General features: G+C 45.4%; 1 protein-coding gene across 23 annotated transcripts; it reads right to left on the reverse strand.

Annotated features, from left to right (window-relative positions):
* Window positions 1-7,378: 7,378 nt before the first annotated feature.
* Window positions 7,379-33,760, reverse strand: Tpm1 (tropomyosin 1). Of its 23 annotated transcripts, none has more exons than XM_051197838.1 (10): window positions 33,508-33,736; window positions 32,308-32,433; window positions 20,988-21,121; window positions 18,944-19,061; window positions 17,956-18,026; window positions 17,629-17,704; window positions 16,612-16,674; window positions 16,256-16,325; window positions 14,769-14,847; window positions 12,865-13,055 (listed from the first exon to the last, which is right to left on the reverse strand). In XM_051197838.1, exons 1-10 carry the CDS (start codon window positions 33,619-33,621, stop codon window positions 13,052-13,054), a joined length of 855 nt encoding a protein of 284 aa, XP_051053795.1. In that variant the 5' UTR covers window positions 33,622-33,736; the 3' UTR covers window positions 12,865-13,051. The 23 variants fall into 23 exon arrangements, with proteins under 23 accessions (XP_051053798.1, XP_051053796.1, XP_051053797.1 ...); XM_051197836.1 differs by lacking the exon at window positions 17,629-17,704 and adding an exon at window positions 17,113-17,188 and having other exon boundaries at window positions 33,508-33,729; XM_051197841.1 differs by lacking the exons at window positions 12,865-13,055; window positions 14,769-14,847; window positions 32,308-32,433 and adding exons at window positions 7,379-8,217; window positions 32,633-32,758 and having other exon boundaries at window positions 33,508-33,758.
* Window positions 33,761-71,811: the final 38,051 nt, after the last annotated feature.

Raw genomic sequence — 71,811 nt, forward strand, 5'->3', positions numbered from 1 at the left:
CTCAAATCAGAGCAAAGCACACACACACACACACACACACACACACACACACACACACTCACTCACTCATACTCACACACCCCCCAAGCACGAGGAGGTAGAAATAGGATGGTGAAGAGTTCACACTCTGTGGCTACATAATCAAGTCTGAAGGTTGTCTGAGGCAAGGCAGAGGCACAGACAGACCTTCAAACCCAGCAACTTGGAGGGGGAGGCAGATAAGGCTCTGTGGTCTACATAGAGGGTTCCAGGTCAGCCAAGGCTATACAGTGAGAGGCCTCCCTCCCACACACTTTTCTTCCTATATAGATTTCTCTGTTGATTTATAATGCTTTGTAATGAAAATAAAAAGAACAAGAGAAAAAGAAAGAAAATCAGAGAACTATAATTAAACGATGGCTTTTTTTTCCTTGGGTTCATTTACCTGGCAATCCTATATCTGTGGCAAACAACTATATTTGCACTAGCATAGTGCTGCCTAAATTTACATATCTCTTTACATATGCAATGCACATCTATTGCTGTTATACAAAATTGGAATTAATTCTTCAGGTTGAGCTCTTTCCCATCCCACATCAATTATCCATGGATATCAGTAATACTTTTAACCCTTGGGTAGGAATCAAAAGTAAAAAAGCAAAGGGCAAGCTCCTGCCCCACCCCTTAGCTCACACTAACAAGGAATGAAAGGCAATTCTCTCTCGCACACTGACCTACTTCTTATCTCTCAGGGAAGGGTGGAAAATGGACTATCTGGAGACACCCAAAGCTGCTAACCTGTTAGGGAGGCTCTGAACTTGGCTGAGGAAACTCAAGGATAGCAAGTCACTGAATTCTCTGAGACTCAGCACTGGGCAGTGGTGGTGGACTACTGACAGCTTTCCCAGGACACATGAATGTTAACAGACATTCTCAACCATTCACCTTCCCAAGATTCCTTTCATAACTTCCTATGTGCCAGAAAGCTGACCTCACAGTCCCTAAGGATTCCAGGGTCTTATGTGTCCTAGGCTGGTCTTAAACTGCCTATACTGTAGATGGATTTTTCTTTGGGCCACAAATAATGACACATAGATTTAGTATTAATTATGAAAGTTTGGCCTTAGTTTAGGTTCATTCCTAACTAGTTCTATTAATTTAAATTAACCCATATTTTTAAATCTACATTCCTTAGTGTGGCTCAATACCTCTTCTCTCCATATTGCCCATCCTGCTTCCTCCATGCTGGCTAGTGATTCTGCTTTATCCTTTTCCCAGAGATCTTTCTCTCTGCCGGAAGTCCTGCCTATGCTCTTCTGCCTAACTATTGGCCATTCAGCTTTTTATCGCACCAATCACAGCAACACATCTTCAGAGTACAAATGTCCCACAACACTATACGGTTGAGGATGATCTTGAACTCAAGATTTTGTCTCTACCTTCAAGTGCTATGTTACTACCCTATCTAGTTTTTATGATGTAGCTTTGCACATGATATAGCCTCACACTTTACAGGCTGATCTACAGTCTCCCGTTTATGTAATTATTATTTATAACTTCTTATTACACTTGTTTACTTATTTGCACATATGTATGTGTATGAGTGTGGCCATGTGGATGCCATGTGTGGTGCATAGGTGGAGGTCAGAGGACAACTTTCAGGGCGTCGTGGTTCTCTTCTTCCACTACGTGGGTCCATGGATTAAATTCATGCCCTCAGGTTTGGCAGCAAGCCCCTTTACCTCCTGAGCCATCTAGATGAGCCCCAAGTTTGTTTTGTTTGTTTCTTTATTTATGCTCTACTCTTTCCTTTAAAGACTAAGAGAACTCTTAGGATAAAAGAAAGATGTGGTAAGATCAAAAGTTAGAAAAAAGTTAAATTTCACAAAGCAAGGAGTGTGAGGGAGTTGAGAGGAAACTTTTAAGCGAGTCTGGCAGGGGAACAAAAAGCCACAACAATGACCAACAACAACAAAACAGAAAACTCTTGGTGGACAGAGCAAATAGTAAAACAGCATCTTTGAGCCAGAAAAACTATTGTTTCTAAGGTTTGGGAAGCAAGGGTGAGTCCTGACTTGCCCATGGCCAGAGTACCTTTGAGTACCTTTGAGAAAATTATACAGCATGATCAAGAAAGCCCTTTTTAGTGCTTTTAGGTGGGCAAATTCTTCCTGGAAGGGGACATGCCTATCTTTGATGTATGCCTGTATCATCCACTCTCAATTGCTGTGTAATCAGATCTCTCTGTGTGTGCATTCCTGAGTGGTTTCCTCTGTATTCCTTAGGCTCCCAGAGGGAAGAAGTCTGTCTTAGACTTTTTCTGCATTGTCTGCATCATCTTTTTTTTGGGGGGTGGTGGCTTTCAAGCCATGGCTTCTCTGTGTAGCCCTGGCTGTCTTAGAACTTGCTTTGTAGATCTGGCTGGCCTCAAACTCACAGAGACCCATCCCAGTGGATCTTCCTGAGTACTGGGATTAAAGGCGCACACAACTACCGCCCAGCCTATTTCTGTGTCTTATAACTTCCAATCTAACACAATGCATCCTGTTCTTAAATGGGAACAGGAATTGATTCTTAGTTGTTTAGGCCAAATTATGCAGCTTATTTCCAATATATACTTCCTGTCCAATAGCAGACAACATTGGTGCCCTTTCTATGCCTAAGTGAGCAGAACAAGAGATTAGAGTAAGGCATGTGGGTTTGTGCATTCACACATGAGTGCTCTTCTGTATCACTGCCCATCTTTACTTTATGAGATAGGCTCTGCCATTGGACCTTGAGCTTACTGATTTAGCTAGAATGATTGGCCAGCAAGCTCCATGGATCCCCATGCATCCACCTCCCTTGTGTTGGGATTACAGGCACACACCACTACACCCTGATTTTTACCTGGGTGCTGGGAATCCAGACGCGGGGCCTCAGGCTTGTGTAGCAAACAGCTCACCCACTGGCAGTCTCCCCTGAAGCTTCTTTGCACGTATTACATTCCTGTTTCTGGTCAGCCTGACCTTTGTTCCTTTTGAATTTCTTGTGAAAGGGCTAGGCTGGTAGCAGTGAAATCTCTGGAAAGAAAGGTCTATATAGCTATCAAGAAAGGAATACAATGGCGGGGTTCACGCCCACCACACCACCATTAGTTACACTTGGCTGACTCGGGGGCCCCAGGATGCAGACCCTCTAGCTCCCAGTGACTCCAGCATGCTCCTCAGAACAAAAGTCCTGCCTCCTGAGTACCGAGTTCAGATCTATGCAGGTCACTGAATTCCCAGCAACAGTCCGAAAGGATTCTTTTAAGCCCAGTGTTGGGCTCACTTTGGGTGACGATGTCCTTAATAACTCTTTGGGGGTTGTTTTACTATAGTGAACTATAGTTCTCATAGGGGAAGTAAGCTTGGGATGAAGCTGGTTTGGATGTGGTCAGCGTATCAAAGTGAGGGTCACTGGAGGTAGAGAGGCTCTATCATTCCGTTGTAGGCACTGGCAACTTTAATACTTGATCTTAGATTCTAAACAAGAGTTCCACAGGGAAAGTAGCATTCTAAATCAACACTGAGTTGAAAATAAATTAGAAGCCATCGTCATGGGCTGCTCCTCTGCCAAAGAAAAGCTTTCATCTGGATCCAGAGTCCCACATCCATCTTGCCTTACAGCTCCCGTAGGAAAAACTGTGAACTGCTCCCTTGGATACCCACTGCCAGGCCCGCAGTGCCTGATTTGCTTTCCTGTTGCTGTGATAAACACTGACCAAAAGTGGCCTGGGTCCTCTCGGGCTTACTTCAGTTTACACTTTTAAGTTGCAATACATGACTGAGGGAAGCCAAGGCAGGACCTCAAGACTGAATCCTGTGGGTAGAACTAGTAGCTGAGACCAAGGAACTTCCTGCTCACCTTTCAGCTACTTCCATGGCCCAGACCCACCTGCAATACCCACAGCGGGCTGGACCGTCCTACGATCAAGAAAGCGCCCCCATCAGACCTGCCCACAGGCCCATCTAATGGAGGTAGTTCTTCAATCGAGAGGCTCCTGTTTTCCAACAACAAAGTTTAGCTGTCATAAGCAGTGTTAGAAGACTGAGTAGCTAGCTGGCCCACATGCAGAGACCAGAGACCCAGAACCATGTCTCCAAAGGCCAGTGCTTTGCTTAGAAGTGAAGTCTGAATGTATGTCACAGAATGAGTCACTCCCTGTGTTTTCATTCTGGGCCATTTGTCTCACCAACAAATGAATTTTTACCTTTCGTGGGGCACTATAGCCACACAAAAGGTGTTAGCCATAGTGGTAGCACTAGTGAACCTTATTTCTTGTGTGTGTATCCAGGTACGTGTGGCAAGAGCAGGTGTGTGTGTGTAGGCCAGGAATAAATCTCAGCTGTCATTCCTCAGCAATGACCCTTCTCCCCCCTCCCCCAGTGGCCTGGTTGATCGGCCAGAAATTTCCAGGGATCTACCAGTCTTTACCTCCCAGAGCTGTGATTCCAAGTGTGTACCACTGTGTCTGGGTTTTAATTTTTTTTAAATTTTATTTGTGTGTGTCATTGCAGTCCTGGAGACTAACCCGGTTTTAATTTTTTTTATATGTAGGGGTTTTGTCTGCATGTATGTTTGCACCACTTGTATGCATGGTACCCACAGAACCCAAAACACTCATGGACTTGGAGTTATAGATGGTTGTGACCTGTCATGTGGGTGCTGGGAATCAAACAGGAGCCCCCTAAAAGGATAGAAACATCTCTCCATCTACTCCCTGCCCCCTCCTTAATGTGGGTTCTGGGAATGGCCCTCAAGCATTGCACTGACTATCTCCTCAGCCAGGGACTTCTATTAGAAGAGTTGCCTTGACATTTCCATAAGGTACAGAGCTGAGGAACAGACAAGGGACCGAGTGGCATTGTACACTCATCACATCATTGTGCCCTTCGCCTTGAGGAAGTTCACAGCACATAAGGGGTGAAATCACTTCCCTAAAGGATAAAGACATGTAATGGTCACATTAACCAGGTCTCACTGTGACATGAGGAGCAGGAGCAGCCAGGTCTTCTGCTGAGTGGGAATAACTGGCCAAGTGGCCTTGAATGGGTACCAAGCCTCGGAGGAGGCAGAGCCCAGTCTCAGCATCTGTGTACAGGGGACCAGCCTTGGCAGGCTCTGATAAGGCCCTGACTCGACTCTTTGTTCTCCCAGGCTTGGCAGCAGATGGAAAGTGAACTCTCATAGGCAGCAAGAACCAGCCTTATCCTTTGGGTCAGTGCCCATCTGTCAGACACTTGACAAAGTTGTGTTCATACTAGGAAACGCTCAATACAGCCTCATTCATTGTGTGACACACAAACTTTATGCCATCTCTTGGAGGAATGTAGCTATGAAAACCCTCAATGTCAGAGCATATGTGACAGGAGGGGACACTCCTTGTGTTGCCTGGCATTCCATATTAGGTTTCCAAACCCATTCACACCTCTGGAAAGGACGGCTCCCCAAATCTACTAGTGTTTTTTGTTTTGGTTGGAGAATTTATATTTTTTCCTCTATGTACAACACATATAGTGTTGACAAGCTGAAACAACTGGTAACACACTCAAGTATTTGTTCAAGTAAAAAATTCTCTCATGGAGAAAAGCAAAAACCAGGCTCCAGCATTCACAACAGGCAGGTTTTATTTTTTTTCTAACAGTCCCCGGGAGCAGTCAGTAGAGGAACTGTTCTGTTCACTACCAGCTTTAAGTTCAGAATGGACCCACAATGTGCTGCTGCTTTCCTTCTTCCTTCCCCCTGAAGACTCTGGAGCGCTCGCGTTCAGTTTGTCTTGGAGGTGCTTAGATCGTCACCTACAGCCTTCCTCTTAGTTCACAGCTGACTCATCTACCACAGCCTTCCGCTTGCAGTCTCAGCAGTAGAATTCACAGTATGGCTCTTGAATCCTCTTTACACTTCACGTGTTCCAGCCTGGCTCTGCTATGTCAGAGTCCTAATCTCTTTACCCTGGCTTCACAGGGGGGCCTGCCCAGAGGCTATCACACTGGCTCAGACCCAAGGCATGTGCCATGGGGAGACATGCTGTTCCTTTATTTTAATCTGAAAGATGTGGAAATAATTGAGTTGGCAGGATACTTCGGAGAACTGATCTCAGACACCCAAGAGAGGTCTGATGTTAAGCCACACACCTTCACAGTTATGCCTGCTGCTAACTGGCAGGCCACACCTACATCTTCTGGGGCTCCTCTCCTATATCTATCTGTTGCTGCAACTTCTCCCAATTTTCTGTTGCTGTGACATGTTTATAACAGCATGAGAATCCAAATTGAACTTTGGTGTCCCCAGGCCAAAGTCTGAGGTCTTGGCCATCAGTTGTGCACTGTGGAGCTCTGAATACCTGACTTGCTCTTCCACTATTTGTAAGGTATACATAGACTATATTGCACATAAAACATGCTATCCAAGAACAGTAACAGTTACCCTTATCCAGGGCAAAGTGAGGGTTCTCTTAGCTTCACAAAGGTGGTCTTAAATACCCTGGTGGTGGTCTTCTTTCTGGACATGTGATAGACTGAGGACTGTGCTCACTTCATCTGTGTGTGATACCTTAGGCTGAGGCCCTTCCCACCAACTCCTGGTGGGAAGCCAGATCTGAAGGGGGAGTGCTGTGTTTAGGGACTTCCATGACCACACCAGAGCAGCAGGAGCTGGGGATGTCGGAACACCGGAAGGCTGGGATTCACAGCACTTTATTTACCTAGGGTAAGGGAACAGCGTTCTACATAGATAGGATAGCCAGGTCTCTGGGCTCGTGTTTACATTCTTGGCCATACAATCAGGACAGTTCATGCCTGTGAAACACAACATTATTTGTGCATGAAGTGAATTTTGGCTTTACAGCCCACTGTGTTTGCTTTTGGTGAGAACCACCCCCAGCCCCTTTAAACTGGCGCTAACTGTTATTGTTTCTGATCCGTTTCTGTTAGTTTAGTGTCTTCAAGAGCTAGAAAACAGCATTTTCAGTCTCTTAATCCTGAGAAAATGAAGATGTATTGAAGTGGAGAACTCATGTGAACTTGAAAACAGAAAATCACAAAGCTCCTCAAAGCAAAGCAGAGTCATAGATTTGGTACTTCACTCCACCATTGCTTGAACTGAGAAGTGAACCCATCACTGTTTAAGACTTAGCTACCATTTGAGGAGAAAACCCATAGCAGTAAGCTCATTGTAAAAGGAAAACAACTTTTGGAAAGGGATTTTCCTGACTGCTTCCACTTCAACACACTTAAATCCTTGCTGAGAGGGTAACCAGGGGATCTAGCTTGGAACATCACTGCAAGCAACCAGGCAGGTCAATCACTGCCTAAAATTCCCAAAGTTTAAAAACAACAACAACAAACAAAATGACAGGACCACCAGATTTAGAAAATGTCCTACAATGTGCATTTTATTCCATATCATTATACAATGTTTACATATAGTTATAATTCTTAAGAAAATGCCTTTACCAATTATGTATGTAGTGCCTAGATCTTTTACCCTGACATGGAGAACTGGAAAGCGGGGCAATGCACACTGAATGCTCCCCCTGATGAGCTGGAAGGGGCTGCAAGTGTGTCAGTTGGAAGGAATGGGACTCTTAAAAAGACCAGTGTGGCTTCCAGACCCTTGACTTTAAGGAACACAGGCGTAAGAAACCCATAGTCTTGTTTCAAAGCAGTAAAACTAAAAACAAAATAAATTAGTGTTGGAGAGAAATCTAATTGTATAACATCGAACAAAAGACCCCCAGGGTTCCTTTTGTTTCAAGTAGCACCAACCCGCACCTGATTGTCTCCAACATCAGTCTCCTTCTGCCTCCACCTTGGCACTCTGGCTGGAAATCTTTCTGTTTGCTTGTGAGGCTTCCTACCCTGGCTAAGCAGACTGCATGCCTAAACGCTATGAAGTGTGGCGATGTCAACCCCGGAAGTGGCACGGTTAAGTTTAAGTGCCCCAGACTGGGCTTGCCTTTCTGTGTGTCTTTCCCACCCCTGCCCTAGCTGGTTCTTTGCAGTTGTTTCGGTGACAGTGGTTAAAAGTATATAAAAATGCATCGAAGGAGTTCCCTGGGAAGCAGGTGTTTAAAAACAAAATAAAACAAGGAGAGAGAAATGAAAGAGTGTGGCCGCAGCTAAGGAGGTTTTCACATGTTGTTTAGCTCCAGCAAGGTCTGGTCCAGCATCTGGTGCATACTAAGGTTTTCTTCTTTGGCATGAGCCACTTTCTCTGTGATGGGATTAGAAAATTAAGTCATGAATAGCTGCTCCGCAGACTCAGTAGTGGTTTGTCCATTTAGTAAGCAAACATCAATCCCACACACAGAAGAGGAGTAGCACTCTACATGCGTAAGACATCACTCATTTCCAGACAAGGCCCTGGGTGCACCCCCACCATCCATCCACCCTAAAATGCAGGGAGTGTTTGGTGAAGGTGCACACACTGCGTGCTGTGGGAACAAGGGGGGGGGGGAGGTAAAAACCAAATACAGGTACAGTACTGTTACACAAACTGAAGTTAATATCAGCACAGGATTCTGAGTTATAGACAGTTAAAGATCTGGTAGCTGTGTAAGCACACAACCTCACAGAAACAAAGATGACATAAATAGGTTTCTGACCGCTTTTTAAATGGCTTATTTCTACTGCTCACAAACGGTTATCAACACATCTCATGCACACTTCATTAGGACATTCTCTTAGTGTTTTTATAGTATCCTACTTATTAGCATGACACTCATCAGATTCCAACACCGTTAAACCGAACAAAGCATACCTTTCAACCAGGGACTTCTGATGAGCTCCTGTTTTCAAAAGCTATTTGCCCAAGCATAGGTACATTGAATCACATTTCAAACACTATACATGTTATGGAGATGTTAGGAATACAAATTTGTAATAGATATTTAAAGCAGGACTCACAGCTGTTTAAGGAAATAGAAAAAAGATTTCTTTTTTTTTTTTTTGCGGGGGGTGGGGGGGGGAGGAGGGATCCTCATTATCAGCCAGTTCAAAGAGGACCTGTTGATGCAGGAAGGGCTGAATTGACTGGTATAAATATTTTCACATATACATAATATACCGTAAAAACTTTTGGGGCTAATGAGGATTTCACTGAGATGCATAGAGGAAAACAAGGGAAAGCCAGCCTTCCAACCAATGCCTTTCCTTCCCATTTCTGCAGAAAGTGATTGTTTTCAACCCCATGAATCACAGATTTCCTGTACATGGGTTCCATTCCTAGAACTCGGCCCAAGTTTGTACACACAAGTTTTTAATCCTCATTCAGGGCCAGCTTTAGTTCGTTAGTTAGGCGGCGGTTTTGCTCGAGTTGATGGTAGAGTTGATCTGGACAGGTCAGCAAGGGTTAGCAGAAAAGAGGAGACAGAAGGAAGAGGTTAGCTCTAGTCAGTGAGAGGCAGTTAACAGACTAGAAAACACGGATACACAGGGCAGCAATGGCGTTCCCTGACCCTGAGCCCTGCGAGGGTGCATGGCAAGTCCTGGCAGAATGAAGGGCTGGGTGTTGACACGGATTTAGAAAAGACATAAAGAGGTCCAGGGTGAGGGAAGGGACCCATGTTCCTTTTGTACCTCATTAAAACCACCCTGTGGCTTGGTGGTGATGGCACACACCTTTAGTCCCAAAACTTGGGAGGCGGAGACAGGCAGATCACTGTGAGTTCGAGGCCAGCCTGGTCTATAAAGTGAGTTCCAGGCCAGGCTCCAAAGCTACAGAAAAACCCTGTCTCAAAAAACAGATTTGGGAACTAAGGACAGACTGGAGGTCAGCCCCTGCCACTCATGCCTTGCTAGAGCTCAACAGAGATTCTAGGTGAGCCCCTGACTGCCCACTGCTGTCCACTCTTCCTGAACCCCATCTTCTCTGCTCAGGGTACAGGGTGGTGCTGAGCCCCGTGAACATGTTTTGAAAAAACTCCCCATTCTCCCCCTAGACACCAGGGGGACATACAAAGTCTGAACTCTCCTCCAACTTCCATACTGTGTGTTACCCTACAGCAAACAAGTATTTATCTCTACTCCACACTGATTCAGAACTTATCTGAGTGCTTCCAGAGGATGACATTCATGCTGTGTGCTGACAGCATGCACAAAATAAATAAAACTGGGCCAGGAGGATGACTCAGCAGGAAAAGGTTCTTGTCAAAGAACCTGACCACAGAGTTTGATCCCCAGGTTCTATACAGTGGAAAGAGAACAACCGACGAGGCGTCCTGACTTCCCTATGTACACTGTGGTATGCGAACCCCTCCCCCAATAAGACCCCCAACCATCCTCACTTGCTCAGTGTGACACAGGTTTATTTACTACTATGTAATCCATTCAGGTGGCAAAGCAGTCCACCATAGGACTCAGCCTGGGGACAGGTGTGACAAAGAAACCAGCACACACTAGGAAAAGTGGGGTGTGTGTGACTGACTGCTTGGAATGATGGGGGACTCTGTGGATCTGGGCATCCTATCTGATGATCTTGGAAAGCTAACAATCCTACTGCCCTAGTGATCAGCCTCAGCACTGACTGCTGGGAAATGGTAGGAGGTGGGGGAGTTGCTATGCTCCGTGTTTGTTGTGTACTATGAAGAACTATGTTTAACCCAGGCCTTTTCTTCTTATCTACATTTTCTGAATACTCAAAACTTCACAGGGCTGTCACCTCCTCCAGGCAGCGCCCAGGAGACTTTCCGGTCTCTGTTGGCTTCAAACACACAATGTTTACCAGCGTAGACTCACCCCATTCCTCTCTTCCCACACCACCAGCTTAGAAGAACACACCCAGATCAGTCCTTTTTCTACCCTGCTACCCTTCCAATGTCTCCCATAGACTTAGAAGTTGCAAAATGGAAACCCCATTACTACATCATCATGGGAAATTGCCACCATGAGCAGTAGGTAGGATTGTCCCATTTGCTGAGCCCAAATGCTTGGCCATCTAGAACAGAACACTGGAGAAACCCTAGAGAATCCAGAGGCCAACTGGGGTGTAAATGGCAGTGTGCCCCAACCCAACCTCCTTTGGGCCTTGTTCATTCTAGCTGCAAGGGAGCTGATGGGCTGATGACCTGAGAGCAGGGGTCAGATACATTTGTAAGTGCTCTCCCTCCTGCTCAGCATAGACCCCAGTTGCCTGGAGGCTTCTGGTCTCCGAGCTGGCAATGCTGTCAGTATGGTTCAACTGAGGCTCTTGAAAGAGTTGCTTATACAGGCTGGCCCTTGCTGAACAGAGTCTCCATCAACTCAACTTGCTGTCTGTGCTCCTGATGTACACACCCTAAGCTACTATGGATCTGCCTTCATAGTTCATTTGTTACTATTTCCCTCACAGTGAACACTCATAGGTTTGAGAAATTTCTGTGAAGAGTCAAGAAATTTGTATCCTAAGATACATTAACGTCCACTTGGAGAAACTCCAAGAGTCTTATTTTCTCTGTGGCAGAAGGCTCAGGAAAAGGGCACTGCTGTTACTCTGAACTTTAAAAAGAACAAGGTTCAAAATCACTGAGAATTGGGCCCAAGGAACCTCGGGAAAAAAACCAAAACAAAACAAAAGCAAGCAAACAAACAAAAACCCACAAAACAATAACAACAAAACCCAAACAAACTCCAAAACCCAGAAAACTGCAGAAGCTTTTGCATCCTTCAGTGGAGAGACACTGCCTGAATCATAAAATTAGAGTCTACCATGTCATTAACTAAAATATTTTCACTCAGACCCTTTGTTTAAAAAAAGAAAATGCTCTCTACTTCAGAGTAAATGATTATCTTCAGAGCTTGCCCAAAATTACTTGAGGAGAGTAGTATGCCAGCCCTATTAGGCTAATAGGTACCACACATAGGACAGAGGAGGGCTACCATGCTTAAAATACAGGGATGGAGCCAGACTCATGTTAAGAGCTAAGAAGCTAGAGGTCACATTGTTTTTGTTTTGTTTTGAGACAGGGTTTCTCTGTGTAGCTTTGGAGACTGTCCTGGAATTCGCTCTGTAGACCAGGCTGGCCTTGAACTCACAGAGATCTGCCTGCTTCTGTCTCCCCAGGGCTGGGACTAAAGGTGTGTACCACCACTATCCCACCTAGAGATCACATTGTTTTAAAGTCCTAATTCTATTTAAATAAAAGTTATGAAACTGCTGTTTGTGACTGAAATAAAACATTGTTTCTTGGGGTGGGTGGGCCGTAAATCAACTGCAATGGCTCATAAACGAGGGGGAACCTCATCTTATGTAAACATACCTTCTGCAGACTATATGTGCTTCGGAACACAAAAGTAAACCATGACTCAAATACAGTTAATATTTAGAAACTCTATAATGAGATTTGTGTCCAGAATGAAATATCTGTGTAATAAATATATTTAAAGAAAAAAGCTTCAACTCACTCTGTGCTATAAAAAGCCAATACATAACCATGACTTACAATCCTAGTTTTTCATTCTATGCAAACTCCCTAGCTACAGAGTACAGGATGGCCTCACAGACTCCCATTACTTAGCCAGGCAGAGCTATCTCCGCATCAGCACAGAAAGAGTGCCACACCCCAAACTAAACTTTTGGCAGAAGAAAACATCGCTCAAGCCAGAATTGGATTCCCTCTATCTACTGTGTGAAAGCTCTGAACCCAAACTGTCATACCATCACAATTCCTAAAACCATAGGTACCTGGGCCTCACTCCAGTACCTAACATCCAGGTAATATTTTTAAAAGTTACACAAGGAACTACTACTTTAAAAAGTCCTGATGTCAGCATATATGCAGGGGAAAAAATGTGCCCTTTGATGAATGAAGCAGAACTATAGTTTTATTCAGCGTTGACACAAAAACATCAATAAATAAGGAGTAAAAGAATAGCAAAGAGGAACAGCTTACAGTGTTTATTTTACACTGGGTGAATAGCTCCTGTACAATAGAAAGCACAGTATGTGCCTGGCCCTAAGGTGGGCGTTAAAAGGAAACCTGGGGCAGCTGGAGAACAGACAGATGCAGAGCTCAGAGAGGTGGGACATCCAGCTTGATGAAGGAGTCTTGGGAGGAGTGAAGCAAAGAAACTTATCTGTGTGAAACAAAAGGTAAGAGAAAGAAAAAGTGGTGCAACGGAAAAGGAAAAAGAAAAAAAGAAAACCACACGGATAATAGCAGTATGTGAAATGCAAGCAAGTGTGTTAAGGCATGTAAAAACCCAAAGCAAGTGTTAAGGTATGTAAAACACACTGCCAGCTGCACCTAGGGGAGGCCATCCCTGGCATCTACTACCTGGATCCACGGCTGTCATGTGCCAGCCTTGAGGGATATCTTAAAATCTTTAAACTGGGCGATGTTGGTGCATGCCTTTAATCCCAGCACTTGGGAGGCAGAGACAGGCGGATCTCTGTGAATTCGAGGTCAGCCTGGTCTACGGAGCAAGTTCCAGGACAACTAGGGCTATTACACAGAGAAACCCTGTCTGGAAAAACAAAACAAAACAAAACAAAAAAAAACAACACAAAACAAAACTAGGGGAAAAAAAAAAAAAAAAAAAAAAACACCACTTAAACTAAAGCCTCCTTTTGGGACATTTCATCACACTCAAGAGTTTTCCCCATGGAACATCACATTTTAGCACGGGGGAGAATGGTGGCCACAGGTGGCTACAGATGGCTTGGTTCCACTCTTCATTTACTAATGGCGGAGAAGAGGCATGCCCTTGTTTCTATGGCAATAGCCAGGTTTCTAAAGGATATTCTGGAACCTCCAAGGTGGCAGGCACATGTCATGCTCCTGAAGCTACTATATTTCTGAACAGTTAAAGAAATACCATTCCCAGCTTTGATGGAACCCAGCAATATTAGAATGAAAAGCCCTCTGTGAAACATTCCAGGGGTTAGAATCACAAGTGGCACAGGTGTTAGGAATATGCAAATTAGTCATGTATGTCTACATGTAGGCCAACATGAGCAAAATATGGACCATTAACTTCCAAATTCATATTGTATAAATGCTTTTATTTTTTCTCTGATGTTGATTATAGCAAGTATTTACTATGGGGTATTTTAATTTAATAATAAACACAGCAAATAAGACTTGGTTCCTCAGGAGACCATTCATTTTTACTCTGGAATTATTTTTTAAAAATTTGTTTTAAAGACAGGTCCACTATATAGTCCTGGCTGGTCTGGAACTTGCTATAGATTAGGCTGGCCTCAAACTCAAGAGATATATCTGCTTCTTCCATGTACTGGGATAAAAGCCATGTACCCGCACTCCTGGCCATGCTCTGAATTCACTATAGGGAGGGAGAGCTGTGTACTGTGCCATGCTCATTTTCTTTTCCTCAGATTTTCAATAATCTGATTCTTTAAACTTAACAGTGTTAAGTGAAAATGACCACATTGTACTTCCCAGAATCCCAGGGAACAAGTTGGTATTTCTTCCTAACTTTCTGAACCACTGCATCATGGCCTTCTAGTTTTTTTTTTTTTATCTGAGTCTGGTTTAATGTTTTAAAGCGATAGTTCTCAGGGCCATTAGAGTCCAGTTCATCTCTTAGCAGAAAGAAGTCAGATCTGAATTTATGGAATAAAAGGAATCTGAACTGGTTTGCAAGGACTGAATCCACTTGGCCTTTGTTAGTACAATGTTAAAAAGACCATGGCTACCCTAGGCTATGCGAGAGAGCCAACGAAAGGTGCAAAAACTGGAAACCACAGACTGAGAAGGGAGCTGTGGTAAGTTCATCACACAAGCATGAGGGTAAGGGTGCGAGCAGGCAGGGTGCATGAGCATTTACATGGAAGTCATATCGTTGAGAGCGTGGTCCAGCTCCTCGCTGATGGCTTTGTACTTCAGTTTCTGAGCATACAGCTCGTCTATGAGCAGGAAGTGGAAGGCAGAGATGCAAGGACATGGGGAATGGTCAAGAGATGGAGGGTGAGCAAGGGCGGCGCGGATGCCATCCCGACACGTCAGCAAGGAAAGGGCAATGCATGAAGGGGTTGGTGCCGCAGCAGATGGCCAATGCAGGAGGCGTGCGATTTGTTTTTAAAGAAATCGAAACAAAAACAAAGAGAACAAAAACCCATTAGAAAATAAAACAAGAAAGACCCAATATGAAAAACACAACACGAGCAGTAGGTAATACCAATGACGGGTCCCCTGGTAAGTAATGGAACATCTTTCTTTTCACAAAGCTCTCTATTTACACTGGAGTAGTCAGCCACCTGCAGCTGTAAGCTCTGGGGGTGGGGGTGGGGGGAGGTTATCCAAAGGCAACAAGTTCAATTTCCAATGACAGTCTTCAAACCACTCGCTTCTTGCCCAAGCCAGACAATGGGATATTGACTTTTTGATGGCACTTAATTTTTTTTCATGGTTCTCTCTCTCAAGCTGCCTGTTGCTGGTACCAGAAGTTTGAAAAGCAAAGGCAGTCACAGTTTGGGGCTTGCTTACAGTTGAGTTTTTGTAATGGTGGTGGGTTTGTTTGTGCCTTGCCATACATTGGCAGGCTTGCACCCACACTCCAGTCTCGTTTTGTTGTTATTTGTCTTTGCTGTTTCTTTTTCAGACATAGTCTTGCTAGCTGGCTTGGGGTTTGCTATATAACCCAGAGTGGCCTCAAATCCACAGAGCACCACCTGCCTTTTCCTTCTGAGTGTTGGGATCAAAGGTGAGTGCTCCCATGCCTGGCTGCTATCTTGGTAATTAACTGCACCACCCTTCAGTCCCTCCTTCAACCCCTTCTGCCCATGATGTATGGTGTTCTTTTGTTTCTTTTTGTTGCAGTTTTGTTTTGAAAAATGCTAAAGTGTGATCCTGAGACTCAGTGCCCTATTGATTCCTACCCTCTGTCCTTTCATGACTCAGAATATTTTGCTAATAAATGGCTTAAAAAAAAAAAAGCCCTTCTGGGCACGCACTTGGAAGATGGTGTGTCTAAAACAAATCCACATTGTTCTGACAACTAGGAAATATCACCAGAGACACAAAATATACCAGAGTCACATTCATCTGGAATTACTTCACTCAGTAAAAAACAGACCAGACCCCCTTCTGAAGTCCAAGACATTAGACATAAGTGGTCTGGTGGCTAACTAGTCACCCCAAGAGCTGAAGACTTGGGTCTGAGAGTTCCAGTATCAGAGATGAGAACCCCGGAGGAGAGCCAGACAGGAAGTGTGAGAACAAAAAGGAACATCAGAGAGGAAGCCTTCAGATCGGATGACTGCTTTATCAACGGTTATTCATCAAGGACTGAATTTAAAATGTTAAAGACCTTACCTTCTAAGTCATCGATGCTTTTCTCCAACTTAGTTACTGATCTCTCTGCAAACTCAGCCCGAGTCTCAGCCTGTAATGATTTAATTCATTTGAGTCAAGGTCAGGGAGATTCCATCCAGTAGCTGCAGATTCGAGGAAAACCAGAGGGCAGACCTCAAGTGTATGTCACCCAGGAAATGTCAGGTTCAGCCCCTACTGTGAGCGACAGCAGCTAGCTAACCCGGTATATGAACTACAAGAAAACCTCTGAACATGTCTGCCTTGGACCATTCGACTCCAAAGGACAGTGCCTTGACCCACTTCACAGAACCTTAATCACAATCCAGTCAGTTTCCTCCAGGCTCTCATAACATTACCTCTTTCAGCTTGTCAGAAAGAACCTTGATCTCCTCCTCATATTTGTCTTCCTTCTGTGAGTACTGTAATTAGAAAGAGTGTTCCAGATGTCAGGCTGCGGCTCTCACACTCGCACCTTCTCACACAAGGAACGTGCCAGCCCAACCAACAGATGTTGGGGATCTCCTAGCAGGTAACAGAACCTCAGGTATCACATGGCACACTACAATACATTCTCTGCTTTCTTGCCTATTGCTTTACATGGGATAAGAGGGAGATAACTTATCCACTTGGCACTTTGTTTAAATTAAACTGATGGTTTATCCAACATAAGATACATTTTCTGCTGATCTTTTTTAAAAACAACAACAAAAATGTCCTACTATCCAATAACCATTAGGAAATCATCTCAAAGTGATGCCACTTGCTAAAATGCCTCCTGTGCCTTTATTTTCACCAGCAGGGCCTCTTTTGAGCAGCACTTAAGAAGGTGTCTTCCCCATTCCCTGCTCCTGGCCTACCTTCTCAGCCTGAGCCTCCAGTGACTTCAAGTTGTTCGTCACCGTTTTCAATTCTTCTTCAAGCTCGGCACATTTGCTAATGTTTTCGATCAGAAGCAGAAAGGGTGGGAGACAAGCCCAAGGAGCGAGGAGAGAAAAAAGGAGAGGGATGGGAAAAAATGAAAACTGAGTCCTAGAGATGGGGGGCTGCCTTAAGTAGCCAAATCACGAGGCACGAAGCTCGGTGTTGCCATGGGCTCTGCCTTCCATTGCAGCAGTGGGTGGAAGGGCAGAGGGACAAAATCCAGCAACTCCAAGGTGTGATAATTTGGCTTCTTATTGGCAACCCCTCAGAGTATTTATGAAGGGAAAAACAAAGAGCATAAAGGACCAAGAGAAAGCACTTGAAGCAAGATATAAATAGCAGAGGGCGTAGTGAAGGTACAGTCATTACACCAAACCAACCAGTAGGCATTGGAAGCTCAAAGCTGTCTGGGATGCAGTTAAACCTAAAAACCACACGTGAGCCATCAGTACCTTATCCTCTGCAGCCATTAATGCTTTCAAGGTCTGATCCATTATTCTTAATTGTTCTTCCAGCTGTCGGACTTGGCTGTTAGTGGACACAGGAAATGCACAAGGCCATTCACAAAATCAGTGCAGGTAAGGCATGCAGTGCCACACGCATTCACAGACACCCCACATGGTTCCTCCGTGTTCCACGCTCATGGCTCATCCACATCACATTGAGCACACAAGGAGCCTGGAGCCCAGGTGGGTAAATGTGCAGCTGCCAGAAGGTCATGCTGTTTTTAGTCATTGCGCTGCAGCATCCCCACAGGTGGTGGCAATGGGCCCGCTTACCCTTCCGAGAGCTCAGCCCGCTCCTCTGCACGTTCCAGGTCACTTTCAATGATGACCAGCTTACGGGCCACCTGCAGCAGGGCAAACACAGCAGATACACTGTGGTCTTGCGTACTTTGTGTAGGGGGTGGTTATAGGGTAGAAATTACAACCATTGGCCCTAAGGACTCTTGTCTACAAATGGAATGCTCCTCCTTCTGCAGACTAGAGACAGGCCAACTCTCCCTCTGCAGAGACCAGAGCCCCTGCTCAGAGACGGGAATGGTTAGCTCTTCCCAGGTGGAGTCTAGATAATTACACAGCACCCAGAGCAATTCTCGGAATGAGAGAAATATGAAAATCTGCAACCTTAAAAATAGCAGGATGATGAGACATGAAGAGACATTTTAGGCTGAAAAGGAAGGGGCTGCCGAGAACACCAAAAATAAACCCAAGGACTATAGCACACAGAGATCTGTGCAGAAGACAAGAGCAAGCGAGGTGACTGCAAGGTCACCCTTGATGACTGAAATACAGAAAGAAAACTGGCTGTCATCATCACTTGTCATTGCATAGGGACAATCACCAGGATCTACTTTACCGACGACAGAGCCTGTGCTAACAAAGGATTTCTACCACTCTGAAGAATCCTCTAGGAATCTCCCAAGGAGCTCTGCAGTCCATGTTCTCTACAATGTCTGAACTGAAACATCTGTACCAGGACAACAGGCCAGCTTCCTTTCTAAGGGCACAGCTCTCCCTCTTCCTGGCTAAAGATGTTTTTGTCCGAGCCTTGGGGTATGAGGAAGTATTCATCTCTCTTCCCAGGGCACATGACTGGCTGGCTTTATCACAGTAAGAACCAGTTTCTGCAGGTAAAGGAACCCTGTTTCTCAGAACCACCCTCTTCTATCAGGGGAGCTAAATGTTAGACCCAGGGACCCAGACAGCATCCTACTCCCGAGGTCATGGCTGTGAGTCGATAAGACTCTGGGACCCAGAAACTGACCTCTTCATATTTGCGGTCAGCATCTTCAGCAATGTGCTTGGCCTCTTTCAGCTGGATCTCCTGAATTTCCATCTTTTCTTCATCCTTTTGGGCTCGGCTTTCAATGACTTTCATGCCCCTGGAAAGACAGACAAGCAGGAAGACCTGAGATGGAGAGATGGCCACTGCTACTGTGGGATACAAGATTCCATGCACACAGCTGACCAAAATCAAACAGAGAGCCATTTATTTTCCAAAGCACGGAGCAAAACTTTCCAGAAAAGACAGCTATTTCTCTCTGCTCACTGAAATGAGATCTCTGGGTGCACTCTGGGTACTGGCGAAACTTTCAAGTCACCTATTCTTAAGTGGAAGGTGCTGTCAGGATCCTATTTGAACCTGGGGAGCATGAAAACAAGGGAAGCTACTAGGCTTTATTTGTTAAAATGTAGAGATTCTCCCCCTTCTACTTTTTCTTGAGGGAAACACTTGGGTTGAAAATGGATAAATCTAGGTGTGGTGGTGCACACCTTAAATTCCTGCACTTAGGAGGCAGAGGCAGGTGGATCTCTGAGTTAGAGGCCACCCTTGCCTAGAGAGTTCTAGGACAGCCGTGAATACACAGAGAAACCCTGTCTAGCATGAGAAAGGAAAAAGAGAAAGGGAGGGAGGAAAAAAGAATATGTTGGCAAAGAAGGAAAGTCAAGTTCAGTAGGAGGAAGAAGTTATGCACAAGACCACTTTTGGCTAGTAAAGGAAAACTAAGCGCTAGTGAATAACAAGCTTCCTTATCCCTAAAGTCTGCAGCGACTCTAGATACCTAGTGCCAGAGGGCAGAGGTTCACTTCAAAGTAGTGGTGGAGAAATGGACCTTCACCTGCCCGGTTCCCAGCAGGGTAAGGCATACCTGCACTGTTCTAGCCTCACACTGCTATGCCACCCCTCAACCGCTCTAGTCTTATGCAGCAGCATCCCCCCCCCCACACACACACTTCGTGGCCTGTGTGGCAGAGTACGATTAAAACAGCCTTTCAGAATGCACGAGGTTAGTGTGTGATGTGACGGTTAAAACGGATTGTTGACGGGTTCTGGGATCACCTAGTAAGCAAGCCTCTGGGCACACCTGCCAGGGAGTTTCTAGATGGGGCTAGTGGGGGGGGGCATGCTAACTATGAGCAGCACCATCCCACAGGCAAGAGTCCCTGACTAAATAGAAAGGAGGAAGTTAGTAACTAGCATCCATTTCTGTCTGCTTCCAGACCTGCTGCCTCATGTTCCTGTCACCACAACTTGCCCACCAGGATGGGCTGTGTCCCTTTGAACCACGAGCCAAAATAAACCCTTCCTTTTATAAGCTGCTTCTTGTCAGGTGTTTCATGACACCAACAATAAAGAAATGAATAAAGCTGGCCAGTGTGAACTGTGGTCTTTATGTACAGGTCAGGTTACAGCAGGAGTCGGTGCAAAACATAGGAGCACCTGACTGTCTGTGTGTGTACGTGTATTAAATCCAAACAGAGCATTTCACCTACGCAGAGCCTATAGACCATGTCTGTTTTATCTATGCTTTCTCTTCTACCTGTTTGGCTGCCATGGGGCCTTTCCCTAGATCTGAGACATATATAATATTTACAAATTATTTTATGTATTTGGGTGTTTTGCTTCCAGGTATGTCAGTGCATCACATGCATGCCTGGGGTTAGCAGAGGCCAGAAGAGCCTTAAGGCTAGAGCTACAGACAATTGTGATTTGCCATATAGGTGCTGGACTCAGACCAGGGTCCTCAAAAGAGCATGCTCTTAACTGCTATGCCGCCCCCACCCCAGTGTGTGTGTGTGTGTGTGTGTGTGTGTGTGTGTGCGCGCGCGGCAGGGAGGCGGGAAGAGAGAGGGAGAGAGGAGGGGAGAGGGAAGACAGAGGGGGAGTGGGAAGAGAGAGGGGAGAGAGAGGGAGAAGAGACAGAGGGTGGAAAGAGAGAAGGAGAGGGGGTGGGGAGAGAGAGAGAGGGAGGGAGAGAGAGAGAGAAAGCGCAAGCGTACACAGGAGCTGGATGGTGTAGCCTCACCTCTCACTCTCATCTGCGGCCTTCTCAGCCTCCTCCAGCTTCTGCAGAGCTGTGGCCAGACGCTCCTGAGCACGATCCAACTCCTCCTCAACCAGCTGGATGCGTCTGTTCAGAGATGCTACATCAGCTTCAGCCTAGGCAGAAAGTGAGACACTTACTTCAGAGCCAGGGGGAAGTGAGGGTGGTACCTTCAGAAACAGGCCAGGACTAAAGTGCTGGTTCCAGACAGGAAGTCTGGGGCCGTGCGTGAGCTATCTCCCAGTGTGTTGCAAGCTCTAACCAGCTCAAGTCCTCACATAGGAGCAACACCACACTCACACACTCATATGATGGCTCTACCCTGCTCTAGCACTCAGCGCCTTGCTTTCACCTGCTGATTGAAGGAACACTTGCTCACTGCATGCTATCCAGGCTTAGCCACAGTTCCTAGCAGTATGATCAGAAGTTGGAATGCCACATTTCATCCAACTATCCTTTCTCTGAGCAACTTCTCAAAGGAGCCTTACAATGAAGCAGAATACTTTAAAACCCAGTGGTTTTAAAAACACATACCAGGAAAAAAAAAAACAAAAAACAAACAAACAAACAAACAAAAAACCCAAAACCCAAACAACAACATCAAAAAATCCATATCACACGGAGAACTAATGCTGTCTAGAAACTTACCCCTTGTCCCAACTTTTTAGTAACCTCTTTAGAATACCTGACCTCACTGGAACAAAGCCAAGATAAATATCCCAAGGGGTTTTGATCTAAGCTTTTGGAATTTCTTCAAAGTCAAGGTTGCTACAAGAAAAATTTCACAGGCCTAAGGAGAAAAGCAATGTTGATACTGTTTTTATTTGGAATGTAGCTGTGAATTAAATAAAGTGCTTCTCTCTTAGGTGGGCAATGACTGACTGCTGTTGAAATGTGATTACCCATCCCCCCACCCTATCCTAGACTGCCTGGAAGGGAGTGAGACTTGCTAATTAGGTATAGCAATTATTTATCCTCATCCATCCTAAACCTGTGTTCATCAAAGGCTATACACTCTTAGGATATTTAGGAGCCAATTTTCTAACAATTTCAATATTCACTTTAGAGTCCACACTTCTAGTCTACTAGTGTGTCTGTCTTTACTGAATTGCATGTTGCTTAAGTTCAAGGCCAGGGCTCCATAAATGTCTACAGACCTGAGCAAGTAAAAGCATCCTAATTTAAACAACGGCAGCTTTCAAAGCTCACAGGAGAACTGGAAAGGCATGTGCAGTTAGAGGCCACAGTCATGGCCTTGAGTCACAGGAAATGAGACCATTCAGTTGTGTGCTCGTCTAGATCTGTGTCGGTTTTATCTGGAGAATGGCAGTGAACAGGGAATCTCCCACCACCATGAATGGCCATAGCCTTCAAAAATAAATAAATAAATAAATAAATAAACAAACAAACATTTTAGACACGCTTATCTCAAAGAAAAAGTATGTAGTAACTGGCTGCCAGGGGCAGGAAGCAGGGCCAGTGTGAAATGAATGGGAGGGGCAATTACAACTGAACCATCCCACAAGGTCAATCATTATCAGAGACCAGCTTGGAACTGGGCCAAGCTGGGAAGTTCCTGAATGACTGGGTTTTTCCTTGAAGGGTGGGGGGATTGGAATAATCAATTTCCTTCTTTCTCTCTCCCCCTCTCTCTCCTGTTTTGTTTTTTTTTTTGTTTGTTTGAAACAGGGTTTCTAGCTGTCCTAGAACTCGCTCTGTAGACCAGGCTGGCCTCAAATTCACAGAGCTCCGCCTGCTTCTGCCTCCAAGTGCTGGGATTAAAGGCGTACGCCCACCACTGCTCAGCCTAATTTCTTTGAACAACCATTGCTTTTTAAATTTTTTTTTTAAATTTTATGTGTATTAGTGTCTTGCCTACATGTGTGCATATGTAGCACATGTGTGCTTTCAGTGCCCATGGAGGTCAGTTCCAGGTGCCCTGCAACTGGAGGTGCCATGTGGGTGCTGGGAACGGAACCCAGGTTCTCTGCAAGAGGTTTTAATCTCCCTCAGCCTCTCTAATAGGAAACATATACATATTAAGGCTATAGTTTTGGGTCAGGTTAAATTTATCTTGCATGTATTCCATTTCTAGGAAAAATTCTATTCCTTTTACAAAAAGGGAGGTGGGGTGAACAACAAACAAACAAACACAATCAGAGAGTGGATTGGGATTGGGGTTTCAAGTCCCTCCCATTCTTTCTTCTCTGACACTAAGGTGGAAGGTTCTGGGCTACCTCCCAGTACCCCGAGTAGTTTAAACTGTATGATCAGATCCTGACCAGCATTAGTTACTACAAGAAAATCAGCCATTTTCATTAGACAAGTCATGTGAATCATTTTTTTTTTAAGACCAAAAAGTGTTGGTATGGATTTCTCTAGAACGTCTAGGTTACGTTCAAACATACCCTTTCTTACTATATTGTTAATAATAAAATCACTGTCATTTAATATAAAAACAAATGCCTTCGATATGCCAGCTGTTGGAGAATCAGAGAAATGTGGGCAGGATTTTAAGAACACCTCTGCAGCATCAGATTCCCCTACATTGGAACCAAACCTTGAGGACCCTACTCATTTATGGGATGACTGCTGATGGGCAGAGGTAGGAATGAGCAGGGGCAGGGAGAGCACCAGAAGGCCAAGACACCCATTCCTGCATCTGCAACACTAGGGCCCACCACATCCCATCTGCACACCCTTCTCTCCGCCCCACTCCCTCCACACACTTTTCTTTGGCCCTGGTGCTGCTCAGCCGAATGCTGCTTTGTAAATATCCACCACACCCCTCCCCCAGCATGCATATATATATATATATATATATATATATATATATATATATATTCCCTGACACTCAGATTATTTAATGTCCTCCAACAAGACCAGTCAAGGGGCTCACAATGGGTGCCTATGCAGTATGCAGTGGCTGGGCTTAAGGACTGGTTCCTTTGGGACAGTTTTGACAGGGAAGGACTGGCACTCACAGCAGAGCTGTAGGGGGACCACACCTGGAGGAGACACTCTAAAAAGTGTACGTAATGAAGTCCCACTGTTTGAACTGGACTGGAACCTGGGCATCACACTGGGGCAGCCACTACCTGGACATATGACCCCACTGGGAGATGCATAATAGAAGCAGACTCCTGGGTCTCATGCCTAGAGATTAGGACTTGAGGTCAGTGTGAAGGGGCAGGAACTACAACGTAAACTGCAAGCCTTTCTCCTCTTCCATCACCATCCAAAGAAGCTGGGAACTATTGTAGTAGCTGCCCAACAAACTCTCTACTAACCCCCAGGGAAGGACCCCTGGCCTAGGGTGCTAAAGCAAGCTTGGAGAGAACTCCATTAGTACAATTTGAGGCAGGACTGAAATCCAAGCTCTTTGGCTCCTCAAATATGAGATGAAGGATGCTTTGGGATTAGTGGCTCTCACCCCAGAGACTTTCTCTCTCCTAGACACCAAGAGTGGAAGGTTCTCTATCATCCCTGACCTGCAGCACCCCAAGCTATTTAAGAGATTGTATGGAGAGTAATTGGCAATGCAGTTACTGCAAGAAAATCAGCAAGTCATCTCAATTCTTTTTTTCAAAAGGCTGGACATCCTAGTGGGTAACCAGTAGCTCATGCAAGGACACAGCTCTCTAACCCCCAAGAATGAGGACTTGAGATTAGTGCCTGGGACCACCTTCCTCAGGAGAAACCCTGCACTCTGGTTCCATGCTCTCTTATGCTGGTCTAGAATTTTTGAAGATCTCAAAATCCAAGATTACTTTAATTTTCTAATAAAAAAGCCCAGCCTCTTATTCTCCTATCCTCATTTTGAGGCTCTGACGTCTAGGCTGGCTGGTGATGCTTCTTTCTGCCTCAGCCATCTCAAGTGCAAAGATTATATGCATGAGTTACCCTGATTTATTATGTTCTGTGTTCCACAGGTCTACACCTGTGATCTTTACCAGCTTTTGTTTCTAGTTTGGCTTTTTCCCTCAGGCTTTTATAGATATTTCCCGAGGGTCTCAGTATCACAGCACCCAGGTTGTCTAAGTATCTGTTGCTATCTGTCAGAACAAGCCAACTGCCCTGTGCCTATCAGTTAAAATCGGATAGAAATAACAAGGCATTTGGGGAGGGGTCAAGACCCCAGATGCAAATTATCCCTAGGCATGTAAATCACCCCTAGTGCACTGAGTTTTAACAGTGGCCCCATACATCAACATTGGCAGCAAAGCCTTTCCAGTTGGGTTGCTGCTTTCAAAAGTGCTACTGGATCCCAACATGTAATGAGTGATTCAGAAAGAGACTGTTGTATTGGGGAGATTATGAGCCCTGGTTAAGCCACCACCCAGAACCCACACATGTGAAATCCTTAGTGTTGTATATGCTCCCTGTAAGGACTAGCTCCCACCAAGGAAGTCATGCAAGCTCACCATTCCTACCCTTCGCCCTGCCTTCAAACAAGGAAGCAATTACCTTCAGATAAAAACAGGCACACACCACTGCCCTACCCAAGAAAGTATGCAGAAATCAGTGCTTCCACTCCAGCACAGCAACATGTTATTCCAAACCAGACTTGAATAAAGCCAAAGATTTACATACATTTCACATGTTTTAGCCAATACAGAAAGAAGAAAATCCTTTACTCTGAGAGCCAATGCTCTGGAATATATTTTCAAAGTCCTGGCTGAATCCAAGCAGAGCCTGGAATGATCAAAGGTCAGGTCTTTTATTTCATGTAAACTGTAGTTACAGAGAGGGTTTTACCCAGCTTGCTGTATAAGACCAAAGTGACTAGGGCCAAGCTAAACTTCTGTCCTTTTATGGTCAAGAAAAGGGAAACACACACACACACACACACACAGAGGACATTAGGGGCACTCCCATGGATAGCAGATAAACACAGCCTCCTCTATCTGGGCCAAAGCCTGTAATTTGTGAGGCATGTTTGTGTAGCAAGAGGGAAGGAAGCAAGGTACTGAGGTGCCTTGTTGTGACTGCATAGGAAAGTGGGAACCCAGAGCGTTGTCAGTCACTGCCACTCTGGAAGTGCCAGGACAAGCAGAGAACACACTCAGTTTCCCGGTTCCAGAAGAAGCTGCCAGTGCTGAAGAGTCAGGAAAAGGGCTGGGGATTTTGGGAAACTGGTTATTTCCCATGATTAATAGTTATCTATTAAGAACCTGCCTGCACTTCTAAGTCTCCTCCTCTGCTAGGTTCTGCCAGAAAGCTGGAGAGAGAAGTGTCTTTTTTCTACTTTAAACACACATATCACCACCCCACAAAACCCTTAAGACCCAAGACCTAGAGTCAAGCATTACACCAAGTAAAGCAGTTTCATTCCAAGATTCTGAAGGGCCCACACACCTTGGGAAAACAAAACAAAGAGGAAGTGAGTGATACCTGCTTTTTCCAAGGTACATACCAGTTTAAGAGGGCCCATTAAGTCTACCTGAATCTCAGAGTACCTGAACCTGGGCCAACTCTACACTGAAATATTTCTTGCAGTGGTTCATGGCTTTGTCACCAAACCTTAATCTTTGCTGCCAAGAGAAACTGTTCCTGTTAGTTTAACTCACAGCCTAAGCTATACCTAATAACCACTTAAATTAGCTCTATACATACATCAGTTCCAACTTTAGAGTTAGGTATTGTAAATCCTGGCCAACCACTCTGCTAGAGGATTCCTGAAAAATGATTTTAAATTTTCTTTTAAAAGTTTTTAAATTGCTCTAAATAAATGCATAAAGTTTTGAAAAGTATGAAAGCACTGTCCTTAGCAAACTAACCTGGGAATGCTGCTACAAAACAAAACAAAGGATGTACAAACTAGCAGGTATGTCTTTTGTGTGTACCATCAATCACTAGGCCAGGAATTAGTTCAATAACGCTCATCACTAATGCTTCCAGCCTGCCTGGTTCACCTCCTAAAATTGAGAAAACGATTGGCGATTAAAAGCATTAAATGGGGAAATTTGTGGGGTAATGAAGTGAGTAGGGCCATTTTTAGGAGCCTTTGCCAAGTAATTACGGTAAAGAACGCTAGGCAAGGTAGTGCTGGACATTAATACAGGACAGTTTAAGTAGCTCTACCTCTGTCTGCTAAGTCCCACTGCGAGTTCTTTACATATGAACCACATTTGACTCATGGGGAACCAAAGCACTAACAGCAGTCCCCAGCTAGAAAGACGGCCAGGATTCACATCCTGGCCAACTGGACCCAGGATTTTAGCTCACTGGTTCACAATGGTTAGCCAGGCATGGATCAGAATTAATTTATCACCAGCCAGACGCCTTAAGACCTCCACAGTGGGACTTCTACTAACTAGTCCTCTTAAGCAAATGTACATGTTATCTTTTGTCTGTTGATTTTTGAAATCTTTATCTGTATGTTTATCTTAAGCGTCCTCTTGTTGGGCCTTCCTCTTAGGAAGACTCCCTTGGTTCTCTGTATTTTATACAAAACATGTTGTGGAGTTTCTGCAAGATGCCATGCAACCTTTACAAACTCTCAGCCAGGAGGAATGGCTCAATTTAGAATAGACCTGTGTATATTAAGCACAGCTGGACACCATGTTATTGCTTGCCATAAAATCCCCAAGGTGTTTGAATACCTTGATTTAAAACATAGGCACTCGCACGCACGACTGATAAACATCTAATATCTAAACTCCATTTGAAACCCTGTTTCTGTTTGCTGGATACATTTGCCTTACAAAGAAATGTAGCCAGGTACTACATTAGACAAGGAGGAGTGGTAGCTAGCAAGAGGTATAACCAGTAATTGTTGACCTCTGGCCAACTTTTCCCAAAACTTGTAACAAAGGAATATCTGATGTAGAGGGATATCCACTTGGATGATGGGAGGGCTAAGAAACCTAAGGCTATAAGGGACGCAAGCTATGCAAGTTAACTCTTCCCTCAAAACCTGGTATTGTCAGTGACTAACGACCACGGAGAAACAGCCTCTAGGAACCACAGGATCAACAAAAATAAATAAAGTCCAGCATTCGCAGGCCCTGAAGTCCCACAGTGAGTCTCCCCAGAGACTGATCTGTAAGAGGGACGCCTCCTTTCAACCCTAGTATGAGTAAATAAATGCCGACACCGCAAAGTGCGCATCCTTAGGACACAATTCTTGATCACCCCAGAAATGCCGCTTCCAGAACCTTCTCGACAGCATTCTTGCTTTCCTTTGGAGGTTTTGACTTTAGACTAGAGAGATACATAGGCATTACTGAGCAGTCGGGTGCCAGTTGGCCTAGGTACACCAGGTGCGGCTTGGAGCCCGGGGAAGGGGGGGGGGTGACGGGTGGGTCCCTTACGTTTTCCCGCAGCTTCCGCTCCTGATCCAGCTCACGCTGCAGGCTGCCCGCACGCTCCTCCGCGGTGTCCGCCTGCTCTTGCAGGCTCCGGATCTTTCTCCGCACAGCCTCTAGCGAGCTACTACCCGCCATGGCGAGGCTGCGGCTGAGGCTGTGCTCTGACTCCGGGCTCTGTAGCTGCTGCTGCTGCTGCTGCTACTACTGCAGCTACCGAGCCCAAGACTGGTGTCCCCAGTGGCCCAGAAGCAGCCCGGAAGTCACGGCCCCGGGGCCGCACTAGAGAGCCACGGGCGGGTGCGCGAGCGCAGAGGACGGGCGCGGCTGGCAGGCGGGCGGGGCACGGCGGACCCCGGGACCTGGTAGTCGGCGGATTCACTGCGCGTGCGCGCGGGGACGACTGGCTTTAGGGCTGCTTCGCCTAGAGCGAGGCCACCGCAGGAGGGCGTTTGCTTCCACTCCGCTGCGTGGCCGCAAGTAGACGACCTGTATTCTAAAGCCTATGGCGACTCCTGCTGGCCGCTTGGAGCGCTCCGGAATCCCGATTACTCTGAAGCTTAGCTGGGATAGGAACCTGGACCCTGAACGTTCTCTAAAAGGAACTGTTCTGGTGGTAAAGTACGCCATCATTCCGAATGCTAAAGGCCATGACGACTCCTGCTGGCGGACCCTATAGTATGATAACTTAAGGGAAGTGGTTCTTGTAAAGAATTCCAGAACACAAGCTACTGACTACAAGAACCCCAACACCCGAATTAGCTCACCAAGTGTAAATTACTATGTGACAATACAGCGTGATTAGACGGTTCTAAATACAGCTTTTCTAGATTTGAATCTGGCTCTTAGGTCTCTGGTTGTGTGGCTTTGGACAAATGACTTCTCTAGGCGTCATCTCTTAAAAACGAGTATAATAGTACAGGGCTCTTCATGGGGCTGTTGTGAATTATCAGATACTATAAAACACTTAACAATGCCTTACATATAGTTAAGAACTCAAACGATATAATTAAACACAGGCACTACCTTTAAGAGTTTGCTGGGCCCAGTATCCAGTTGTGCAATCTCAGGCAAGGAAAACATCCTAACCTTCCCTGGTTTTAATTCAGATATCTGGAATCCAATGAACCCAAGCTGCAAGACTACAGAAGCCTGTGACAGAACCTCTGGTTACCAGCTGGAAAGCCACATGGTCACAAACTGTAAGAAGTCATTTCTGCCATTCCCTCTTGTGCTGTGTTTTTGAACGTCTGTCAAGCCTCTGGGCTTTATATCTTTCTACACCTTTGTCAAAGAGACCTCTTAAAGTCAGTCCTGGACTTGTTTAAATGTAAGTGTGTATGTGAACAAAGGTAGAAAAGAAAGCCCTTTCTGCCAAGGCTATCTTCCAAAACCAGAACATCTCTGGAATTCCTAGTCCCCCCTGGTCTCTGCCGCAGAAAGAAAGCCTACAAACTCCAGCTAGGGCCCTCAAGTCCTGTAGGTGGGCCTCTTGCTTGGTTTCCAAGAGGGTGTTGGTCTGCTGAGTGGTGGTAGGTACAGCTCCTCCCCAAAGCTCACAGTCTATATGCCTCCAACCTTTAGGATGCCCAGTCAGGGCATCTGCAACCCTTCAAGGGCAGCCAGGGAAAATGCTGCCCACTTGCTAGTGCAGTAAGCAGCCACACACTAGTGGTGCTTTTCAAACACTAGGAAGTCAGCTGAAGAGCTATGGTTAGTTTTAGCTACAGTATGGAATCCTTTGGTTATTTCAGAAAAGTGGCTGGGTCCCATCCCAAGAGATCCCAAGGGAAAACCTAGTTTAGATAAGCCTGATTCACTACATTAGGAAGAAGCCCTAGTTAGAGGGATAAAGCCTGCAAATATCAGCTCCATCAGTTATTGGGGGAAAGGAGCCAAGATAAGGGAGGCTTAATAGGACTCATCCTCATTTAGGTGGAAAAACCAGTAAAAATTCAAAACAAATTGCTAGAGATGCTAGCTCCTGAGTGACAGCATTTTAAACTGGGAGGAAAAAAAAAGTTTCTGGAAGACTATAGCTTGTAAAATAGGTTGGTAAATTGGGAAAATACTTTTAGTAATTATAAATGTATTTCTTGACACTACAGAGTAAAATGTCCTCCCTGCAATACTCCAGGAGGACGACTTCTCTCCCACCTCTTCCCTTAGAGACACCTGTCTTTTCCTCTTCAAGTCTTAGCTATTTCAAGTGAGTCAAGAACTCTCTAAATATAACGAGTCTTCACAAACTCCCTTCAACATTCCTAGTCTCAAAGAGCTAACAGTGTTTTACAGAGGTAGATGATCAATACGCTAGCCAAATGAAACAGAGAAGCACAAACTCACACCATATTTAGAGAGTTTTCCAGCACCATGAGAGAACCAAAACTGGCTGTAAGAACCTCCCTCTCCTCCTGGCCCCGCCCCCACAGCTGACTTTAAATAGCCTCTTTTCTAGTTCTGCCCCACCCCATTCCAGTACCCCCCCCCCATGATTTCTCATTAAAGACTTGATTATCACTCTGTAGTTACAACAATTATTATCCCCCCCCTTAAGAATTATAGCAACGTTTTTTCTCCTCCTTTCTTTCATACTGGGCTATTTGCAAATTCTCTAAATTCCTTTCCTTATAAGGAATATCTCTCCTAGAACTCTCAGCGGCTCTTTTGAAAAACCTAAATAAATGTCCTGCAGGAGGATTTGGGGGAGATGGGCATCCTTCATTTAGCACCTACAAAGCAGGCATCTGATCCACATTATACAAAACAGAGTCATGAAGGCTGTTTGTTGTTGTTCTTTTTCTAAAATCAGTAGCTCTTAGTAATGAGTTTTCGCTAAACCAGGGCTACCACAAGCTTCCTTTCCAGTAAACTTAATTGTCATTGAAAGTTCTTTTTGTCCCATCCCAGTTGTTCACTGTCTGGACCACTCATTTGCTAAGAACACTAGATAAATCTCAAGCCTTTGAGGATACAAAAGGCCTTGCAGATTTCAAAACCCTTGGGTAATCTGCATTACACATGATCCAAAAACACAAAACCAAAAAAAGTTACAAACTGTTGTCAAACTTGGGGGTTCAACTTCTGGGTGTAGCATTCTCTGCTATTCACACATTCTTGGAATTGTTATCAGCTTCCCAAGGAATTCTTTTCTAATTGGACCTCTAGGCTTAATTAGCGTCTCCAGTGGAATGTACTGGTGTGAAAAGAAAAACTGACCCTCAGCTTGACTTTCTAGACAGAAGAGGCTAGCTCTGTAGTTAAGGTTCCAAAGGGCAGTGGAGAGGGTGCTTAACAGAGCCAGAGCCTGTGTCTATCACCCCCTGGAAATATGTGGTGGTTGTCAGAGGGCTGACAGGTGGGGGTGGGGCGGGCAGGGGGCAGCCAGCTTACTAGGCCATATAAAGCACTGAGCTATATATAACTCCTTGTGCTTTCTGATCTAGTGCCTCAGACTGCATACCCAAGCAAGGATCATCTTCCCTGGGCAGGTCTTAAGGCTTGCCTAGAGAGAAAGAGAGCCTCAAAATGTCCCTGTAGTCTTCAAGCTTAGCCTTTCAAGTAAGAGTGTGTGTACTGTTTGAAGGCCAGGCGCTATGGATCCTGCAAAAACCACTGGGAGTGAGTGGCAAACAAGAAAACTTGGTATTCTGTTTTGCACAAACCTTGGCGATGACACACACTTCAGAGGTTTTATACCAGCAGGAGGCGAAGTTCACCTCGAGAAGTCCCCATTTCAGAGGCTGTGTTCTCCCAGCTCACCCACCCACCTCCAACCAAAGGGGAGGAGGTAAAGAGGAAAAAGAGAAAAAGAAATGAATGTGCGCAGCGGCAGTCAGAGGCGGCATCCAGTGCTCTGGGCCATGGCCAGGCTGTGTGCAGGTGTCTGGCACGAGGTTTACCCCCTTCCTTTGCTCTGCAGCCCCTGTGGTGACCCCCCAAAGTGGCCACGGGGACGGGAGGTGAGGGAGGCAGTGTGGGCGTGCACTTACATCTGTGGCCTTTTTCTCCGCCAGCTCCAGCTTCTCCTGGGCATCTTTGAGAGCCTCAGAGTATTTGTCGAGTTCATCTTCAGTGCCCTTGAGTTTCTTTTGCAGTGACACCAGCTCATCTTCCAGCTGGGAGTTGGCGGTGGAGTATAGGGAGGGGGAAGGGGGTGGGGTGCGGCAGGCAGCGTGATCCCGCAAGGTGCGGGGTGAGGGTGCACAGACCGTAAAGGACAGGGACAGCGGGAGAGAGAGAGGGAAAGACAGGGAGGGAGAAAGAAAGAGAAAGTTAGCCATTCGTGTGCGGTGCCACGCCGCGCGCCCGGGGTACCTTGGCGGCGGTCTCGTCGGCAGCCAGGAGGCTGTCCTCCGCCTTGTGTAGCTCCTCCAGCACCCGGTCCCGCTCGTCCTCCGACGCCCGCAGCAGCTTCTCTTTTGCTGCGATGTCCTCCTCGAGCTGGGGGAAGCGGCGAGCGGGCGCGGGCGGCCGGCACGGGCCGAGTGTGAGACACACAACAAATGGGTGCCAGGTTGGCTAGGGCCCTGGGGCTAGGGGATCGCTGCTTTTGGGCTCCAGGGACCCTAGGTAGTCTCTCCCAGAGCTGGAACCGCTCAGTGACTCATCTGGCACCCCACCCCCTCCCGGGACCACAGTTTTCTGCAGAGGGCTCAGGTCCCCGACTTGAGGGGTGGCAGAAACACGCCCCTGTTTGGCTAGGTTTCTGTGATCTGTGTCTTCTATCCTGTCCCATCTTTGTTCTTAGGAAATAATTCAGTGACCCCCATTTCCTCCAAAGTCTCCACCCCAAGTTCAAGGGCTCTTTCTCCCCAACCAGAAAGTCCAAAGAACTTCGGACACTAGGACTTGAGCCTTGTCACGCTCCCCCCGCCCTTCCCTCCAGCCACACAGGAAATTGGTATCCTTTCTCCCCGCCACTTCCAAAACTGATTCCCAGTCCCGAGAGTCAACAGCCTCTCTAGGGAGTTCCACGGACCTCGAGGACCTTAGGATCCTGAGAAGGGCCATAAGCGTCCTCGGACGAGACAGAAAAATTAGAAATCAGCCTAACTCTCGCACTTTTTTTTTTCTTTCTTTCTCTTTTCCTTTTTAAGAAGTGCGCCCCTGGACACTGGGCTTGGGATGGGTCTCGGGTGCGATCCGCCGACTCAGAGTCGGAGCGGTGAGGAGTGGGGGTAAGCGCAGACCTGCTTGCTCCGGTCTTCCGCCGCCTTCTTGTCAGCCTCCGCCTGCTCTGCTCGATCCAACGCGTTCTCTTTGTCGAGCTTCAGCATCTGCATCTTCTTCTTGATGGCGTCCATGGTGGCGGTGGTGAGGGGCCCTTAGGCAGCGGAGAGAGCGAAGACACGAGCGCGGTGGGGTGGCCGAGGCGGAGTGCGAGCGCGGAGCTGCCTGCTGCTCTCTGATATGTACTTTCCCAGGGGGGCGACCGCATTCCTCAGGACAGCCAATACTTTTTTGGAAAAGCTTGTTCCTCCTGCCCCCTTTCCCAGTCTCCTGCCTCCGCCCCGTGCCCCCTCCTCTCTCCTCCCGCGGGGACCGCACGCCCATTCGCTGCCGCCTGCCGGCCTCCCAGTTGACGGTGGATATGACTATATATGGGGACCCGAGCCTCCGAGGCGGCGGCCGGGCGAGGCCGTCCTATTTCTAAACCTGCGCGCCTGGGAAAGAGCGCCCGGACCTCGCTGGAGCAGAGCCCGGCGCTGGGAGAGAGTCTCTAGCCACCTCCCAGAGCCATCGCCTGGTGGTCAGGATCCCCAGAAGATCCCGCCCGGAACCACCCGGGGTCCTGGGAACAGGACAGGTGGCGTGTGCACACTGGTCTCACTTGGCATCCAGATTCTGAGGTGCTCAGTCTAAAGCCTGGGGGTCCACTGTTACAGCTGCTGCACCTGGTGTCTGGATCTGGGAGCTCTCAGTACTCAGCCACTCTGCCCGCCCACCAGTTGTAGACCAGGGCACTGGAAATGTCAACCAGAGCAGAGAAATGGAGCTGGAGGAAGGTGTGGGATCATTCCTGAGACCCTGTCTCTCTGCCCCTGTTGGTGGGCACAAGGACAATGAGTCTTTTCACCAAAAATGGGAGTGGATAATAAAATACTTTAGGTACTTAGGACCCTGTTGGCTAAGGTGTGTGTGTATGTATGTATGTGTTTGTGTGTTGCTTTGGAAAGGGTAGAGGGGGGGTTAATGTGTAGAGGTTTGGGGGTTTTTTCCCCCTGTGGGAGTTGGGGGGGTGTTGTCTTTAGATTCAGGCATCTTGGCGTGTGGTCTTTAGTTACCATCAGCTGTGTAGCTGTGACTAGTAACAGCCTCAATTCTGTAGCTCCTTCTACCTATTTATTTGGTTGTTTTATTATATTCATTTACTTATTTGGGGGTAGTCACAGAGGTGCACCCGTGCCATGGTGGGCTGTGGCAATCAGAGGGCAGCTTTTAGGAGTCAGTTCCCTTTCCACCCTATGGGTCTTGGTCTTCAACACTGCTGCTTTACCTGCTGAGCCTTCTTGCTGGTCCATTTCCTCACACCCAAGCTCAGAAGGCAGAGGATTCCCAAAGACCCTTCAGATCTCCCTTTTCCTCTTTCTCTTGCACTAATCCATACAGGGAGCCCATCTTTCTCTGCAAAGCAATTGGGCGTCAGGGTGCTGAAAACATGGTGCAAATCAGCCTATCCGTAGCCTGAACTCTGCAGAGGGAAAGGGTCAGCTCTGCACTGTGGGAGAGGCATGAAGGCAGGAGGATTTCCCCCTCTATTTAAATGTATCTCATTTCAGGCCCCAAGGAGGAAAAGCCTGATCTTGTCAGTTTCAATAAAGCTCCAAGAGAGGCGGCTGTCCCCAAACCTCACCCACGACCAGCTGAGACAGGGTTGTGAGAGTCTTGTGACCAGACCCTACAGAATAATTTACAGCCTGTACTACATGGATATCAAATATTCCCCAGACAGTGTCCGAGCAGATTGGGCAGGCCAAAGGACTTGTTAAGGCCTTCAGGAGAATGATCAAATCCCTCTTCAGGGTTTTATCAGGTTTCTGACTGCCTGGGAAAATATACCCTCTTGTAATGACCAGAACACCAGAGCAGGATGCACACCAGAGTGGGACGCCCAGGGACTTTGTGGCACAGAAAACTCATCAGAGAACTTGCTTGCCACATGCCAAGTGGCTCAGAGTACTGTCACATTGGGCACAGGCATTGAGCAGTATTCAGATGTGTGGGCTATAAGAAGCTGATTCTCCTGCCTGGGGTTAGAGGAGGGGAAGAATAGGGACTTGGGAGTTAGAAGTTGAGATCCAAAATGGACATGACTACTTCTTTTTAATATAGCCTTAGCCATGGTACAACATCTTCCATTCTCACTTCTATTAATGGGTACTGAAGTAGACACTGACTTTCTCATTGTGCTAGGCAGAGCTGAAAAACTTCACTAAAGCCTTTTAAAAGGAACTAGTGTTGCAGTTCATTAAACATAGCACAGCTGGATATCTGCTCCATACACAACAGGCAGTACTGGGCTCTGAACTCAAAATTGGGTGATATTCATTCATCTTTCTCATCCAGATGTTGATAACGAACAGGAGGGTAAGACCTCAGAAGGAAACATAGGAAGAACCAGGTCAGAGCAGACAGAAAAAGCCTTCTTTGGGAAGCTTTTAAAACAAGTTAGAGGAGAGTAGCACCAGGGCGTAAGAAGCCATCCACAGCAGATTAACAGGAGGTTTTCCTGGGTATTAGACTAGAAAGGCGAAGTGAGACAAGATGGCAAAGGACTTGGGATTCTAGGCTGTCCTCAAACTCCTGTCCTCTTTCCTCCACCCCCTGAGTCCTGGGGTTACATAATACATGGCTCTTGTATGGATAGAAGCTATAGAGAGATGTCTTTCTACATCTACTTAGCCCTGGCCCTCTCACCTACAGCCATATACTCAAAGGCCAATGGAGCTCAAGTGTGGAAATTGAGTTACACTGAACTAACTTGTGTGTGTGTGTGTGTGTGTGTGTGTGTGTGTGTGTGTGTGTGTGACCCTGGGTGTTGCTCCTCAGGGTGCCATCTGCTTTGGTTTTGAGACAAGGCCTCTCAATGGCCTGGAGCTTGCCATGTAGACTAGGCTTGCTGGATGGAGATCTGCAGGGATCCTCTGCTCTAACACTGGGATAGCAGGTGTGCATCTACCTACCTGGATTTTCAGTGTATATTCTGGGGAGTGAACTCAAGTGCTCCCTAGCTCTAGAGCTACCATGTTATTGCCACTGGTGGGTTGACATGGTGGGTTCCTGAGTTCAATCATTACCATTTCACCCCTGTTGACTTCTGTTCTCTGAGTGGCCTGACAGCTGGCCAGGTCCCACCCAGCTTCATGAATTGTTCTACCAACAACCTTCCTTCCATTAAGGGATATGACAAGCCAAATACCATGATTGCAACAACAATTTCTGTACTGGGCAGGTGTTCTGATCCTGGAAATGGACTGTGAAGAGAGGGCTGGCTATCCACTTGCTATGAGGTATATTCCCCAGCAATTGGCCATGGATAAGGACAGGTATAAAGATGAACCATTGAGGCAAAGGTGAACTAGGGGAATCAGCTTCTCTCCCGCTGTAGCTCACACTAAGGAACACAGAAAATATAAAATATTAAGTGCTGAAATGAAAAGGATTTGGAGTTTGAACTGAAGAGGCCATGTGCAAAAGTGATTATAGTTATTTATGAGTGCTTAGGCTCTCTCTCCAGCCAGTGCCTTGGCAGGATTGTATATTCTCACCAAAGTATGTTAGGTGCTTGCTTTGGTCAAGGAAATGTGAGCATTTAAGTGACCTGTGATGGATACTTTAAGAGCTAGCCTATGACTCACAGTGTTTATTTTTTTAAAATTGTCATTTCTCTGCATTCTGGGTTCCCACATGACTCCCCCCTCCTGCCCACTGTGAGTAACTCTTGGCCGACATGTAATAAGACCAAGATATAAACCGTTGTGTTTAGATTTTTGTGATTTTTTTTAGGTCACTGAAATCTGGGACTTGTTTGTTACTGAAGCAGAGCTAGTTTTACCTGACTAATACACCTCTATAGGGCATTTCAGACAGGAGGAAGCAGAGAACTCTGATCATAGAGGTAGGAGAGGAGATGAACATAGATACAACTCAGAGAGAGATTAAAGCCTTATATTTCCCATTTCTCAAGGGCATATGAGAAAGTCTGTGTTTCTTGACAGTAAACAAACAAACAAACAAACAAAACTGACCATTTTTAAATTAAAAAAAAAAAAAAAGAAAAGAAAGGAAAGAAAAAGTCACCAAGTTATGGTGGTATGGGGACAGAAACAATATCCTTGGCTCAGAGGTTCCATGTGAATGCTGAATGTTCCCACTTCATCAGGACCTGGTATTCAGTCATTTCTCCACAAGTATTTGTGGATGGCTTTTTAAATAGAAGTACTGGAGAAGTAGTGTCTGGGGAGACATATTAGTGACCTTTTACATTGCTGTGATCGAACACCTGACAAACACCTTCTTCCTTGAAGAAGGAAGCTTTATTTTGGCTTACAGTGTGAGGGGATCCAGTTCATGGTGGAGGGCAAGGCATAGATAGCAGTAGGAATTTGAGGCATCTGGTCACATTGTATCCACCACAAGAAGGCAAAGAAGGAGGAACTCTGTTCAGCTTGCCTTCTTCTGTTCATTCCGTCTAGGGCCCCAGTTCATGGAGTGGTATCCCTACACTCACAATGAGTCTTCCCACCTCAACTGACATTATCTATATAATGCCTCATTTGCAGAGCCAGAGATTGTTTTTCCGCAGTGATTCTAAACCCCAGCAAGTAGGCAACCGCCATTAACCACTGGAGAATGTAAGGCATCAAAACAGCCTTCAAAAAGTCTCATTTCCATCCAAGATACAGACTTCTATTTTTTTAACTTTCTTTTTATTTATTCTTTGTGTGATCCCAACCATCTTCTGCCTCCCAATAAAACAAACCAGAACTTAAGAGGAAAGAAGGAAAAAAAAAAAGGGAGGAGGGAGAGGGATAATCTTGCCCTGGAAGCTGCAGTGTGATACAGTGACAGTACACCCTTTTATTCATACATTTTTACATTTTTACATGCAGGCGTTCATGGCAAAGAGTCTCCTGTCTGGTTCAAAGCTCCTGGTCTCTGCTATACCATGGATTCTGGGGCCTTGCTGGGACTCTTCCTGTACATCCTGTCCCTGCCCTGTGTCATGGGATTTCTGTTTTCAGAAGGAATACAAGAGATCTAGTGAGGTCTGACACATGTCTCATGAACTCTGGGCACCTTGACAAAATCAGTAGTGAGAATCAAACTTAGGACCTGTACATGCCAGATGAGTGCACTACCATTGGGCTATGCCCCCACTCCCTTTATTTTTGAGATAAAGTCTCATCCTGTAGTCCACACTGGGCTCAAACTCACAGCAGTCCTTCTACCTTGGCATCCTGAGTGCTGAGATTACAGGCATGAGCTACGACGTCTATCTTTGGATACTTTTGCGTGCAAAATATTTAGGGCTTTTGGCACCAAGGGACATCACTGTCACAAAATACTGGAGACAGTCAACTTACACAAGGAGCAAAGATTAATTTTGGTTCATAGTTCGGGAGGCTTTAGTTCATGGTTAGTAGGCCTGTTGCATTGGGCCTGTGACCAGTTATCAAGCCCCAGTGGGAAAGTCAGAGATAAGAGGGATGTTCACTTCGATGCAGCCAGGAAATGAAGATGCGGGAAGAAGCCACAGTTCTGATATCCAATTCAAGGGTATGCCCTAATGTTGTAACTTCCTTCCATGAGGCCTCATCAACTAAAGGTTCCTTCATTTCCAAATGGCCACCAAGCCTTCAACACATGGTTTTAGGGGACATCCAAGGTCCATGCTACAGAGGAGACATGGAAATTTTCCTCTTGGAAAAGTATCTATATGTAATGCTGGGTAACCCCCCCCCCACACACACACACACACACTTCCAATTGTGTTACCATTGCCCCAGCTGACTGCCTGAGATCTTTTACAGTTCAGAGCACAACCTAAGTAAGCCAGCTTTCCCTTCTCTCTCTCCCTCCCCTTTCCTTCTTTCCCCCTTCCTTTTTCTCCTCACCTGTCCTCCTTTCTTTCCTCCCTCTATTTATTTCTATCCCAGCTTTCTTTCTGAAGTCTTGCGAAGTTGTTTAAGCTGATCCTAAACTTGGTAAGTAGCCCATGCAGGCCTGTCTCAGCCTCCCCAAATGTAGAGCTTACACTCACCCCTGGAGAGTTCAGTTTTCCTAAGAGAGTTTTACTATTAAATATACTGCTCCTTTCCCTCCAGGAAGGCATCTGTTCTTACCATGCTACATTCCCCAATATTTAATTACAAAAGAAAGTCAACATGAGCAGAGCTTCCTAACTGACACCCTCATCAGGAATGCTTACCTGAATGTGTGCATGAGGGACGGCTTGTTTTACAAAACAACAACAAAAGAAAATAAAATTCTCATTACCCAACAGTCACACCTTGTTTAACAGCAAGAGCTACCTGTGCATTGTGACTGCCCCACAGTCAGCTGCACTGACTCATGAAATGAAGAGAAAGTGAAGAATCTATAATTAAATCCAGAAACAATGCTCCTTCCATTAGGTTTTGGAATGCAGCGTGATATACTCATGGCTCATTGTCCTTCGGAACAAGATAGAACACGTTCTCATCATACACTGGAGACTGTTGTTTCCCAAGGGTCATTGAGGACCCACGGAAAACAGCCTCTGCAGGAGCCAGGGAGGGGGTGGAGCACTGAGAAGGCTTTGGAGTCATCATGGGTGCCTGTTTTCACTGGTTAGTGACCACAGCTGCTGGCCTTGATTCTATTGAGACCCCAGAGTGTGCTTACCCTCTTGAACGAGCATGGGCAAAATCATTTTCCCACTACATTAAAGGGAAAAACAAAACACCTAAGAATTTCTTTGCTTTATGTTTTCTCTTCTGCCTTTCAATAGAAGTATCTGTGTGAGTCTAATCAGGTTAATCATGTCCAATTAGTGATGGAATTTAGCAATCTCAAGAATGATCTCTTTTTTGAAGATTTACTTTATTTTACTGCTGTGTCTGCGTTCATGCATGTGAGTTTCTGCAGAAGCCAGAGGAGGGAATTAGATCCTCTGAAGCTGGAATTACAGGCAGTTGAGAGAGGATGCCACTGAGGGCAGTGAGCACTCTTCATCGCTGAGCCCTCTCTCTCCAGTCCTCCGTTTTTCCCATGGAAAGTGTTAGAAAGCACTCTCAAGTTCACTCCCTCCTCATAACCTCTTGTGACAACTTTAGGGTAAGCAGTATAATTGCCACAATATAGATCAGAAAACCAAGGTGGGTGAGTTGTCTGAGTTCTCACCCTGGGAGGTGACAGTTCAGGGAAAAGAATACACATGTTGCCCCTCACACCAGGAAAGCTCCACTCTGTTCATTCCTAAGCCTATTTTAATGTTCATATTTCATTTCATGTTTTAAACGACATGAGAAGGAGCCACCAGAGGGTTTTTTGTTTGTTTTGTTTTTCTTCTTTCCACTGTGACCAAATACCTAACCAAAGCAACTGGGGGAGGGGGGCGATTTGCTTGGGTTGACAGTTTCAGAGGGTTTCATCCCTCATGGTCAGGAAGGCTAGGAAGTAAAGACAGAGAAAATGCTGGCACTCTGCTGAGTTCTTCCTCTGCTGGCTTTGCACTGTCCCAGCCCCAGCTTGTGGGATGCCACTGCTCACATTCAGGCTCGCCTTCTGCTGTCAGTTAAGCCTCCCTGGAAAGGCCTTCAGGGAAACATCCAGAAGTGAGCTCCACCATCTCCTAATGGATTCTAAGTCCAGTCAAACTGGCATTGAAGATTAAGCCCTAGCCTTCCTTTTCCCTAAAGCCTTAGTCTGGCTAAGCCTGAATCACCAACCCATCCAGGTAGTGTGGGGGTGGGGGGAGTGGAAAAACCCACAGTGGGAGACAGCATTCAGGGCTTCTTCAAGAGAGACCCATGCAGAAATGACAGTGTCTCTGGACCTTGTAGACTGGAGACTCCCACCAGCTGCAGGGCTCACATCCGAGCTTGGCAATGGTTTTAATCATTACTTCATAGTGAACTCTGCATTCTTTTCATATTGAAAGCCACCTGCTCATTTATATATTTTTATACTTGGTTCTCAAGTTTCCACTGATGTACTTAACAGTAACACATGTGGGAATGACCTCGGCGGAGCTCAGCTCTTACTCTGCAGAGTAGAAAATCCAGTGCAGAATGACCTTGGAGGGCAGGAAATGTGGCTCAGTTGGTAAAATGCTCACCTAGCATGCAGAAAGCCTTAGGTTGAGTCCCCAGCACAGAGTAAACTGGGTGTGTTCTCAGGCTTGTAATCCCAGTGCCCAGGAGGGGGGAAGCAGAAAAATTAGAAGTTCAAGATGATCCTTGGCTACGCAGTAAAGTCGAGGCCAGCGTGGTGTACATGAAGCCCTGTCTCAGAGGGAGAAGGTAAGGGGAAGATGTCTTAGCTGCTAAAGAAGAATGAGAACCGGGCTCTGCTTCTCAGAACCTGTGTTTTCAAATGCTGGTGTGGTGGCATATCCTTGTGATTCCAGCTCTGGGGAGATCCACACAGGTAGATTCCTGAAGCTTGCTGGTCAGCTAGCCCGGAATAGAGTTCCAGGATGGTAGGAGATGACCCCCCCCAACACACCCCTTTTTTCTTTTCAATTTTTTGAGAGAGTTTCACTGTGCAAAGCAGGCTGGCCTCAAACTCATAGAGAACCACCTGCCTTTGCCCCCCAAGTGCTGAGAATAAAAGCTGCCCTAGGAACAACACTTAAGATTGATTTAGAGCCATCACACATGCATGTGACACACACACACACACACACACACACACACACACACACACACACACACTGTACCAGTCACCCAGCGACAAGACAACTCATATAGCTGGAGGAGGGCAGGCCAGGCATTTGCTGAGTGACTGTTTGGTAGGCACCCCTCACTGAGGCTCAGGGAGGGCCTCATGTTAGGTAAGTTTGAGGCAGACAAGCTCGGGAGCAGCTGAGAAGCCCGGGACTCTATTTGTTTGGGCTATGCACACACTCCCACTTCTAATATTGCACTTAGCAGCCCAGCTCCCCCACCTTCATGAATTGCACACATACACCCCCCTCTGAACAATGCACTGGGCAGCCTGTATCCCTACCTTACTGAGCTACACGTATGCCCGTTTCTGAAAAGTGAAATCGTTTTCTCCTCCCTGAACAACAATCAAGCTTAACAGTTTCTGTTCGAACCTGTTTCCCATATCCAGCTATGAAGAATGGAAAGGTTAATCTACCTGAACTGGCTTTGGATGCATGTGCAGTGAGGCAAACTGTTCTCCAAGAGAATTTCTAGGGAGAAGCCCTTACCATCTTAAAATTCCTTCCTTTTAGATATTTCAAATTTTTAAAGTTTATGTAAAATTTACATTTTATGAGCTTTTTGCCTGTATGTCTGTGAGCCACATGTATGCCTGGTGCTCATGAAGGCTGAAGGAGGGCATTCGATTCCCTAGGACTGGAGTTACAGGCAGTTGTCGGCCACTATGTGGATACTGGGAAGCAAACCTGGGTCTTCTGCAAGGGCATCAAGTATTCTCGATGGCTGAACCAATCTTGACCCAGACCAAGTATCAAGTTCAAATTCAGATGTCTGACATCCTGTTTCAGGGTCTCAGTCAGACTCAGTGTCAACAGCTAGACTCAGCGTCAACAGCTTACTTCTCAGCAGAGGTGTTTTGGTTGGGAACGTGTGAGTGGGACTGGATAACAGAGTGAGTGGCTTGCTTTTGTACAGATTTCTTTCTGGTGATGGGTAAACCCTTTTCCCTAAGACTTTTCAGTGGGCTCCTGCATTTTCCTTAAGAGCCCGTAGTTTTGTTTTATTTTGTTTTGTTTTTTGCTTTTGTGGAACTTGCTATTCCTCCAGAGAAATGCCTCCTTCAGAGATTTCTCCTGAGAACTCATTCCACCTTGGCAACTCCAGCAAGGGAAGGGTCAGACCTTTCTTAGGGCTTGAGGCAGAGGAAACTGTCCATTCCTTTTCTGAGGTCCTGCTGCTGGAGGAAGGAACTCCCCTCTCCAGGCTGTTGGTAGGCAGAGTTCCAGAAGAGACTGGTATTTTTAGCATGGCCTTCTTCGCTTTCCAGCACCTGCCATGCTCTGTAACCCAAGGGTCTGCTTAAATGCCAGGGAGATGACTGAGGACAAGGCGGCCTGAGCTAATGTCCTAAAATACCACGCAGGAGATGCTTTTCTAATGAGAGCCATTTCATGTTCATTTCTTCTTAAACTACAAGGCCGTCACAGCTTCTGATTGAGAAGAGCAGCTTGAGATGCTACCATTTGCTCCTAGCTTCAATTTTCCTCCTACTGTTCACACCAACTATAGAGTATCTGCATATTTCCCTAGAGCATAATGTTTTTTGATAGCCCTGAAAATGAGACAAAGCTCAGGCAATGGCAAAGGGCATAAACCTCCTTCTCACGACAGGTTTAATCCATTGTCTTCTAAAGATGGTACAAACTGGAATTAGAAACGTGTTCTCACAAAGCCCAATACATTTGTGGAGGACAGATGCATCGTGGGTCACGCAGGATAACGAATGTCTCAGCACAGCTCTAACCTTGGGCATTGACATCATCCCATACCATCTACAGCATTCCTCAGTGTCACTGTCAGTACAATGTGGGATGATGAATTCTAGGGCTGACCTAGTGAGGACCTGTAGACCAGACTTGCCTTAACTCACTATGCGGCTAGGTATGATTTTTAACTTCTGCTATTCCCCTGCCTCCACCTCCCAATTCTGGGGTTACAAGGATTATACCATCACATCCAGTTTAATTTAATGCTAGAGACTGAAGCCATGCTTCAGACATTCTAGGCAAGCAGTCTACCAACTGAACTACATCCACATAGCTCTTCTTTGGCTATTGTCAATGCTTCCAAATGCTACTAAATAAAATGCCACTAGTATGAAGTCAATAGCGTGTTTTTGTCCCCCCCCCCCCCCCGCTTCATCCTGGCTGTCCTGGAACCTGCACTGTAGACCAGGCTGGTCTTGAACTCAGAGATCCTTCTGCCTCTGCCTCCAGACTGTTAGAAATAAAAGTGTGCCCAGATTTTCTCTCTCTCTTTCTAAAGGAAGTGAACCAGAACTTAATATTGAAATGGGCTTATTCCCTTTCAAGTTGTCAGTCTCATTTTGGTGTATGAAAAAAGTCATCAACAAATCATACACACACTGGTAAAATTTAGTTTAAAATAATGTATGTGATGAACATGCAATGTGCTTGCTCCACACATATGCATGATTATGTACCCACACAGAATAAAAACATGTTTGGAGTTTGCAGAATAACCTGGTGATTGAATTCACTTCTCCTGGGGAGGAGAGGGTGGAGGGATGAGGGGGATGGGAATCAGGCATAGTGGTTAAAAGGTTATGAAACAATAATCTTAAGGTTTAAATTTTGTTTTGTTCTTTGAGACGGTCTCACATTGTATCCCTGGCTGCTCTTGGCTCCTGGGTTTCTCCACCAGGGAGCTGAAGGTGGGTTTTCTCTATGGTATGATTGTAGCTTGCTAAGCTGCTGGAGCTTACCACCTTGCAAGGTTTGGAGATAAGCAGAAGAGACATCAACTGCCCGGTCCCTGGGCACACCTGACCTAGTTCTGAGTCAGCTTACACATAAGCCCTTCCAGGTGAACCTGTGAGCCCATTGAGGACTCTTGCATTGACACAATGTTTCTGTAGTTAAAACCACTGGTTAGGGCTGGAGAGATGGCTCAGAGGTTAAGAGCACTGGTTACTCTTCCAAAGGTCCTGAGTTCAATTCCCACCAACCACATGGTGGCTCACAGCCACCAGTAATCCGGTCTGGTGCCCTCTTCTGGTGTTGAAGCAGACATGTAAGCAGAGCATTGTAAACACAATGAATAAATCTTAAAAAAAAAAAAAACCACTGGTTAACAAAACTAAAGGTCTCCTGCTTTACCACAGAGGACCCAAGGGCTCAAACGTTTGTGCCTTTTTGAAGTGTTAGGTTTGACTGTTTATTAGCTGAGCTACTAAGTCTCTTAGAGCTTGGACTTCCTCACCTGAAAATCAGAGATGATAATAGCATCCACACCATCATGCTGTTGTGTTGTGTCTTCAGATTCCTGCTCTTGTTTGCTGATTTATTGATTGTTCTGGGGGACAGAACTCAGGATTTTGTGGATCCCAGTAATGTACTATATCCTCAAACCAATTTTGCTCATTTATTTGAATCAGGGATGACCTGTATGCAGAAGTTAGGTAAATAGAGTGGCTACTTCCTGCTAGGACAGTGTCAGGTGGTCTCTGAATACCTGATTTATTTTTGAACTTTAAAAAAAAATATATATATATATTTAAAAACCAGGCATGTTCCCACACACCTCTAACCCTAGCACTCAGGAGGCAGAAGCAGGTAGATCTCTATGAGTTAGAGTCCAGTCTTATCTACAGAGTGAGTTTTAGGATAGCCAAGGCTGCACAGAGAAACCCTCTCTGGAAAAAAAAACAAAACAAAAAACAAACAAACAAACAAACAAAGGAAAAGAAAAACAAATTATTAAGTGTGTGTGTGTTATGTGTTTGCACATGTGTGTGCAGGTGCCTGTGAAGGCCAGGCAAGAAGAGGGTGTCTGATCACTTGGAGCAGAGTTACAGACAGTTTTGAGCCACCTGATGTGGATGCTGAAATCGGAACTCAGGTCCTCTGCAAGAGCAGTAAATGCTCTCCAGCCTTGTTGCAAATGTAAAGCATACATAAGAAAGGTGTGTCCAATACATGTAGATCATATAGATCATTGAATCTCTAGACTCAATTTACTAGACTCAACGGACTAGTAAAACCAGCACCCAGATCAAGAACATTCCAGAAGCTCTTCTTCTCATTCTATCTCTGCTAGAAGTAACCATTATTCCAAATAGATTTTTTTTTTCCTGGTTTTGAACTATATGAAGTCTTACCCTTGGTTTTGAATAGCTAAGCAACTATTCATTCTCTCTAAAAGTTACCTTGTTATTAGGTTTCTGCCTGTCCTGGATGACTAGTTTAAGTGTCAACAAACTCACTCATGGCACAGGGCACCATGTAAGTTAACTAAAACAATGAGGCAAAAGAAAATTGGTGTCTTTGGTGAGATTTTTCTGTCTGTGTTTTTTTCCCCCCATGTGCTCCCTTGAGCTGTGTCTCAGGTACAAGGTAGAAGTTTCCAGACTCTTCTCTGTCTACGATTCCATCCTATCTGTGTAAGTGGGGCTTCCTGGGTAAAGATCACAATAGAGGCCAGTGTCCTATGTCCAGTTCCAGAACTCCAGGAGAGAGTTCATAGGTCTGGCTTGCTTCACACTTGGTCATTATCTATGACCTAAGGGTTTATATATACATGATGTGAGAAGGCCTGGAGACCTATCCCTGAAATGAAAGAATGCTATTAAGGAAGGGGGCTTGGAGATTTACATGAGGGACTTGGGTCTGTGCAGGTAGGTTCCTTCCTTGGGTGGTTTATGGTGTCCTTCTCATTTCAAAAGCAGATTCCCAAGCAAACATCTCAGACCATGTAGTTATCAAAACCAGAGTGCTTAACCCAGAACAATCAGGTCCTGGAGGCTTAGGGTTGCTACATTCATGCTGCATTTGTGGCCACCTTTGGCTCTGTAGCAACAGTAGCCATGGCTACTTCTTTTACCTCTGGGGATTAGCTGTGATTCCCCCCCCCCCCCCCATGTGCTCTGCAGTCTCTCACTGCTCAGTCTTAGCACAGCCTGGGACCCTGAAAACTAATTTCCTGGATGCAGAGACTCCAACTGTTGTTGTTGATGATGATGATTGCAGAGCAATGGGATTTCTGCCCAGGCTCCAGAAGCCACCCCTGTGGAGGACAGTTTGCAGCCGCATGCTGGAGTCTGTGCAGTGTTGTAGCTAGAGTGAAGACTAGAACACTCATATAGTCCAGGCTCTGTTTATTTATTTATTTTATTTTATCTCTTTGTTTCTGAAACATAGCCTCAAGTAGCCCAGGGTAGCCTCAAATTTGCTATAAAGTCAAAGATGCCCTAGGCTTCTGATCCTCCTGCCTCCACCTCTCAAGTGCTAGGATTATAGGCGTGCCTCACTGAGACAGGTTTATGTGGTGCTAGGGAGGAATCCCAGGGCTTGGTATAAGCTAGGGAAGCACTTTACCAACTAAGCCACACCCCCAGCCCCAGACTGAGTGTACTTATGGGGCCAGAGATGGGTGAGGGAATGTGCTTAGTGATGTGTGTACACGAGCTTGCTTAATCTTCATGGCTAATCCAAGAGGAAGAATTCCCTGTATCACTCTGTGGTCATTTTACGAGCACCGTATATGGTGTTCAAACTGAGGCAGAGAGGGGGCCAGTATAACATAAGTAAGCCTTGTGCTTTCCTCTGTTATGTCATTTCACTCTCATGAAACTCTGTTCCACAGATGATTTTTCTCGTGACTTGCTTTCCCAGTTTTTCCAGAGATGAGACATGCACTCAACCTTCTAACTCACAACTTCAAAGGCCCAATTACAAACAACACATAGAAGCAAAGGATGGTAAATACCGCTACATGAACAGATGAGATTATGTGGCACATCAGAGATCATACACTCAGGGGAAAAACGGAGAAAGGCTTGAAGGAGTGGTTGGACAAATAAGGGAGGATACTCCAGATGGAAGAACAACATGACCCCAAAGCTGGGACACAGTGCCTATTGGGGGACTAGTCGGAGACCATTTGATACACTGAGGAGACTCACAGAAAGAATAGGAGTTTGAAAAGACATTGAACAATTACTCCATGAGCTACGGCAACTTCATCCTGCACAGTTGGGGCAGATGGGATGACAGGTCAACAAGCCATGGCAGAGAGGCCTGAAGCTGGAGAAGAACCCTGTGCATTTCCTTAGCTTACTGGGTGCCTACAGTCACAACAGGGGGAGAGAGCGGCTGTAGCCATATCCTTTACGAGAGCTGGGAGGATCTAGTAAGCTTCTAAAAGAAGGAACAATAAAAGCTTTACAGACCATTAAAGGGTTGGGTGTTCCACTAATGTAGGGTCAGATTTCGCCATTTGAGTGTATATGTGTCCATATGTTCATCCAAATGTACTACTCGGCCTTTCCAGGTCATTCTGACAGCTGAGCAGGAACATCTCTGACCACATGTTTTTTTCTCACATCCAGAGGCAAGGCTTGTCAGAAACTAGCATCCCTTTGGGGCAGGGGTGGGGGGTAGGGGGGAGGTGTCTCAGTTTTCTCATCTGGGAAATGGGAGAGCATAATATCTATCACCCAAGATGGCTTTAAGAATCTGGAGCAATGTGCCAATGCTCCTGAGACATTGCTTCTATTGTTATTTTATATTAGCATTCACCTTTTTCATTTTAAGGCAGGGTCTCATGTAGCCTAGGCTAGACACCAACTATGTAGTTGAGGGATTATCTTGAACTTCTGATTCTCCTATTTCCATCTTCTGAGTGCTGAAATTACAGGCCTGTGCTACCACACTGGTTTTATGGGCTTTGTGCATTTTGGCAATTTTGGCAAGCACTCTACCAAGGAAGCCACTTCCCTTACTATTATTAAACTGAAGTCTTCTCAGGAGTGCATACCTTCTTACCAAGAAAATGAAAGACATCTTTAGGAATAGGGATCATATAATCTACTTACTCTAATCTTTACACATTAATTAGTTTGACAGTGATTTCGTTAATTTATTTGTATGTGCATGTCTCTGTGTGTATTAGCAGGAGCCCCCTCCCTCCTCCTCCTTTTTGTGTGCATGTAGAAGCCAGAAGTTAACTTCAGGTGTCTGCCTCAGTCACTCTCTACTTGGTTTTTTGAGGAGATTCTCTCTGTTTTATCTGGAACCCATTGATTCAGCTAAGCTGTCTGTCCAGCAAGTCCCAGGATCAACCCATCTACAGCTGCCTAGGACTGCCATTACAAACTTGTATCACAGTGCCAGCTTTTTCCCAGGGTACTGGGATTGAACTCGAATCCTCAGGCTTGTTTGGCAAGCACTTTACTGACTGAGCCATCTCTCCAGTACCCTCACTCCCATCCCTTTTTCAATATCTCTCAATGTCTAACAAACACAACACACTGTTTTAACAGGGAATTCTAGTGAGGAACATTTGCCTCTCAGCAGGGGCTGAGGTGAGAATTCCAAGCTTCACCTGAAATTGTACTGAGTGGCACCTCAGTGAGCCCAAGGCAGCAAGGCCAACTTCACACCATTCTTTGACCCCTGTACCACACGGAGTTTCTGGATGTGCCTGGCTCCAGGTGTCCTGGATATGAGTGAGTTCTAGTCTCTATAAGAAATAGATACTGTAGTACAGTGGATAATAGAGAAGATTGAGAGGCTCTTGGGGCCTGCTTGTATGATCTCTAGTTAGTTAACTTTTTCTTGAAAAATTTACTTTTGGAATGAATGTCTAGAAAATTGCGGTCTTTGATTTATTTTAAAAATCAGCTAATATAGGGGCTGGAGAGATGGCTCAGTAGTTAAGAGCACTGGCTGTTCTGACAGAGGACCTGGATTCAATTCCCAGCACCCACATGGCAGCTCAGAGCCATTGATAACTATAGTTCTGGGGAATCTATAGCCATTGTGAGCACTACATGCATATGCCACACACACACACACACACACACACACACACACACACACACACAAAGGAAGTGAGCACAAACCTACAGGCATGTTTCCTTCATGTTGTTTCCGGTTCTTAATACTTTCCATGAAAGTATCTAACTTTTGCAGAAGCAAGGGTATGTGTGGGAAGAGAGGGTCTCGTCCTGGTTCTTCTGTGATCATTAGATTATCCCCAGAGCCTCCATGTTAAGACTATCTTAGCTCAATGCTGGGATGGTGTTTTTCACACAGCAGCTTAATTAACATTTAGCGGGTATTTAACTGAGTGAACAATGTGCTTTCAGCTTCTTACAGAAAGTCAACACCTACTGAGAGCACTCTTTCATTTTTTTTTCTGTCATCTAGTTATTTGTTTACTTATTTTGAAGATAGGGTATCACTATGTAGACCTGACTAGTCTGGAACTCATCAAGTAGACTAAGCTGGCATCCAACTTAGAGATTTATTCACCTGCCTCTACTTCCAGAGGGTTGGGATTTAATGTGCTTGCTTCCACTCCCAGACCAACCCAACTCAGAATATTCCTAAAACATGGACACATACCTTCAGCAAAGCCTGGCTCAAGTTCACACAACCCACCTCTCACATCTTTACTTTGTGCATTATTACCTAGCAGGTGATCATGCTGGGGCCTCAGTTCATAGGCTGTTGTCCACATTCATCGGCTGTTCATCTGCTATCTGGAAGGCTTGGGAGGCTGAGCCAACCCTCTCATACAGTTTACAGGCCAGAGTCATGAAGCTCCAAGGCCTTCCAGAGAAATTCCTTATTATTTATTTTTTTCACACAAGATCTCATATAACCAAGGATAGCCATAACTCACTGTGTAGTAGAGAATGACTTTGAACTTCTGACCCTTCTTCCTCTACCTCCCCAGTGCTGAGATGACAGGCACGTCATCATACAGTGCTGGGGATTGAACTCTAAGCCTATCTCTATCCTCAGTGAGTACTCCACCAACTGAACTACCTCCACAGCCCAATTCCTAACATTTTTTGCCAAGTGAAACCACCTATTTGCGGCTTAATCCAAATCCATCTGAGTGAATCAAGTTCTAGAACCATAAACTGCTGGCTAACACGCACAGTTACTTAAGGTGGTGCAGGCATCCGCTAAAGGAAACACAGGGTCTTGGAATGGGTGCCCTGGACATGCAACTTGTTCCCTTCATCTCAGAGGAGAAAAGTAGTGTGATACCTGTATGGTCATTTCCAAATTACATCCTTTTTTCTTTTTTAGTTTCCCTCATGGGTGAATACTGTAAATACTATTACTAAGGTAGCCTAAAATTTTTAATTACATTTAGTGTGTGTGTGCGCGCACGCGTGCGTGCATGTGTACATGTGTGTACTTAAGTGCATGTGGAGGGCAGAGGGTAATTTTCAGGAGTCAGTTATCTCCCTTTATCAGGTCATCAGGCTTGTACTATCTCACTGGCTCTAACCTGGAAATTTTCTTAGCTCCGGAACTAAGTGAAAATTCAGAAAAAAAAAATCACATATTATGAATGGACAAAAATCAACAAATTATTATTTATTATTTGAAATACAGTCTATGAAGCTCTGGCTGGCATCTAACTCATAGGGATCCTTCGATCTCTGCCTTTCAAGTACTGGGATTAAAGACATGTGCCATCATCATGCCTAGCTAACAAATTATTTTGAAATCAAGAAACAGTTGTAACAGAAGAAACGTCAGTGTCAGGAAGCATCAGTTCATTAAAACAAAAGGTGCATTTTGAAGATAAGAAACAGGGTCAGACTGCCAGTGACTTCATCTGAGACAAGGCTTCCACTAGAAGACAAATGTCCCCTCAGAACAGGGCCTGTGGTGTGTGGCTCCCAGCAGTTCAGCAGAGCAGGGAGGGGACCTCGGGAGCTGGAGGCTCCAGGCCACCCAGTGCCTCCAGGGCCCCAGATCACCCAGCCCCACCCCCAACCAGGTAGGAGCTTTCAGGCATGAGCAAATAGAACGAAACCCAGAAGAGATATTCTGTGTTTATTTAAAATTAAAACGGCTGTTTTCCTGCCTGCTCCCTTCTGTCTGTCTTCTGTTTCAGAAAAGCCTTTGTCTTTGGATTAGTCCAGCTGAAGTTATTTTTCTTACCATCTGTATGAGGAATTTCCCCCCACCTTTTCAACAAGAAAATAGCTCTTGGGCCAAAGGAACCGTGAAAATGTTTAGTCTCCAGAAAGGCATGCAGACTCGGGCAGTGGCAGCCCCGTGGCTCAACTTTACCTAGGAAACATTCACTCTTGCTTCTCCCCGTCACACTAGCACTTGGTGTATGACCCATAATTCATGACAAATGTTCTTTGGGATGCTAGGAGACACTTATTGGGTGGGATGCCGCAGAGAAAGTCATGTAGTTATCACACGGGCTGATGTGGAGCCAACGAGTGGACACTAAGCTTGGAGCCTGGGGCCTGCCGCTTGGCTGGCTCACTTTTCTTGCTGGCTGATGGAAGTCAGTCATTTGCTTTCTTTTTTCATTTGCCTCAGTTCCCCTAGTTGTCAAAAGAGTATATCGAACTAGATAATCTCCTTTCTAGGTTAAATTTTTTTCAATCACATTTTATCTATTTATTTTGTGTGCATATATGTACCATGTGTGTAGGCAACATGCCTCAGTGTGTGTGTGTGTGTGTGTGTGTGTGTGTGTGTGTGTGTGTGTGTGTGTGGATCAGGGGAAAGCTTTCAGGACTTGGTTCTCTCTGACCACATGACTTTCAGGGATTTAACTCAAGATGTTCAGGTTTGTTAGCAAAAGCCTTTATCTGCTGAGGCATCTTGTTTGCCCCTCCATTCTAGTTTAATGGTTTATATGTTACCCTGAAGTGAAGGGCAAACATTGCAATAGTTCACTTCTATTTTATTGAGACACGGTGTTTTCTGTGTATCCCTGGGCTGTCCTGGAACTCATTCTGTAGACCAGGCTGGCCTCAAACTCAGAGATTCTGCCTGGTTCTGCCTCCTGAGTGCTGGGCTTAAAGGCACAAGGCATCACTGACTGGCTTATAAAATATTTTAAAGCTTTTGAAAAAATGACATTAAATTGACCATGATCCAGCCTCAATCCTATTAGTATTTTAGCAGGGTTTTTGTTGTTGTTGTTGTTGTTTCGTTTTGTTTTGTTGTTGTTGTTGTTTTTAAATCAGTCTTCAAGATGAGTGGAAGAAGCCAGCCTGTAATGTTAGGAGGAATAACGTGAGCTAAGTTGCATCTGGTGAGTCATAGCTAAAAGTAATCACTATGTTTTGGCAAGAACAAGGCAGAATCGAAGTAAAAGGCAAATCAGAAACGTCAAAAACAAGGAAGCGAGCGGAAGTGAGGTGAGATGATTGCTAACCTGTGCTAAACAGTGAGTTCCAGACATGCTGGGCTACATAGCAGGACCCTGCCTCAATAAAACCAAACAAATGTGAATCGGAGGCCAAGAGAATAAAGGATGGCTGTATTAAAACGTGCTACAGTCTGAATGTCGGTGCCCCTGCAAAATTCCCGTATTGGAACTTAATACCCAAAGAGATATTAAGAGGTAAGATCTCTCATAAGTGGTTAAATCATGAATTATGAATGGAACTATGCCGTTGTAGAAAGAAATGAAAGGACACTTCTCTTATATGAAGATTCAGCGAGCCACCCCTTTAAATCCAGCACTCGAGAAACAGAGCAGATCTCCGAGTCTGAGGCCGGATTGGCCTATAGAGTGAGTTCCAGGACAGCCAGAGTTGTCACATAGAGAAACCCTGTCTCAGAAAAAGAAAGAAAGAAAGGAAGGGAGAAAGAAACAAAAACCAACCAAATTAAAAAAAAAAAAAATTCAACAAAATGTGTTCAGAAGCAGAAAGTCACCTTCAGCACACAACAAACAGGTCTACAGTGGGCTCTCTAAGGGGTTCCTGAGGGGTGACAGTTCTGGCAAGTGGGGCTTGCAGCTTGGTCTTCGGTCTAGTTTCATAATCCTCTCCAGTCTTCATAGTCTTCATCACCCCCGACACTCCCCAGGAGTACTCCAGATACCCACAGTTTTAAGGAAACCTTAAGCTTTTCTTTTGGGGGGAAGGGATTTCGAGACAGGGTTTCTCTGTAGCTTTGAAACCTGTCCTGGACCTTGCTCTGTAGACTAGGCTGGCCTTGAACTCATAGAGATCCCCTTGTTTCTGTTTCTCGAGTGCTGGGATTAAAGTCGTGTGCCACCACTGCCCGGCTTGGATTAGTATTTAAGTATATCCTCTCTTTGCTCAAATCTCTTCCTAAAGATTTACTTTTAATTTTTAATTATTTATGTGGGGTATGTGGGAGGTTGAGTGCAGCTACTCGTGGAGACCATAAGAAGGGGCCGCACAGCTGGAGCTGGAATGACAGAAGCCTGTCAGTCACCTACTGTGGATGCTGGGACTGAACCCCAGTTCTCGGGAAGTACAGTAGGAGGCCGTAACTGTGGAGCCATCCCTTCGGGCCCTCTACAGTCAAATGTTACCCAGCTTGTAAAGGCGAATCCATCTTTAATATGGCAACATCACAAACCACAAACCTCTGGGGCATTTGGACACAGTCTTTTGTGATCCGCAGGCACAGGACAAGAGATGTGGAGAAGTGTTTCCCTAGGGTCTGACTGTAGCCACTCACACGGGTGGGTGTTTAACATGACCTGATCACAGCACTAGTGCTGGGGTCTCGTCCCAAAGGGCGGGAGTGCTCTCCTGATCTTTAACCCCCTTGTTTATTATGTGTCTGTGATGTATGGATCTGTAAAAGCAGTGGCTCAGAGAAAGGGCCCCTTTGCTGGAGCTTGACCAGACAGTGGGTGACTCATTCAAGAGCTACTAAAGATTATACACTCAAAATAGAAAGGGAGTCCAGATAAAGTTCCAATCTCAGGAGCGAGTGTTTCTCTGTGAAGCTGTCTCCAAGCCTTCTTCCTGCTTTATTGACAGCATAAATCATCATTTGCTGGTCTACTCCTACACTTTCACACATACATGGACACACATACACACACATATAGGTTCATGTGCACACACAGGCATACACACAAGTTTTAATTTTATTTGTGTGCATGTTTGTATGTCTGCTTGTCTATAAATGCACCATATGGATATATAGGTGTCTGTGGAGGCCATGACATCATATCCCCTGGAACTAGAGTTACAGGCAGTTGTGACTCATTTAGTATAGGTACTGGGAATCCACCCAGGTCCTCTACAGGAGCAGCAAAAACTCTGAACATCTGAGTCATCATCTCCCCAGGACCTACCTATGGTTATCACTAATACCACACTATGGGGCACAAGAGATGGCTAAGTGGGTAAAAATCCTTGTTCTTGTAGAGGACATAGCTTCAGTTCCTAGCACCCAATGGTGGCTCCCAACTACCTGCAACTCCATTTCCACGGGATCTGATGCTCTCTTCTGACCTCCAAGGGCACCAGGAATGCAGGTAGTATACATAAACACATGCAGGCAAACACTCATGAACATGAAAATAAAAGTCATGTAGACATGTAAAATGTGGTAGTCTAATTTTTTAGATTAGACTAGCAGGGTGGTATCTTTGTCATCCTTCTACCTCCAGCATTTTAGCTCAGCAGCTGGTATCTCATAGATGTTAGGTAAATGAGTAGAAGTAGCTGGATAGTGTTTAAAGGAATGGTCCCACTTTTATTATTTTTTTGACTCTTATTTGTGTGTGTGTGTGTGTGTGTGTGTGTGTGTGTGTGTGTGAGTCAGAGGACAACTTGAGGAAATCTTAGGTTCTATTTGTCTATTATGTGGGTCCTGGGGACGGAACTCAGGTCATCACGTCTGGTAAGAGGCACTTTTACCCACTGAGCCATCTTGCTGGCTCTGCTTATGAATTTTTATAGTTTTGGGAGTTGTAGGCTAATCACCCACTAGGCATTGACCCTATTTTCACTTTTGTTTTGGGACAGTCTCACTAAATTTCTCAGGCTGCTTTTGAACTTGCCACCCTTCTGAGGAACTTCGCTTCCCAGGTGGGTGGCTTAGATATTTCTTTTCTTTTTAATTTTTTGAGGCAGGGTTTCGCTGTGCTGTCCAGTCTGGCTTTGATGTATATTGATCCTCCAACTTCCAGTTCCTAGGATGACAGGCATGTTCTACAACACATGTGACTTGGAAAGTTTTTAAATACCTTGTTAAAAGTCTTTTTAAGCCTGGCGTTGGTGGCACACACCTTTAATCCCAGCACTCGGGAGGCAGAAGTAGGGGCATCTCTGTGAGTTCAAGTCCAGCCTGGTCTACAGAGCTAGTTCCAGGACTGGCTCCAAAGCAATACAGAGAAACCCTGTCTCAAAAACACAAAACAAAACAAAAAAACCAAACTGACAATAAAAATGTCTTTTTAATTTCTTATTACTGTGTGCATGTATGTTGCATGGGTATGTGTGTGAGTGAGCCACACAGTGACTGAAGGACTTCATGGGGTCCGGTCTCTCCTTCCATTGCCATCAGGCTGATGTGGCAAGTACTCATGTGTGAATCATCTCCCGGCCCCAGTACAGTTTTACACCTTTAGACTTCCATGTACTCACCTGGAAATGCAGTGATCTCTCTTCCTCCCAAGGTTTACTTACAAAATGTTAAGCACAGTGCCGGCTGTTGTTGTCTTTCTGTCGGTAAGTACTCAGTAATATCTAAACCCAACCTTTCCTGTCCTGCCTCACACTGTTGACACTTGATAAGCCAGGCAGTAGATAGGAGAGTACTTGCAAGGACATTGCAAGGAGGCACTATTGTTAGGTCAACTGGATGTGTATGGACGGTTTGCAGGCTTTGAGCCTACTGGGAGGAAGGTGGGGCAGGGGAGGATTAAGGAAACCTGTGAAGCTAAAAGAGTCTTGGAACAAATGAAATGTAGACCTTGCTCCTCCTGGAAAGTGACGCTCTCTGGCAAATATTTCCCACACTAATGGGGTGTGGGTAACTGCTGTGCATGGAAGCAGCTCCTCCCATCAAACGCTGAAGAAAGAAGCTCTGTAACCTGAGAGCTGACTCCAGGGGCCTGAAATGTCTGTGGAGACAGTACTGGCCTGCAGCGCCACAGGCAAGCTGGGGCTGGGGTTGGTGTCTTATGCCTGGGTTCTCCTCTCTGACCTGGGAAAGACACATGGGCTGTTGCAGGCTGGTATGTCCCCTTCAACTGCCTTTCACTTGCCCTAACCCTGAGAGGTAACCCAGCTTTTCCCTGTCCCTCCCCCAATCTTTGGCATTCTGGGTGTTGGTGGCCAGGGTCTGCAGCAGTGTTCTATGCTATCAACATAACAGTGTTTTGCAGACGATGATTCATTCCCAGGTAGAAGATGCAGAAGACAGAAAGAACACAAAGAAGACTCTTGGATAAAGACGGCATGCACTCCAGCTGGGAAAGTTTATGAGCTACTTACCATTCAGCTGCTGGTATAGGAAGTTAGGGCTGGTGAGATGGCTTGATAGTAAAGGTGCTTGCCATGCAAGCCGAGGGAACCCGTGTAAAGTCCCATATGCCCCTATCTATATGTCAACCCCTCTCCCCAGAATCACACAAAGGTGGAAGGGAAAAACAACCCATGAAGTTGTTCTCTGACTTCCACATATGCACCGTGACACAGCTCTGCTGAGTGCAGGGATCTCTGTGAGTTCGAGGTCAGCCTGGTGTACATATGGAAAAGAAAAACACCATTATAGGTTTAGCTACCTGTGTGGGATGAGGAAAACAAGATAAGAAAAAAAAAAAAAAAAAGATGTGGATTTACAGACAAGAAACAAACAAATAAGCAAAGACAAAAGCAGAAAAACATGAGGTCATGGAGACCCTAAGGCACACATCAACTGACTCCTGAGTTTATTATTTATGCTACTATTTGATTTGGGTCCCACGTGAGACCCTGTCTCAAAAAAAAAAAAAAAAAAAAAAAAAAAAAAAAAGAAAAGAAAAGAAAAGAAAATGAAAAAGAAGGAAGTGTGATAAGTATCATAAGTATCATATTAGTGTTTTGTTTGTTTTGGTTTTGGGCTGTCCTTGAACTTGCTATGTAGCTGAGGATGACCTTGAACTTTTTATTTGATTTTAGACAGGGTCTCACTGTGCAGCTCTGTCTGGCCTGGATTGGCTATGTGGTAGATCAAGCTGGCCCTGGAACTCACAGAGATCCACCCACCCATCACTTTCTCTCAAGTATTGGGACTAAAGGCCTGTGACACCATTTCTGGCTGACCTTGAACTTCTGATTTTTCTGCCCCTACTGGAATTACAGGAGTGCACCACCACATTGCTTTTATTTAGTGCTGGAGACTGAACTCAGGGCTTCATGCTTGTTGGGCAAACACTCTGCTGACTAAACTACATCCCAGGTGTCTACATTAGTGATTTGGAAAGAGATGGAGGAGCCACCAGATTGATTGGGTTGATCCTTGCTGATGGTATGCTCTCCTTGTATAGTTCCCTCCCACAATGAATCAGGGCTGAGGCATGAGAACAAGAGATGGTAATTAGTGTGTCTGCTGAAGCTAGGGCTAGAGGCACTGCAGCTTCTTCTTTGGTCTTTTGGATAAGCAGTTGGGAAAACTAGTTGCCATGGTTGTCCATGCCATGAGGACCCTACAGGCTGCCTCCTGGAGAGGAGCCAACTGGCCAACCAGGGGAGTAAGCCAGTGAGTTGTGGGAGTGACTTAGGGCATAACAGCAACTGGAGATGGGGAGATGTGTGAGAAGAAACAATTACTGGAGTCGTGTCTGTCACACAGTCCTCCTCAGGACTCACAGGGGTTCTCTAATGTGGTGTGGACATTTCTCTGGAACATCCCTGATAGGTACCTAGACTCAGCAAACCTGAAGCTCCCATGCCTTGTCTTTGTATAGGGTTGCTACTGACAAGGAAGGCTGAACAGCTTGGCCTTCTGAGTCAAGGGCAAGGCAAGACCAAGGCAGTGGAGCCACAGGCATGGCAGTGGTGTAGTTAAAGATTAGCATGGCCAGGGAGTCATAGTGTCAGGAGCTTGAGATGGCTAGATACCATGGTTAGATAACTAACATCCATAGTTAGGAGACAGAGATGAATGCTGGAGTTCAGCTCATGCCTCCTTTTATTTAGTTCAGGACTCCAGCCTAGGGAATGGTGCTGCCCACATTTGCAGTAGGTCTTCACACCTTAATGAACCCAATCACAATAATCTCTTATAGGCATACCCAGAGACTAATCTGTCTAGATAGTCCTTTACAGGTGTGCCTGGTAGCTTTCTCCTGTGCAATTCTAGATCCTATGACACTGACAATTGATATTAACCATCAAAGCTACCATCCTTCCTCACAAGTCCTATTTGTGCAGTTGACTGAAGAGCCACCATCCATCACACAAACATTTTAAAAGTATTCCCTAGGTGCCTGGTGGCTAACACAAACCATGCGGTAGCATCACATTTGTCTGCCCAAACCCATGCCGTGGCCAAGATGTTATGGGAAGTCTTCAGCTTCAGTTCTCACCAACAGTCACAGATTTAGAAAGTGGAATCCATTGGGCCCATTGACCCTCTCCTCAGTCTCAGGCAGGATCTTGGACTCTAACCCTATACTGCTAGGTTCTCCTCAGCTGCTATGGTCCTCAAACCCTTTTCCTTGACTTCACCTCTGCTCCATGTACATTTTTTTGTCCTTTGAAAACCCCATTCTCTTTGCCTCTGTCCCCTCAGATAAGGGCTGGTTATATGCATATGTCCCTCTCAGGGTCAGAAGTCAGTTTGAAATCCTGTCTCTCTAGGCCACTGCTGAACTCCCCTTTATCTTGTGAAAGACCCTATTCTCTTAAACTCACACCCTTCGTCCTTTCCCATCCCCAGTCCCCTTCTAGATCATCTGGTCAACCCCTTAGTCATTGTCTATCATGGCTCCTGGGTTCCTAAGTATCCTTTCATTCTATCCGCTTCATCATTCCCAGGCGCTTTATCATCTAAGTGGATAGATTTTCCAGATTACAGCCTTGGGCTCCTAACCCAACCAGCCTCCTTCTACATCAATTTGTAAACATCAACATGATCTCAGCTCACCTAGGCCCAATTTGTCACTATCCATCACCAGATGTCTCCTCCTGGTATAACGTTACTTTTCCTGCCATAGACTCCCTGGTTCTTCACTGGAATCACCTCTTCTGAACATCTCCAGGCGCCACCCCCCTCTCTTCTTCCCCACAATTCTGCTCTCCAATTTACTTGGAACAATGCCTCCCACCCTGGGCTCAGAGTCAAAGAATACCTTAAACTGATTCTCCTGCTTCCACCTTCCAAGGGCTGGGATTACAGGTATATACTGTCATGCCTGCCCAGTCTATGCAGTGCTGGGGATTGAGCACAGAACTTTGTGTATGCAAGGCAAGTACTCTCACAACTGGGATATAGCTCAGTCCTTTTAGAGCTTGTTTGAATGCATTATTTAATTTTGCTTTGGATATTACCTCTGAAAGAGGCTATGGAGGAGGACAGGTGTACACACTTCATTTAACAGGTGAGGTCCAGTCATAAGGGACACAGAGGTCAACTGTCTTTCCCAGATTCATCCAAAGCTGAGTCTAGAACTCATACCCACTGGCCTTAACTCTACTTTGCTCTTCTAGATTAGATTGAGACTTGAATATTCCTTCTAAAGGTGTGAATGGGGCAGAGCATGCCAGCTTAAGGATCAAGATTCTCAAGCAACATGGGGCCAGGAAGGTGGTGGCATTCGGAGGGAGACTCACCAGAGGCAGAAAAATCCTATTCAGGATGCCAGCCCTGGCCATGACATGCAAAACCAGATGCTGTGGGTAAGGCACACCATCTGAAACATACTGCTTCAAGCTCTGCAGCCCTTCTGCAGATCCCATTTTCTTTCCACTCCAGACTCAGGGGCCTGGGGGGCCCCGCATCACTCAGCACATCAAAGGCGTCCCCAGGTTTCCCTGTACCACTCTCAGAGGCTTTTAAGCAGCCTTTGACAATAAAATCACTTTTAAATAAAAACTGAGACTCAATATTGGACAGAAAGGGATTAACAGGATCAGCCGGGGATGACATCATGCTATTTTTGTTGGCGTTTCCCCAGCACCAGTGTGAGGAACCTGGGAGCGGAGGGAGGGTACCTACTTCTTTTCTTTACAATTGACCTGGTATTCTAAATCTAGGTCTGGAAAAATCAAGGAGCTTCAGGGGGCAGGCAGGGCTGGGGGCACTCCCTCAGCAAAGTAGGGACATGTGCCACCTGAGAGCTGGGGGCACTGGGCATTTGAGGAGAGCCAGACTGAAGAGACTCCTCTCTCTGACCTCTCTGACAAAGGCGAGGGAAATGGCCCTTGTGGGTGATCAGGCCCTGAGCTTGTGGAAAGGTGCCCTCCCAAGTAGGTAGACATTCTGACACAACCAGCAGAGGTAAGGCAGCCCAGAGAAGTGGCCTCAGTTCATGGCCCTGGGTACTAGCCACCAGGCCAAGCCAGGTGAATGCTGATGGCCGGAAGACTCGAGGCCCAGTGGTTTCCAAACTGAAGGTTTTGTGAGCTAAGGAACTCTTGCTTTAATTAGGACTTCAAACAGTAGGGCTGGGGAAAATGACTCCATTGTAAAGAGCTTGCCACAAGGGCCTGAGTTCCATTCCTAGGAAACACAGAAAAAAAGTGGCATACTCTCCTATCCCATGCAGTGGACATAGGTAGACCTCTGGGTCTCACTGATCTGACAGCCTAGCAGACTTGTCTGCTCGAGGTTGACATCTGGCCTCCATATGCACTCTCTTCCCTGAGCTGTCCCCAACCCCATCCCACAACACCTGCAAGACAACAACCAGTACAGCAAATTGGAGGAGGCAGCGCTAGGAGACCCAGGCTCTTCTGCTGGGGCTTCTACTCTTGCTTGTTGCCCTTCCAGACATTTGCTCAACCTCCCCCCCCCAATCTCTGACATGATCACTGGACTCCTGGGGTCCATGAGGAACTACAAAATAGGGAGAAAGTCCAAGTCTCACAAGCCAAAGTCAGTGGTACCTGTGGGCCTTCCTTATTGGATCTTTGATGCATTTATGCTGCCTCTGTGATCTAATAGTATTAGAAAATGATGAATACAGGAGTATATTCTCCTCCATGATGGGGTCTCGTGTATTCCAGGCTGGCTACACCAATCCTTGAACTTCAATCCTCCTGCCTCTATTTCCAAAGTGGATCACAGGCATGAATCACCATGACTGGCTTGTGCAGTGCTGGAATAAAACCCAGATTTCATGCATGCTAAGCAAATGCTCTGCCAACTGACCCCTGCCCCCACCCCTGCTTCCAGTCCCAAGATCATCTTTTCTTAGTAAGTTTTTTTTTTTCTTTAGATTTCTTAGCCATGGGATTTGGGTTCACATGGTTGCCAGGAATGGGTAGCATGCTTTCTCTTTTAAGTCTAATTTCCTTATTTCTCAACGGTTCTGGTGATATTCATATCTATAGGGACATAGTCCAAGACCAAGAATGGAGTCTTGTGAGAATTCTGAGAGCTTGTGAGAAAACTCTACAGATAAGAGTCTGTGATCTCAGTTTCTTCAAAACACAGAATTGTTCCTGAAATGTGCCTTTATGTTTCCCCTAGGAATAGCTGATAGGAGTGAGTTTATTCTATCTGTTTTCATATGAACTCTATGGAAAAACCTCTTTTGCCACGTGTGGCTTGTTTTTGTGATTGTATACTGTACTCGGGTGACTTTTCTAAACTCTCAGAGTATAAACTGTCTGATGCCCTGAATAAAGTTGGCTATTGCATGAAACTGTAGTCAGCCTCGTTTTTTGGCCTCTCTCTTCCAGATTCATGCTACCTCTGGAACTGTAAACAATGCCTACAAGGGTGTTATTATGGAAGCTACCAACATATAGCAGGGCAGCTTAAGAACTTCTGTTTGCCTTCTGTGTCCTGTAGGGAGGGAAGGCAGTTAGGTCTGGTTTCCCCCTTCCTGGTCTCCTGGAAACACTGCCTTCCACACACAGCTTTTGTCTTCCAGCTCAAATCCCTCTGTCCCAGGGTAGTAATGTCTATCTTTTCATATCTACCCTGGGATTTGTACTTGCTTTGTTTGGTTTTGTTAATTTTTCCCTTGCCTTTGAAAATCTCCCTTTATTTCACTCCATTCACATGGCTTGTGTGTTTCACTTGCTTGCTACTAAGAACCTGACTGACAGGCTTAATATAATGCCTGGCCTGTGGTTGATGCTCAGTAAATGGAAACAGTTGTTACAGAGAAGGAATCTCTGTCCTGCTCAATAAATACCTGGACGTATTATTCAACAGGACTCACAGAGTCAAGAGATACAGAGTTCAGTATATTAAAAATGACATGAAAATGTTTTATTCACATATATTTACTTTGATTTTTGTTAGTGCCCCTTCTCTGTGGCAGTCAGCAAGATGTCTTCAAATTGAGAGCTGGAGAGATGGCTCAGTGCCTTGGAGCACTTGTTGTTCTTGTAGAGGACCTGGGTTCAATTCCCAGCACCCACATGGGGGCTTACAACCATCCCTAACTCCAGTTCCAGGGGATCTAACAATCTTTTCTGACCCCTCCCCTCTACTTCTGATCTCCATAGGTACCAGGCACACATGGAGCATATGCATGCATGCAGTCAAAACACCCACACATATAAAATAAAGAAACCTTACATTTTTTTTTTTAAGATTTGGAGATTAGCATGCTGGGTAATGTGGGATGTCCTTCTGTATGCTGTGAATACGTGTTGCTCTTATTGGTTGATGAATAAAGCTGCTTTGGCCAATAGTAGGGTAGAATAAAGCTATGTAGGAAAGCCAAACTGAATACAAGGAGAAAGAAGGCGATGTCCAAGACAACAGCAAGACATAGAAAATGAAGTAATGCCATGACCACATGGTAATACATACATTAATAGAAATGGGTTAATAATAAGCCTGAGCCATTGGCCAAACAAGTATAATTAATATTAAGCCTCTGAGGATCGTTTTATAAGCGGCTGCAGGATTGGCAGTGGGACATAAAAGCCTCCAGCTATAGCTGGGTATTGCCTGCTGGCTTCCTCGAAGGCATTTCCTATCTCATTCCATCTAATAAGCAAACTCACCATGGGGGGGGGGGGGCAGGAGGCTTGACCAGTGGGAGCTCTCTCCTGGATCTGAGCCAGAAGTCAGGACCAGAAAAAGTGAGTCCTACCTGCTCCCCAAGCAGAGCTTCTGTGAAGATACAGAGTTAGTGGCACTATTGAGGGGGCTCTGGACACGAAGCAGTAAGCCACAGATAGGAGGCTGCCTCTCTCTGGGACTCAGTGCTCCTCTCTGAACCGAAAGGTCAGGGTCTGTGTTTCCTAGACTGCTGAACCAAGTTATTGCCAACTCCGGAGAAAGGCCCAGGCTTCCTTCACTCACAGCAGGCTAAGAGGCCCACCCCCAACCCCAGGCCAGTCTTCTTAGCTTGGTTAGCTTTCCGCTGATGGCTGCCTCCACCTTCTCTGGCTTTCTTTGCTGCCTGACCCTGAGCTACCCTCACTAGTCTTTTCTTCTCTCCTTATATCCCAAATCTCCACAGTGGGACTAACATCCTAAGGTCCACTCCAGCTACCTCCCTTCCTTATGAACTTCATTCCTGTTACCTTCTTGGCAGGAGCCAAGGTCATTGTCTCTCCCCTAGGGACAGGGAGCGTCCCCCAAAATCTCACACTGGAAGAAGAAAAGTCTAAGCCTATGCTGGCCAAAGGAAGCATTTATCTCGTGAAGGAGATGTCACACAGTCCTGAGGTGACACATCTTGTAGAGAAACTGGAACCAAGAGTGATGGGCCATGAAGTGCTGCGTCACACCTTGACCAGGGCTGCTTACTTTCTATCTTCTATTTAAACCTAAATCTCACATTAAAACCCCAAAGATGGGCCAGTGAGGCAGTTCGGCACGCAGAGGAGCTGCTCCAAAGCCTGATGATCCCTGAGATCCACATGGTGAATGGAGAGAACCAATTTACAAAAAGCTGTCATCCTCTGACACCACACATGAACTATGGTGCACCTTCTCAACAGACAAAAAAACAAACAAACAAACAAACAAAAGAACCCAAAGAGGGACTTGGGAAGGGTGTCACTAGACCTATTTGTTCTTCTTCCAATGTGGCCACATTGAGTAATTGAGGACAGGTGGCCAATCTTGGTTTATTAGGGTTGTCAAGCCCCAGGCTATGACCCTAATTCTGGGAACAGATCCAACCTACTATGGGTGCTATGGGAAGATTACACTTATACTTCTAAGAAGATAATTCCTGAGTTGATGACATGAAGACAGAAAAGGTTTTCTTGCTTTCCTAATGCCATTTACAACAGCAAACATTTTGGCAGCAATCTAGGATTTCAGTTGATTTTGTAAATCTTGGTGGCTCTTGCCTTAGGGAATGTGATACAACTGTTAAAATGATAGTGACCTCTCTGTGAAGTTAGGGGGAAGAAACAGGACACCCGTAAATAAATATCAAATTTACAGGATAATCAATATTACTGAAATAAAATATTCAGAGGCTTGTCAGATGGCTGAGGTATGGCTCAGTTGGTAGACAGCTTGCCTAGCATGATGAATCCCTGGGTTTGAACCCCAGAAGCACATAAACTGAGTGTGTTGGTGCATCTGTAATCCCGCACTCTAGAGGTGGAAACAGGCAGATTGGGTAGAGTTTAAGGCCAGCTTTGATGTGGATGTGGTAAGTTTGAGGCCAGCCCGAGCTAAGAGACTTTGTCTTAAAACAAATAAACTTCCAAGTGCTATTGCTTGTTGTGGGTACACTGTGTGAAGATGTATTGCTGTGATTGGTGCAGTAAGAGCTGAATGGCCAATTCCTAGGCAGGACAGGATAGGTGGGATTTCTGAGGAGAGAGAGGAAGAGGAGGAGTAATTGAGGTGAAGGGATTTCCTCCAGAGAGACACCAGGGAGACACTGAAGAGGTCAGATATACAATACAAGGTAGAGGTAACTGACCCACATGGAAGAACATATATTAATAAAAACAGATTATTTTGAGTTATAAGAGCTAATGGCTAAACTTTCATAATTAATAATAAGTCTCTGTGTCATTATTTGTGGGCTGGCCGTCCCAAAAAGAAAGTACTGTTACAATGGCTAGTAAAGGATTAGGGATAGCTCAGCAGTTAAGAGTACTTGTTGCTCTTGCAGATGACCCAGAATTGATTCTTGTCACCTACATGCAGGCAAAACACTCATACACATAAAATAAATCTAAAAATGTTTTTAAAAACGTAAGCATAATGTTTGGGAGAAAAAGCCATTGACAAGATACTTATGTCCCTTTCTGGTCAAGGATTTGCAATGTTGGCCCCAGTTTATTGAATTGGCACCAAAGTCTCAAAATATAAGTGTGTGTGTGTGTGTGTGTGTGTGTGTGTGCTCGTGTTCACACATGCATGTATATGCATGTATAGGCAGAGTCCCTAGCAGAGACTCAAGGCATACACAAACAGCCTGCAAAGATTCTGGGTTCAGCCTGCAGGCTTCTGCCTCAGGACAGCTTGAGGATACATTGTCCTCTAAGAGAAATGCCCCAGTTGATATCTCAAATTACTGCCCCGAGCCTGGGGAGAGAGTAGGGAGACATCCCAAGGGTGGGGAGCCTTCTCCTAGCTGCCTACAGCTCTTGGGGTGACATGAGCTAATGAGACTAGAATCCCCATAACAACAAAGGAGCTGGCTATTTACTGAGTCTACAATGCCCTTCTGCAAACTAGGATTTGTTTGGTGAACTTTACCTTACTTAATGCTCACACCCTCCCTTGGGGAAAGGGCTCTAACCTCCATTCTGCAGAGGAGGGAGTGGATCCAGAGAGGTTATATAGCGGCAATGCCTCGCAGGGGGAGTGGATCCAGAGAGGTTATATAGCGGCAATGCCTCGCAGTTGGGATTCACACTCAGGTGTGGCTGATTCCAACATCATCCCTCCATGTCAGTGAGTCTGTAGCAGTCCTCCACAGAGGGCCACAAATGCTGATTTCTCCTCCCCCACTTTGCCTATTCTGTTAAAGCACTGAGCCCTTGGGAGTGTGTGTGTGTGTGTGTGTGTGTGTGAGAGAGAGAGAGAGAGAGAGAGACAGAGAGACAGAGAGACAGAGAGACAGAGAGACAGAGAAGTGTGTATTTATACAAATCACAACTGTTGCTTACACTGTCTCAAGTCTAGTTCACCTTGGGCTCACATGCAAGCCCAGCCATGGAGACACTCAAGTGTACACATGATCACATGAAACAAGCAGTGCTGTAATCTCAGGGTCTCTGTGTCACTGGTGACAGGGTCACTGTGTGTGTCTCACTGGTGAGCATACATGTAGAGGCCAGAGAGGGTGATGTCAAGTGTCTTCCTCTATCACCCTCAATTTTTAGAGACAGGGTCTCTCACTGAACTTGGAATTCACCATTTCAGCTAGACTGGCTGGTCCCTAGAATCTGCCTGGCTCCTCCCCTTGGTGCTGAGGTTATAGATGCGTGCCACCATCCCACTATTTTGGCATGGGTGCTGGGGATCCAGACTCAGGTATTTAAGCTTCCTTGGCGAGCATTTTCCCTACTGAGCTGTCTCTCTAGTCCCTAACCTGCCACATTAATGCCTTCCTGTTAATAGGAAAACATATGGTTAGCAGTCCCCTCCCCCACCTCATTTATCAGCTTTCAGCCTGGAGCACATACCTGTGGCTAAATTATTAACCCCTGCAACAGGCTAGAAATGATGACAGCTGAAATCCCCAAGCAGAACACACACACACTCCTTCACACCAGGACAATTTGCTTGAAAATGCTGACTTAATAGTATCAGCCTAATTGCTAGGTGGAAGTGATGATGGTGATGGCAATAATAACAAAATTGCTCTCAAATTATTTCAAGAGACATTGCAACATCAGCTACCCTGCTCATTCCCCAAGAAGGAGTTTGTATTTGAAGGTTCAGTTCACACCAGGCAAATGGCTCCCTGGGAAGATAAACGATAGCCTAATGAGATTTTTGCCTTCCTCAGAGTGAAATCTTACTCCTTCCTTTAAAAGCAGGTGAATGCCAATATCTAGGCAGGATTTGGGCCCAGCTTCCACATTTACAGACTTTCCAGGAACACAGAACCTATTGGAACCCTTGGACTGTGATTTAAAGTGGCCTCTTGGTGACATTGATTTTTGCTGTGGTTTCAGGGGTGGTGAGCAATATATGGTAGGAATGTGTCTCTTGGCTCCCTCTAGAACACAAATAGTGGCAGCTTTTGTAGAACCAGAAACCCAGGATGGAATCTTCCCTTCAGCCACAGCAGGCTGGCCTGCCTGAATGGCTCCAGCCAATTACAGATGTGGGACTGGGATGTAGGCCCCAAAGGTCTCACTACAAAGCTGAATGCTGCTGGGCCCCACTATAAAGACGAGACTAGGAGACAGCCCTTCTCCCTAGGTTCTGTGGCTACTTAAGGCGTCTGTCTAAACCAAGAATTGTCTGCCTGCAGTTGAAAACTGGTCTGGGGGCAGGAGACATGGTTCAGTTAGTAAAGTATGTGCTACACTAGGTTGAGGCCCTAAGCTCGATTTCCAGAACCTGCATAAAGAACTGAATGGTGGCACATACATAATCTTAGTACTGGAGAGACAAGACAGGGTTCCCTGGACAGCCAGCATAGCCTAATCTGTGAGTCCCAGGTTTCAGTGAGAGCCTGGTCTCAAAAAATAAGACAGACTGGGAGGTGGTGCAGCCTTTAATCCTAGTACTTGGGAGGTTTGAGGCCCAGCCTGGTCTATAGAGTAAGTTCCAGGAGAGCCAGGGCTGCACAGAGAAACCCTGTCTTAAAAAACCAAAACAACAACAAACAAACAAAAAAAATCAAGATGTGCAACAGTTCCTGTTCTACACACACACACACACACACACACACACACACACACACACACACGGAGAGAGAGAGAGAGAGAGAGAGAGAGAGAGAGAGAGAGAGAGAGAGACTTTAAGCCTTTTGTGAGCCAAAGGATTAGAGGAAGGAGTGAGTGTATTGAGTGAGTGGGTCCAGGTGCAAGGGGAGGAGCATTCTAGCCAGAGGCAAAAGCAGGAGCAGATGCTTGGTAGAACAGAAGCTATTGGAAATACAGTCTTGGCCAGTATGCCCCAAACTCATCCCCCACTGGCTTAGTCTTTAGGATTCACCTCTGCTGTTTCAGATCCATTCTTCTGGGATGTCCCTGTGCCATGGTGGGTTTTTGTTGGACCGTCATCATATTTATGTATTTGTTGTTCGCTATTTTACTAGAGGGTATTTTATCATCCTTAAGTTATAGCTTGTAATTTATGGCTATTCTTTTATTTAGTATTTACAAGTGCATTTACAAGCTTTCTTAACATGTAGGTTTGTGTGGGGATACTTGACTTACTGGCAGTTTTACTGCGCTGAGGTCAGAGTACATGCCCTGTATACTGTCAGTTGGTTAGTGTTCTTTGGTGTTTCCTTTGAGACTCTGGGTACACGGTTAATTCCTGTAAGTATGTATTTGAAAGGCTGCTTATTCGGTGGGCAAGTTATGGAATTAGCCTAGGTGTTCACAGACACATGAAGTATTTACAGTGGAGTGGAGTTTTACCTAGCCATAAAGAATGAAATCATGCCAGGTTCAGAAAAATGCATGACATGGGAAATCATGGTAAGCAAAATAAGCCAGGAAAGCAAATACCACGATGTCTGTCATATGGAGAAACTAGACTTTTTAAAAAAGAAGTGAAAAAAGAAAGTGATTTGGGAAGAAGAAAGATTGCTAGAGTGGAGGGGTCAATTTGATCAAAGTACATGATACACTTGTATGAAAATGTCACAATGAAACCTGTTTATACAGTGCATGTGTGCTAATAAAACAAAAAACAAAAAGGAAAGCTATTTTTTTTTTCAGCTATGCAAGCCTTCATAGTGAACTTGGGCCAGCCTCTCTATGTTTCGTTTTTTGCTGTTGTTGATGTATCAATTTGAAAATAAATTTTGCAATTTTTTTGAGACAATGTCTCTATTTTTAGCTCAGGTTGGCCTTGAACTCACAGCAATCCTGCTTCAGCCCAGTGAGGGCTAGAATTACAGGTGTACTACATTTGGCTACTTTTTCTAGCTTTTGCTTTATATATTTTGCAAATATGTTGTAAGGTACATATAGGTTCAGGATAATGATCATAATTATTATTATTGGTAAGTTATTTTCTCTTATCAATATTGCCCATGTTTTGTATTATGACCAATTTTATTTCAGTAACAAATATTTAGTTATTGATATTGCTAAATCTGTTTCTTTTAGTATCAACTACTTTATTTTTTCCTAATTTTAAAAAATTCAGTTTTGTGTGTGTGTGTGTGTGCGCGCGCGGGCATGTGCGCGTGCGCGCATGCATGCATACCATGTGTTTACCATTGCCCAAGAAGACCAGAAGAGGGCATCTGATCCTCTGGAACATGGAGCCACAAATTGTTGTGAGTTGCCTGATGTGGATCCTGGGAACCAAACCCAAGTCCTCTGGGAGAACAGCAGGAGCTCTTAATGATGAGCTGTCTCTCAACTTTAATTTTGCTGTTATTGTTTTTAATATTTGTTTGGTTTGGTTTTTTTTTTTTTTTTTTTTTTTTGAGACCAGGTATCACTATGTGGCCTAGCCTAACCTGGGATTCCCTATGCAGCGCAGGCTTGCCTTGAACTCACCTTTGCCTCCTGAGTGCTGGAATCAAAGGTATGTGTCACTGCACCCAGAGTCACTCTGATTTCTTTATCTTAAATCTTTTCCTGTGCTTGGTTTTTGATAAGTCTTTTGTGAGTAGATACTAGCTGGATTTTAGGTCTTAGCCCAGTGCCTAGCACAAGAGATGTGTTCAGAAATTATTTGCTTCTAGTCATTCAGCTTAGTCTAGAGATGTCTTCTTTATTCAGTGTGTCTATCTATGTGTATGTGTTTTTGTGTGCGAGATTAATTTAATTTGTGTGTAGCAGATTAATTTAATCTATTTATATTTATGATTATTGACATAATTTATACATACCTCTATAACATTTATTGCTTTTTCTTTCTTTCAAAACATTTACTATCATGATGATGATGGCAGAGGTGCCAGTGTGTGCCTGGATCAGAGGAAAACGTTACATCATCTGTCCTCTCCTTCTACCTTTATGTGGGTTCTGAACATCAATATCTCATGACCAGGTTTATGTGGCAATGCCTCCACCCTCTGAGACTTTTTGCCAGCCAGACCTTGTTATTATTAGTATTGGTGTCTTCCCCCCCCCCCCCCGACAGGATTTATCTGTGTAACAGCCCTAGCTGTCTTGGAACTAGCTCTGTAGACTGGACTGGCCTTGAACTCACAGAGATCCTCCGGCCTCTGCCTCTGCCTCCTGAGTGCTGGGATTAAAGGAGTGTGCCACCAATGCCTGGTTTCAGCAGACCTTGTTATATCTCTGTGTGACAAGACACAGACATGCAGATGAATGTGCACAAGTCATATAGGCAGGAAAAAGCCAAGAGCAGAGATGTGGACAGGACTCCTAAAATCTCCCCAAATGCAATGTTCCATAAGCTGAATGACTTCTGTCAACTTCCTAAACATGTACCCAAGCTGATCACTTACAATTGGTTATGCCTCCTTTCCCAGCAGACCCTGCTTTTAGTTGTAGCCCATTGATAAGTAGGCAAAATGAGCTATAGTCCTGAGCTGAGGAAATGGTTTAGCGGGTAA

The sequence above is a fragment of the Phodopus roborovskii genome, unplaced genomic scaffold (assembly GCF_943737965.1).
Source record: "Phodopus roborovskii unplaced genomic scaffold, PHOROB, whole genome shotgun sequence".
Classification (NCBI taxonomy): domain Eukaryota; kingdom Metazoa; phylum Chordata; class Mammalia; order Rodentia; family Cricetidae; genus Phodopus; species Phodopus roborovskii.

Coding starts and splice junctions, on each gene's coding strand:
- Tpm1 (XM_051197833.1), bottom strand. CDS start 33,621: ATGGACGCCATCAAGAAGAAGATGCAGATGCTGAAGCTCGACAAAGAG. Junction 21,122..32,632: donor CCGACGAGACCGCCGCCAAG/GTACCCCGGGCG, acceptor CTTTCTGCCTAG/GCTGAAGCTGATGTAGCATC. Junction 13,056..16,255: donor AAGCATCGATGACTTAGAAG/GTAAGGTCTTTA, acceptor TGTTTCACACAG/ATAAGTTTCTTTGCTTCACT.